This window comes from Ascaphus truei, chromosome 3 (genome assembly GCF_040206685.1).
Source record: "Ascaphus truei isolate aAscTru1 chromosome 3, aAscTru1.hap1, whole genome shotgun sequence".
NCBI lineage: Eukaryota > Metazoa > Chordata > Amphibia > Anura > Ascaphidae > Ascaphus > Ascaphus truei.
Window position 1 is genome coordinate 101200679 of NC_134485.1, and position 72089 is coordinate 101272767.

At 38.7% G+C, this 72089-nt stretch overlaps 2 pseudogenes; both read left to right on the forward strand.

Annotated features, from left to right (window-relative positions):
- The first annotated feature begins 30650 nt into the window (after window positions 1–30650).
- LOC142491712 (5S ribosomal RNA) lies at window positions 30651–30768 on the forward strand (annotated as a pseudogene).
- Window positions 30769–30927: 159 nt separating this feature from the next.
- Window positions 30928–31045, forward strand: LOC142491701 (5S ribosomal RNA; annotated as a pseudogene).
- Window positions 31046–72089: the final 41044 nt, after the last annotated feature.

The window sequence follows — 72089 nt, forward strand, 5'->3', positions numbered from 1 at the left end:
AGATGCACTCGCCCGAATACATTCTTCTGAAGAGAGACCAGAGGAACCTTTGAGGACTATCCTTCCACAAGAGAGGATTCTCGCCACTTCGTCTTTCAAGAATCTTGACAAGATTGTGCACTCCCAGAGATGTATTCCCAAGGACTTGGTCGTTCCCGACAACAAACTCTTCGTACCTTCCAAATTTGTTCCAGAGGTCCTGTCTTGGGGTCACTTCTTTAAATCTGCAGGTCATCCAGGTTTTAAGAAGAATACTGATCTCATTTGTTGGAATTTCTGGTGGCCAAGGATGTCTCAAGATATTCTGGAGTTTACCCGCGCCTGCCCCACGTGCGCTCAAAGCAAGACTCTCCGTCAAAAGCCTCAGGGTTTTCTGTTACCTCTTCCAGTTCCCGACCGCCCCTTGTCCCACATTTCGATGGACTTCATCGTGGAGTTGCCCAGGTCCAGAGGAATGAACACTATCTTGGTGGTCGTGGACAGGTTCTCGAAGATGTCCCATTTTTTTCCACTTAAAGGATTACCCACCTCCCCCGCCCTTGCTGATATCTTTACAGAGCAGATTTTCCGGATTCATGGGATTCCTTTGTCCATTGTTTCTGACAGAGGTTCTCAATTCGTATCCAAATTTTGGAGCACTTTCACTAAGAGATTGGACATCTCTTCTTCTTTTTCTTCCGCCTATCATCCACAGTCCAAAGGACAGAGAGAATCAATCAATCCCTGGAAAAATACCTGAGATGTTTCATATCCGATTCCCAGGATGATTTGGCTCAACTCCTTCCTTGGGCAGAGTACGCTGTCAATTCTGCAAAAAAACGAAGCCACCCGGGAGTCTCCCTTCTTTATAAATTATGGTTTCCACCCTCCCTGTCTACCCATCTCCAACATTCCTTCTGGAGTACCAGCCGTAGATGAACGCATTTCTTCCCTCCAAACCGCATGGTCCAGGATTCAGTCTACCCTTCTCGATTCCTCCCGCAGATTGAAACAACAGGCCGATCGTCGTCATCGTCGTTCGGCGCCCAGTTTCAAGCCAGGGGATTTGGCATGGTCTGCGGGCAGCACCGGCGTAACAGGGACGGATTAAAAACACAATGACTAGCTTCAGAAAATGAATGACTCTGTGGGGGTGTCTGTCGATAAGAGTTTCCAAACCTTTAGCGAGCCTTGTGTGTGTGCGTGGGGGAGGGGGCTGCATGAAGGATTAGCTGTGCAGCAGTTCAAAGAAATGACATAATTTCAAAAGGCAGTTCATCATACTACGTAATAATTTGATCCCTGCACCCCCAAATACAGTACGTAAAAAGCACACAAATCAACCATGTGCAGTCAAGCGCACAGCACAGATTGAATATCGTAATATCAAGATTGTTTTTGCAGGCTTGTGGAGAAAATGACAATTAAAAAATTATAATAACATTTTTTTTTATTTTTTTTTTGGCCACTCACTCAAGCAAGCAGTGGTGGGCGAAGTTACAGGCGCATGCGCAGTAATCACCTGCTGTCAGGCAGGAATGTGATTGAAACCAGACACACGTTCAAAGGAATGGTGTGGGAGAGATGTACTGCATTGTAGAGAAGATAAGAAGTTGAAATACCCTGCAGTGCAGTTAATTATCCTGAGCGAGGGGAGAGCGCTGTATATGCCGAAATGTGACACTGTTACAGTACTGTACACGCCTATGCATTTCAACAATTTTCAAATGAGACATACTGTATAGTACAGCACTGCAAATGCATGTATACTTTAAATATGCAAATTTACAATTACTGCGCGCGCACACACAGACTGTGTACTGACGTAGGTTGAACCGCGAAGGTATTAGACTTCCAAGACAACAGCTCGCAAACGCCCCCCTGAGTTTTTACACGGCATTGCAGTATTGCAGACAGCGAGAATAAAATGCTAATATCACGAGCGCTAAAATAACGCAATTCACTCTGGACAAAAAAAAAACCGCACCTGACCGAGATTATCTGAGAGTCGCGGATCTAGCCGATTTACACTCAGGTCGGCCGCCACTGTTTATATTGGGTGACGGTGGGGTTGCTAGCCCGGTAATAAAGGGGTTGTTCCCCAGCTGGCAACCCCTACAACCGTCCAGGAGGCGAGGGGTTAATGTAATTATGTGTAATAATTTGTATGCATTCCCCTGCTTCAGCACAAAATGTATTCCCCTTTGTATAAGGTCTTACCCTTGGTTTTAATGTGTTCCCGCCTATTCAGTGTTTGCACCAAGCACATACAGTATACGGGGATCAGGTTGGGAGGGCAAGGGTTAACTGTGTTTGAGTGTTTATGGCCCTTTTTTCCCTTTCCTGCCTTGTGGCCACCATTTGCCACGAGTTACAGGCAACCGCCACAGAGCCCATGTATGCCTATGTGAAGTTTAGAGGGCTGCTGCAGTTCCTGTAAAGACCGCTAGGTGGCGTCCTAAGGTACCTCGAGGAATTCGCCATAGGAAACAACTAGGCCATTGGTTAACATAGGATTCCTAGAAATGGCCGCTGGTAACTAGCGAGTCAGGGGAAGCCCTAATGTAGCTGTGTTGGCAGGCGGCCAAAACCACAGCATCCAAGTGACGCTAATGTTTCATAGATGGAGCTTTGATCACTCAATTGCCGTGAGAACTCGGTTCCGGCCAAGTTCAACACCTATTAAAGTTTATAACTTTGGTTCTGGGGCAGCTAGCGATAAAATGCTTTCTGCTCCTAGCTCATGGGGACCCCCTCTCGACACCAATCGGGTCAGATGGGCAATGCCCGCGAGAAAGGGTCGTGCCTGTCACGAGGGTCGCCTCCATTGCGGAAAAAAGATGCTAGGTTTAAAAAATGTTTAAAACCTGATATTCCTTTCTCCGGTTTGGTGATAGCTGGAAGTCTGAAATTTGGCCACCGGGTAGTCATGCCACCGGCATGATTGCATGGCAGTTTCCAGCCCTCTCAGACTAACCGAATGGAGGGTATTTCATATGTATAGTTACGGTCACCGCTATTGGCCGCCATGAGGGAAAATATGTTGCCGGTTTTAAATATTGTATAAAACCTGAAATCATTATCTCCGGTTCGATGAGGGCTAGAGGACTGAGATTTGGCCCCAAGGTAGTCACACCTCCGGCATGGTTGTATGGCCATTCCCAGCTCTCTCAGGCTAACCAAACGGAGTATGGTTAACTGTATAAAGTGTGGTTGCCGCCATTGATTCCAATGGCAGAGAAATGTGGTTTTGGTAACATGAAGTTCTAAAACTCAATATTGCTATCTCCGGTTCGGTGATAGCTGGAAGGCTGAAATTTGGTCACCAGGTAGTCATGCATCCGGCATGAGGGTATGGCAATTTTCAGCCCTCTCGGATTAACCGAGCGGGGTATTTTCATATGTATAATATATGGTGTGATTTCTGTATTTCCCTGCTTACTGTAAAGCCCGCGAAAGTGACTGGCCCGGGAGGTATGTTAATGGCCAGAGGGTGACAGTGTGTCTACAAGGAAACCACTGATCAAAGGCTCCCTCCACCCAGATTGAGTACACAAGGGGAGGAAGAGCAGGACTGTTTACATTAAGTTGCATAATTCACACTGCTAGTCAGAGTTTCCCCGGACCAGAGGCCAGATGGTAGACTTGGAGACGCCAACTTTTTAGAGTGGGGCTAAGGAAATGGGCCTCTGACTAGAAGAATGTGTGCATGTGCCAACCCTCTGTGGACAGGTACTACCTTGCTTCCCACGTGAGCTGGCAAGAGGTAATTGGGGCCAGGTAATTGTTATCCAATGCTTGAGTCCCAATGTTAAGGGATAGAGCCCAAATCCCATATAAGCGATTGCAAGCTCTATGCTCATTGTCTTCATTATTCTACTTGAATTGTTCCTGTTGCCTGATGAACTGCTAGCCTGTGTCCTGGGCTATTTTATCTGTTCCCTTCCCAACTAAGTGTTATATTCTGTTTGTTATATGCTCAATACTGTTTGTCCATCTGAACTGTAAGGAATAAAATCTCATTATTATATCACAGTCTCATTCAATTCAACCCAGATTATAAGGTGTGTATTATAACCCTGAAGCTACAGTGACATAGGGATAAAGGATGGCAGCTATATTTGGACACCCCTGATGAAGCTCTGCGAAACGCTTAAGGTGAGAGACTGCACCATAGAGTTTGAAACCCTAAACCAACAACCAGCAAACAGCAAACTTGTTTAGGCAACACAAGACGAGATTACACCTCACATGACGTGGAAGGACATGGAAGGATGTGTGCAGGATGCCAAGACAGTTGAGCAGAGCAGACCTTTGCTTTTCAACATACTGATTTTGGATTACCCTCAATGCACAATACCTACCTTCAGATTGTGAGTGTAATGTGCATTTTTATGTCTTTTTATCGTATTAAATCAGGTTACATTATGGTTTTGTGTTTGCTATCTTTCCATATTAATCGCACCAGTCTCTGAGACGACATCAGACTGAACGGCTTTAAAGTATACATAACTTGTGATATACCGCTCACCATAATTCAAATATATATATCTTATCTTTTTATACGTAAATATTATTTTCCTGCTGGTGCAAAGAGGATAATGCTAACAGACATAAACATAAATAGGGAGACAAAGAGTCCTCCTAGAAAGATCCTGATTAGCTGCACACAAAGCTAAGAATAAATAGCAAGGTTAGAATACCAGGTGTATGAGTGATTCAGTTAGCTGTAAGGTACAGGTAAGCAATCGCTCCCAGCACTGTGAGAGACAATTGCCACTAAAAGCCACGTGGCAAAAATAATAAATGATTTATTGTTTAATCAAAGTAACACACAACATATAACGCATGCTCTAAACTATCATAAAAACAATTACAATGTGAATGTAACGGGTGACAACCAAACTCGGGAGGATCAGGGATAAATACCAACTTGTCTCCCTATTTATGTTTATGAACGGCATTAAAGCCCAGTGGTGTCGGTGCAGAACATTGTTCTCTCCATAAATCTCTCCACAACATCTAACTGAGTGGACTTAGAGACCAAGAGTATTGATGCCTGACATCTCTTTTCACTTTGCCTGAACAAGAAGATTTCTTGTGAGTGTGGACCATTAGAGTGGGAATTTTAGCTTTCCATTACATATTTCACTATGTTTTTTTACCTGTGCGCTATAGGTTTGTTTTCCTCTGTAGGAACCCGTAAGCTTCTGCACTTACATGGCTATGGATGCTAACTGGATGGGACACTTTTCCTAACTACAAAACAACAAACAGTGACAGGACATTATCACTATACATTAACTATACACAGGAACATATTTACATTACCAACTATGAGGCTCCTCCAACTGTCACTCGCAGGAAAAAGGAAAAGAATTAAGGCGCTAATATATTAACTACAGTGTTTATAGTGAATTTCTTACTGAATTATATTTATTAATACATTTTCATTTTAATGCAGCCTAGGTGAAAAGGGGGAATCTCTGCCCCCTATAAAAGTGCAAGGACAGGGAAAACACCCTGGCGCATAATTTGGGATCTGATTATAACTCAATACCAATGTAAGTATTCATTTAATTGTATTGTTGTTGTTTTTTAAATACATTTTTATGACTGAAACTGCATACATTTCCTTTAGAAATCTCGGTCCTACCAGTATTGCTTCTATTATCTAATCGGATCCCAAATTATGTGCCAGGGTGTTTTCCCTTTCCTGTCACTCCTAGGAACCTAAGTTCTAGAACCTATAGTCTCACAATATATACCCTGATGGTAATATCACTGATCAGCATGCATACAATGGGAGTGGCTACTTTATACATGTGATAGGAGAGGGGAATTACTCTGCGTGAGCCCACGCAGTTAACCTCTTAAGGCCACTAACCCTTTAACTTACATTGTAGTCCCTAGGGGGTGGAGGGGGGATTTGCATCTGTTTTTAAAAAAATACTTGAGTTGACCTTTTTACATTAAATTATATGATACATTGAAATTTCCAATTTAGTAAAGGGGATGATAGGGACAGTATGGAGACAGATCTATTCAATGTTGTCTTGTCCTTACAGTATTTCTGCTGAAATTAAAAAAAATCAAATTTCCTAATAACCTCAGGAATTTCTGAGTGCGACAGGATAGTCATTTTTACCACGCTGTATCTACAGTACAATGATAAAGATTACCTAGAGAAAAGTGATGGCCATCTTCACTATTTTATTTGTTACTTTCTGTCTCAGGAGACAAAAAGACAATTACATTTGTCACTGAAAAGATGCCTGTAAGAGATGTGTGCAGAGGTACATATAATAGAGACCAATTTGGGTAAAATTATATCTTGGCTTTATTGAGCCTGTTCCTTTATCCAGGCAAAAACAAAACAAAAACAACAAAATAACAAACCCCTATTCCTTTGTAAGGGCTAACTTACTTCCCCAGACCCTATCTGCAGGACTGGAGGGATATTCCAATTACCAGCCAACTGTAGTGCCGACGATTATTCTAAAACAAACCTTGGCAATCTCCAAAAAGACCCAGGTACATGCTGGGTACATGCTTGGCATATGCTGGGTACTTGCTGCAACATTTCACACATTTCCTCAGACAGACCAATGGCCCCTGCTGTGTTAATCCGATGGGCCATTAGCCTCGGCAGAAATGTCACTGAAATGTACCCAGCATGTACCCAGCATGTAAACTGGGCTAGTTTAAGGCAAGTTTAAGGCAAGCATTAGAATACTCATTGGCTCGTCTGTATCACCCCAAAGTCTCAGGAAGTACCTTAAGCATATTGCCTTCCATGTCAGTCTCTGGCAGGATCCTGGGTCCTCTGTGTCCAGGAAATATAGTTCTTTAGGTGTCTGGATGTCTTTATCTCAGCACAGCATCTGTGCACAAAGCAATGTCTGTGTGTAGGCTTCTTTGCTCTCCTTCTGTCAGCCCAAATGTAAGCTAAGGAATCTCTCTCCTGTGTCTCAAATGAGGCATTTTACAGAGCTCTCATTAGTCCAGGTGGAGACTAGTTAATTGAGTGGCTGCAATTAACTATCTCTCTGTTAGATTCTCAGAGATCTGAGGCTGCGTTATTAAAACAGGGATAAGTCCCTGTTACATACCTCCCCTGTTTGTGGGAAGTTCGTGCTTGCCACGGCTAAAGCCCATTCTTCCATTCCCACTCGAGATTTCTCTGCAGCTCGAATGAGAATAGATGGAGGAAGAGAACCCTTAGTTCCGTTTTGATTGGAGCCCTTTATCCAGGTGAGTAATGTCTCCTCAAGAAGGTGATTGAGCTCAGCACTCTTCAGTTGCTCGAGGACTTTTCCCAAGCACAGTTTTTCTTCTGACCGCTTGGTCACATATTTTCCCCTGCGTCGGGTGATCCATTCTTCCCTGAGTTTAGGGTGACCAACTGCATCGGGTTCTGTAGCCATATTCATGGGTGGTTCAAGCTGGGCAGAGTTTTTATCCATACTGATTGACTCCTGTACCATCTCAGTTTGGTAGTTGCCTAGTGTTGTACCTGTAGAAGTGTGAACATCAAAACAGTTCTGCCTCAATCTAGCTAAAGACTCTATCTTTTTAGCTGCTATTTTCATTGTGAGGAATATGGCTTGGGCCATGGGCCACAGTAGCATGACTGTATCTATATTATGCTTCTCAGTCGTAATTCAGTTCTTCTTTCCTAATTTGTGTGGAAAGCCGATCGTAGTATTTGGATGGCATTGCGGGTGCGCTTATAGCAATGCACAGCTTGCTTGGTTGTGATGTACAACCTATATCTGGATTGAATCACACCAGCAGCTTCCTTCATTTTTTTTGTAGTATCTTTGCCACAGACACTTCCTAATACAGTATTTGACTGGAGTAAGATTATACACTGCTTCAAATGTTCATAATTCTTTATTTGACGTTGTATTCTCCATATGGATTGGAGAAGGAAGGCTGCTTAATTCTGGCTATTTAGCCGAGGAGTTTTCATTCCTCTGTAGGTAGCCTTTATGGTGAGCGTTGCAGAGCATTAGCGCAGATACATTTCTCTTTCCAACCTTGCTTGGACAAGAGCTTTGTAGTACTTCTGAATTACTCTGCTGCTTTTCTCCCTTTTTAAGAAGTTCAGCTCATCAGCGAGAGAATCCTGTTTCTGGAGCTTGCTCTGAAGGTGCATCAATGCATTCTTCATTATATTTTGGAACTCTGCGGATTTCTTCACTCGGGCTGCAGCTGCTTCCTCAGTTTCTGGACCTTCTTGTGCTCCCTTTTGTACCGAATCACCTGGCCTCTAAGCTTGGCCTCCAGCCATGCTCTGGTGATGCTCAGGGTATTCTTCCAATTCTCATGCTGCTTTGTGGGACACACTGGGTAATCAGACATTCCTGCAGCCCTTGTACTTCTTTAGCAGCCTGCAGATTTTCTTCCTGCAGAGATCGCTGCTTCACTTTGGCAATCTGTAGGTGCGCATGCAGACCTTGCGGTTGGTTCTGCAGTAGCTGCTCTGCTTGTGTGCATTGCTCCAAGTCATCCCCCCAGGCAGTCACCCAACCCACCCAGGCAGTCAGTCTCCCACCCACCCAGGCAATCAGTCTCCCACCCACCCACCCAGGCAGTCAGTCTCCCACCCATCCACCCACCCAGGCAGTCAGTCAAAGGCAGTCAGTCTCCCAGGCAGTCAGTCATTCCCAGGCAGTCAGTCTCCCACCCAGGCAGTCAGTTTCCCACCCATGCAGTCAGGCAGTCACCCACCCACCCACACACCCAGGCAGTCAGTCAACATCCACTCTGTCACCCACCCAGGCAGCCAGTAAAGGGCAGTCAGTCAGCCACCCACCCACCCAGGCAGTGAGTCAGTCACCCAGGCAGTCACCCACCCAGGCAGTCAGTCACCCACCCACCCAGGCAGTTAGTCACCCACCCAGGCAGTCAGTCACCCACTCACCCAGGCAGACAGTCACCAACCCACCCAGGCAGGCAGTCACCCACCCACCCAGGCAGTCAGTCACCCACCCACCCAGGCAGTCAATCACCCTTCCAGGCAGTCACCCACCCAGGCAGTCATCCACCCACCCAGGCAGTCACTCAAGGCAGTCAGTCTGGCAGTCAATCACCCTTCCAATCAGTCAGTCACCCAAGTCTGTCTGTCACTCACCCACCCAGTCAGTCACTCACCCTCCCAGGCAGTCACCTACCAACTCAAGCAGTTAGTCACCCACCCAGTCAGTCAGTCAACCACCCACCCACCCAGTCAGTCACAAACCCAGCCACCCAGTCAGTCACCCACCCAATAAGTCAGTCACCCACCCAATCAGTCACCCAGTCAGTCAGTCAGTCACCCACCCAGGCAGGCACTCACCTGTCTTTTGTTGAAAATATAAAAATAAACCGATTGCATTGTAATGTTTTTTCCATATTACAATAAGAAGAAAACAGTTAAGCAAAAGTTGCGCACTAAAAAATATTTTTTCGTGGTAGGTGCACTATGGGTTTGGGGGTTGGGGTGGGCCTGCTCCTTTCATTTGTCCTGGGCCCAATGATTTCTGTTGGGGGCCCTGCTCACAAGGCTTTTTGCAGAGCTCTCATTAGTACAGGTGGAGACTAGTTAATTGTATGGCTGCAATTAACTATCTCTGCTAGATTCTCAGATCTCTGATGCTGCTTTATTTAAATAGGAATAAGTCCCTGTTACAATGCCACTATTATCAAATGAAATAAACTAATGACAAACTATAATTTCTGCATTGGATCAAACTGACAAATCCACAAACACAATAAATTGTTCATCAAACTCATATTTGTTACACTACAAAAATACATTCACAAAAAGAACATGAAACAATAAGATGACCATTTAATGAAGTGGAGAGATGTAATATGATACTAACTAGATACTGTGAAAGAAACAAAATGCAAAAATGAAATGAATGAACCCTAGAATATGTGCATACAGTTGTAAATAGATAACAATGATTTCCGTTGTTTTACATCCTGCTTTTTTCATATTGTTCATTTTCTTTAGCAAATGTATTTCAAAATACAGTAGCATCACTGCTTTGCTTCAATCCTAAACAACTTGAATACTGTAGGCTCTGATGCCATCTGGATGTGTTGGCAATTCCACAGGCAATCATGTTTTTTGGCTTTGTGTTTGACTATGGCACTCTTGTTTGGCTTAGTATTGTCACCATCATTTCTGAACAACTTGGCCTTAAACCCATATCCTGTATTATACTAAAAACACAACCGGCTACTAGAATATGGTGTTTTGTGTATTATGTACTATAAAGGGCAAAAATTGACCCTTAAGATACTTTGCAACAACTTGGAAATATTAATTTGTTCTCGCTTGTGAGTATTTTGCTTTTAGTTGAACATTCACATATTTCTAATAAAATGTGTAATGGGAATTTTTTTTCCTCCCTGAATAATTCCTGTCACAAGATACTAACAGTAATTAAATAAAACCTAAAGAAACAAATATGAATGAAAATCTATATTATAATAAGACCAAAGTAAATCTTATAAAGAGCAGTATAGTGCAACAAGTAACATCTTTCCCTTTGAAAATCTGGTAAAACAATATATCTTACCTACATTATTATATTACACACCAATCATACTGAAAGTCTGAGGCAATTAGCCATAGGGTGACATGGACCTGTGTTTTGGGAATGGTTTAAGAAATTGTTCTGTGGCTTACCACCTCCTTATGTTTGTGTCTGGTGTAAGTTATTTCAATTAAGCTAAGTTTAGTTTAAAGGGTCATATCGTTCCTATGTAAAATGTACATAGAGCTTTTAAAAGTCTGTTGTTCTGAACCTTTATTCCTAAGACAACTGGAAATGTTTTATGGTGGAGGTTATTTGTTAACAAATACCAAATTAGAAGTCAGCACTACTAGATACAATTTCATTATAAAATACAAAAAGCAAAATATTGATAACTGAAAAAAAGCACAATATTGTAAATGTTGATTTAAGTATTCTCATGTATTATGCAGTAATTCACAACCACAGAAAGTAGCAATGTTTTTGGAAAAATGCACGAAAAACCTGTAATCATTCACAAAGCCATGGTGATCAATCCCCCAAAGCGCCAATTTACAAAAGATTCATACTCAGATTGAATGGTGGTTCTCTTTCAATGTAATCAATTGATAGAGACCTAATATCACCCTGTAGATGTATGAAGAAGTTTATGGCAACTTGGCCCCACGGTGCTGACTGTTCAATCACTTTGAGAAACCCCCCACCCACCAAATACATATGAAAGACCCCCCCCAATACATATATACAAACAAAAACACAGCCTAATACTTTTATCTACCTTGGGGATGGTCAGGCCGTGACCGGTGGCTGTTGTGGGCCCAGCTGGCTGGTACTACAAGTTGGGCCCAACCTCTGGTCGGTCCTCTCACCACAGCTGTGGGCCCCCCTCACTCTGTTCAACGCCAAGCTGCTGGCACACGTCGAACCTCTCTCTCATGCCGGTTCACGCCGGAAGCTGAGCCCAGTTTGCTTCCGGATCGCATCAACGTCAGAGAAGCCCATTGAGATACCAAATTGTGGAAATCCATGATTCTCTAATAACTTTAAATTAATCCTCATCCTATTCCTGCAATCAAGCATGAAGCTTTCACACTTTCCCAACAAATTTGTATTTTTCATTCATAGTCATGCTAGTTATTTGGTATGATGTTCTCTACTATACAGATATATTGAGCTAGATGATGCAATCCAGTCTCATGGACTTAAACTCAGCTGTGCAATTGTTAAAATTGTGCCAAAGTATTTAATTGAATATCATTTGTCAAATGTCTTCCAGTGGATGCAAGAGAATTAGCCAAAGTATTGAACGTGGAACCAATTTTTGATCAGAAGTGGGTGTGACGCAAAAAGTGTATGTTCAACTACGAGGGCAAAGACAGTGTTATCATCAACAATCAAAAACAAAGGTTCAAGGCGAATGTTTAAATACAATTTAAAAAAAAAGGCAATATCCCTCCACTCGCATTTTCAACAAATTTCGACAATACTCAGCATTTTTATTTGCTTAAATTATAAAAATACTCCTTTTTAAATGTTGACTAACATTAAGAATCTTATTAAGTATACCGGTAACAGTTACTGCGTGTGAGTGCAGTTTTAGTAAACTGTAGACATATTTGTGATCATCTATGTCAAATAAACTTTTGAATTCTTTGGCATTATTATTGATTGAAAACGCTACCGCTCAAAAAGTTGACATGTTGGAAAATATAAATGTTTTTGCTGACATTAAAGCCTAATTTTTTTAAAAGTAAGTAATAAACAATCTATCTTTCTGGTATCTGTAATAACATTTTTACAAGCACTTTATTTTTGAATCATCAGTAGTGTTTGCACAAATGTGTTCAAAGATATGATACAAAGATCATTACATTGTTAAAAGATAAGATATAAACATAATGGAAGCATAATAAAAATATTGGATTGCAATATATTGTAAGGAAATAGATGTAATATACACATCTTACTAAACTCAGGGACCAAAAAAGACATGCAATATTATGTGATCTGCAATATAAACCATGCAGTTATATCATTCATGCAACATAAACCACAGATATCATCATATAATTGGGAGCACAAGCCACACACACAGATGTGACACACACACACAAGATGCTGAAATAATGCACATGAAAAATACAAAACAGAGGCACAGGCACACAATACAGATGGAACTTTGGGTTCAGGCCCTCTCTCTTTGCAGGTCCCATATGGCATCCTCACAAGATCCTACCCTGCAATGCGGTCATTCTTCATTTCCCGCAGTTTACCGGTAATTTGAAAGAGGGCAGAAAAGGAATTTTAGCATTGTCTGCAATACTGGCCAGAAACGCAAGTCGACTATCGCGAGTTATTGTGTCTTAAAAATCAAACTGCAATGCCATCCGTCACATATTCCCGTTCATGTGCGCACAATCACACAGATGTACAGATGTATTGTGTATTTAATTTAAATCTAAAGAGTAAAAACGTGAACACATAAAAAAATATTTTTAGAGAATGAAATGTTTTATTTGCACACGCTAATAAAGTGCAAATGTATAATACAAAAATACAAAGTCTCTTCTTCCAAATGTACAATGTTCTTTTATTATTCTTCTTCGAACTGGCTGGCTCTTGGACGTCTTGGCCAGTAAAGAAAGAGACAATATTCAATATTAATAATCGCACCTTCAGTAGTAGTTGGCTGTGCATGCATGTCGCCATGGAACCTGGATGAAACACATATGTGTGTCGTAGCAATTTCTGTGCATGCATGTCCCTATGGAACCTGGTTGAAATTCATATTCGTGTCATAGCATTTCTGCGCATGCGTGTCACTATGGAACTTGGTTGAAATGCATATTCATGTCATAGCATTTCTTTATGGTTTTTTTTTAGGTTGCCCATTTACTGCCAATGTGGTTATCTGTGCCAGTTGGGTTTCTCAAAGAGGAGGTGGGGAGAATTGGCTCTTGTTTGTCTATGCTTCGGCTAGTGAGCAACAGACCAAACATTTTCGCAGAACTGTAAGACGAAAAACAACTTCAGATAAGTTACAATGTTGGAATATTATCACATCTATGTTTAAGTCTTAGTTTTAAAATAAATAAGTATATGAGTGTTAAGAAATGTTTTTGTTAATAGACCTGAAATAAAAATTCTGTTTCACAAACAAAAAATCTTGCACTAATATTTTCAAGCATATACTGTAATTAGACCAAATAAAAACTGTCTTGCGCTTCGGGAAAAAACAAAAATTGTGAGGCGCTACTTATGAAGGTGAATTATATAAATAAATAAAGATAATGTGATAAATTACAAGAGTGCTCAAATATAATAAAAAATGGCAAACTTTGCTGCTCAACCCTCTTGGGAGAAGATCCAGTTTCTCCTATCTTGAAAGGTAAAGAGAACCTTGTGGGGAGCGCAGGTGTCACCATATATATGTAAGGAAAAAGATAATAATATAGTGTGGTATGTCTAAACAAACACAGCAACCTAACCAGGAATCATGAAAGGGGACTCACATTCTCCCAGTTGTAATACAGCATTTGAATAGCAATAGATGCAGTGGGTAGATTCAGCAATGTGCAGGTTGGTCTTGCTTGTAAATGCTCCCTGATGTCAGCAGGACAAACCCTCGGTGGAATGAAAGGAAGACAACTCTAGTGCAACATTGTATGTTCACTAATGATATATTGAAAAAGGCAATTGATATTGCATTTACATGATCAACATGTGCTTAGACACGTAAAAATCGATGCGCAGCCTTAGTGTACTCCATCCACCCCACTCCCGAGGTCGCGTCGCGTCACTTCCGGTCCGGCCCGTCGCGTCACTTCCGGTTTCGTCGGCGATCACAGAATGGATCCACACGGGTTCTAGGGCATGTATGGCACACTTCTGGACTGCTGCAGGTTCACTCAACGCGTTTCGCTGGCGTGGCAGTTTCGTCAGGAGTCCGATCTGTAGCTTAAGCTTCATTGTCCATATATATATACCCCTACTTGGTTCTAATTGGATGGTTGATTCTCCGCTTCCTATTGGCTGGAATGGTGCTTGGTGATTGGCCAATGGGCGGGACTATCCGTGCATACTAATATCAATGTGTAATACATTAAAATAACATCGTTTTATTCAAATATCTTAAAATCTTTATACACAAAATAAATAAATAAATAAATAAATAAAAGAATTATAACTACTACTCTAGTCGTCAATATATCTTTTCCAGAGGACCAGATTTGCACCAAATCCATGGGAGGACCAAATGTGGTCTTATTCCCATATAGTCATAAATAAATTTGCATAACTTGGTGCAAATCTGGTCCCCATCGCAGTACCACAGAGTTGTAGGAAGAATTCCTGATTGAACCAAAAGTAGTTGTTAGTTAATATAAAATGTATTCCTTCTAAAATAAAATTGCTTTGTTCCGCATCCATATTCTCATCCTCGGTTAAAATTCTCTTAATCGCATTTAACCCTTGTACATGGTCTATAGAGGTATATAATGAGGAGACATCACAGGTTACAAGTATAAAATCATCTTCCCATTGGATATCTTCTAAAATGGATAAAACCTGCGCCGTGTCTTTAAGGTGCGATCTGCCGGCAACAACATATTTTTGTAAAAATGTATCTATATACTCCGACAGATTGGCACACATTGATTCGATGCCTGAAATTATTGGCCTTCCAGGTGGATGTTGTATGTCCTTATGAATCTTTGGTAAAAAATAGAATACCGGTACTTTTGGAGAATCTACCCAAAGGTACTTGAACTCCTCCTCTTTGAGTATACCCTTGCTCTTACCTTCTAATAGAAATTTATGCAATTCTCCAAGGAAGGTGGTCGTGGGATCTTTTTTTAGTCTCTTATATGTCTTAGTATCTCCGAGTATTCTATTGGATTCGTTGATATAATACTCTCGGCTCATTACAACCACTCCTCCTCCCTTGTCTGCCTGTTTGATAACCAGTTCTTCATCTTTCATTAGTGTTTTCAGGGCTTCTCTCTCTTTAAAACTTAAATTATTTTATAAGGTTTATCATTCTTGACAATAGTTTCAAACTCTTTATTTAACAATTGATTAAAAACTTCTAAGTGATGACCTTTGATAAAACTTGGATAAAATTTGGACTTAGGTCTTAAATTAGTATGTAAAAATGTATCTTTAACAGGTGGATTAATAATTGTACTGTTTTTTAAAATAGCATTTTCAGAATGTTTGGTTAAGAAGAATTTTTTTACTGTATACTGTAGATACATTTTTACAAAAATATGTTGTTGCCGGCAGATCGCACCTTAAAGACACGGCGCAGGTTTTATCCATTTTAGAAGATATCCAATGGGAAGATGATTTTATACTTGTAACCTGTGATGTCTCCTCATTATATAGTCTATAGACCATGTACAAGGGTTAAATGCGATTAAGAGAATTTTAACCGAGGATGAGAATATGGATGCGGAACAAAGCAATTTTATTTTAGAAGGAATACATTTTATATTAACTAACAACTACTTTTGGTTCAATCAGGAATTCTTCCTACAACTCTGTGGTACTGCGATGGGGACCAGATTTGCACCAAGTTATGCAAATTTATTTATGACTATATGGGAATAAGACCACATTTGGTCCTCCCATGGATTTGGTGCAAATCTGGTCCTCTGGAAAAGATATATTGACGACGTACTTTTTATTTGGAATTGCGACGAAATTTTATTGAAACAATTTTTGGATTATATTAACACCAATAATTTTAATTTAAGATTTGTATCTAATTTTAGTAAAAAAAAAGTGGAATTTTTAGACAATTTATTAATTGCAATTCGGCATTTGTCATTTATTTGCTGGAATGCAGTTGTGGTCTTCAATATGTTGGTCAAACCACTCGTGCCCTGAAGGTGAGAGCACTGGAACATATGGGTAACATAAGACGCATGCTGGACACACATAGTGTTCCAAAACATTTTACCCGTTTTCATGCATTCAACTTAAAAGATTTAACTATTAAAGGAATTGAGCATGTCCCATTAAAATGGAGAGGCGGGGATAGAACTAAAGAATTAATTAAAAGAGAGACATTCTGGATTCACCGGTTAAAAAAGCTGATTCCAGATGAGCTCAACTCAGATATAGAAATTAGTGTTTTTATATAGTTATTTAATTAAAACTATGCGTGTCCACATATACAGGTCCAGTCCTTTGTTGCATTTAATTAACAATTTTTAAAATTAACAAATTTCTAAAATTAATCATTTTTATATTTATTTGTATATTTATTTACATTTGAATATATATATATATTTATATCAAATTTTTGTATAATCTATGCAACCCTGTTATTTATATATATTTATTTATATATTTATATATTTATTAATGTGTTACACTAACTTGTTTTTTCTGCTTTTTTTCTGCTTTTTTTCTGCTCTTCTCTCCCACACCATTTTCCTCTATCTAATGCATAAATCATTGCTGAGTGGTATATAACACACCAGTGCATATACAATTGCCTAATATAAGAGATATATCCATTGATGCAGCAGTTAGCTATTTAACCTTTCTCTGTGAACCAGTTAGTTCTTCTATGTATTAGTTAGTTTGAAGTTAGAGTAGTAGTCATAATTCTTTTATTTATTTATTTATTTTGTGTATAAAGATTTTAAGATGTTTGAATAAAACGATGTTATTTTAATGTATTACACATTGATATTAGTATGCACGGATAGTCCCGCCCATTGGCCAATCACCAAGCACCATTCCTGCCAATAGGAAGCAGAGAATTAATCAACCATCCAATTAGAACCAAGTAGGGGTATATATATATATATATATATATATATATATATATATGGACAATGAAGCTTAAGCTACAGATCGGACTCCTGACAAAACTGCCACGTCAGCGAAACGCGTTGAGTGAACCTGCAGCAGTCCAGAAGTGTGCCATACGAGGATGAGAATATGGATGCGGAACAAAGCAATTTTATTTTAGAAGGAATACATTTTATATTAACTAACAACTACTTTTGGTTCAATCAGGAATTCTTCCTACAACTCTGTGGTACTGCGATGGGGACCAGATTTGCACCAAGTTATGCAAATTTATTTATGACTATATTGGAATTAGACCACATTTGGTCCTCCCATGAATTTGGTGCAAATCTGGTCCTCTGGAAAAGATATATTGACGACGTACTTTTTATTTGGAATTGCGACGAAATTTTATTGAAACAATTTTTGGATTATATTAACACCAATAATTTTAATTTAAGATTTGTATCTAATTTTAGTAAAACAAAAGTGGAATTTTTAGACCTGGAAATTTATATTGAAAACAATGCTATTTTAACCAAAACATTTTTCAAATTGGTGGATGGCAACAATTATATATTAAGAAACAGTTGCCATCACCCTAGGTGGATTTCTAATGTTCCTCAAGGCCAATTCATGCGGATAAAGAGGAATTGCAGTAAGACAGAGATCTATGTGGAACAATCACTTGTACTAACAAACAAGTTCCTTGAGAAGAAATATAGCCCTACACAAATTAAAGAAGCAAAATCTAAAGTCGACTTGCTAGATAGGAAACTTTTAATTAATCCAAATGTAAATAAAACAAACAAAACAGAGCTAGATTTTACCACCCACTAGTTTTATGACTCAATATAACAGGGATGCAAGTAAAATCAAAAATGCTCTAAAAAAACATTGGCACATTTTACAAAACGATCCCGTTTTGGGCAGTGTACTACCAGCAATGCCAAATGTTATATTCCCTAAAGCAAGTAATTTAAAGCAGAAACTAGCACCAAGTGTCCTGAAGAACAAAAAGGAACACACAAAAAATAACAATTGGTTAAAACTCCCAAAAGGTTTTTATACATGCGGTAACTGTAAGATATGTGATTTTTGCTGTAAGGAGGCTAAAGATATTTTTAAATCAAACACCACCAATGAGGTTTTTAATATAAAACAATTTATTAATTGCAATTCGGCATTTGTCATTTATTTGCTGGAATGCAGTTGTGGTCTTCAATATGTTGGTCAAACCACTCGTGCCCTGAAGGTGAGAGCACTGGAACATACAGTATGGGTAACATAAGACGCATGCTGGACACACACAGTGTTCAAAAACATTTTACCCGTTTTCATGCATCCAACCTAAAAGATTTAACTATTAAAGGAATTGAGCATGTCCCATTAAATTGGAGAGGCGGGGATAGAACTAAAGAATTAATTAAAAGAGAGACATTCTGGATTCACCGGTTAAAAAAGCTGATTCCAGATGAGCTCAACTCAGATATAGAAATTAGTGTTTTTATATAGTTATTTAATTAAAACTATGCGTGTCCACATATACAGGTCCAGTCCTTTGTTGCATTTAATTAACAATTTTTAAAATTAACAAATTTCTAAAATTAATCATTTTTATATTTATTTGTATATTTATTTACATTTGAATATATATATATTTATATCAAATTTTTGTATAATCTATGCAACCCTGTTATTTATATATATTTATTTATATATTTATATATTTATTAATGTGTTACACTAACTTGTTTTTTCTGCTTTTTTTCTGCTTTTTTTCTGCTCTTCTCTCCCACACCATTTTCCTCTATCTAATGCATAAATCATTGCTGAGTGGTATATAACACACTAGTGCATATACAATTGCCTAATATAAGAGATATATCCATTGATGCAGCAGTTAGCTATTTAACCTTTCTCTGTGAACCAGTTAGTTCTTCTATGTATTAGTTAGTTTGAAGTTAGAGTAGTAGTCATAATTCTTTTATTTATTTATTTATTTTGTGTATAAAGATTTTAAGATGTTTGAATAAAACGATGTTATTTTAATGTATTACACATTGATATTAGTATGCACGGATAGTCCCGCCCATTGGCCAATCACCAAGCACCATTCCAGCTAATAGGAAGCAGAGAATTAATCAACCATCCAATTAGAACCAAGTAGGGGTATATATATATGGACAATGAAGCTTAAGCTACAGATCGGACCCCTGACGAAACTGCCACGCCAGCGAAACGCGTTGAGTGAACCTGCAGCTGTCCAGAAGTGTGCCATACATGCCCTAGAACCCGTATGGATCCATTCTGTGATCGCCGACGAAACCGGAAGTGACGCGACGGGCCGGACCGGAAGTGACGCGACGCGACCTCGGGAGTGGGGTGGATGGAGTACACTAAGGCTGCGCATCGATTTTTATGTGTCTAAGCACATGTTGATCATGTAAGTGCAATATCAATTGCCTTTTTCAATATATCATTAGTGAACATACAATGTTGCACTAGAGTTGTCTTTCTTTCATTCCACCGAGGGTTTGTCCTGCTGACATCAGGGAGCGTTTACAAGCAAGACCCCCTGGCACATTGCTGAATCTACCCACTGCATCTATTGCTATTCAAATGCTGTATTACAACTGGGAGAATGTGAGTCCCCATTCATGATTCCTGGTTAGGTTGCTGTGTTTGTTTAGACATACCACACTATTTTATTATCTTTTTCCTTACATACATATGGTGACACCTGCGCTCCCCACAAGCTTCTCTTTGCGCTTCGGTAGTCAGTAGGTGCACCAAAGTGTCAGCATCATCATGCAGGGATATGAAATGAGGGTGCAATCTGTGGCCACTAATTTGACAGGAGTAGGAGGGAAATTAACAAATTAAGCCCTTACTTAAGATTTTACTGGTGATTGAGGCGCTAAATGATTCATCTGCCTGGGGTGAAATAAAGTTTTGGTCCGGTCCTTGGGTTGTGTATCATCCAACACAATCATTAAAAATCAATGATGATGCAGCCCAACAGAATCCCAAACTTTACAAAAGGCAAACATGCAAGCAGTAACAGCAAAGACGAGGTCAAGTAGTGACAGTAAGAATAAGTAGACCTGAAAATTTCTTTTTTTTTCATTCTAAATTGGGACTGAGCCTATTGCATGAGGGAGAGGATGAAGGATCTCAATTGCCATGTACTTGAGGAGGTACAACTTCACGGATAGGAACATTGCCTTGCATGGAGGCTGACAAACACTATTCAAAAAAGATTAATTAGTTGGGTAGGTCATCCTCATATGGTCACTGATGGTCCATGTCAGCATCTAAATAAGTGTGTTACCACTACTTACGATGTGGCCACAGTACAAATATTCGACTCTCACATACAGTAATACCATGTAAAGGGATACAATGGGTGATCCGTAGCACCGGAGCTTGTCCCACTTTGACGCCTACTTTGTCTCTGTCTCTTCCTGGCTCCATTGTGTCGGTGGTGGTGGATGAGGGGAGAAGGAGGAGGTTCTACAAGTGGGGAGATTTGTGAAGAAGCAACAGTGTCACTTTTCATAGCTCATGTTGATCATGTATCCTACCTGGACCTGGTGTGCTATGGTGGAAGAGAAGAAGTGGTAGACCGGTGCCTTCTTCGATGGGGAGTGGTGGTGATGGTTATCCCAGGATGACCAGAGTCAGATCATCATGTCTAGAGACAGCTGACGTGTAGTTTGGCTGATGCAGCCTCTCCCAAACGTCACATGCTTGTTCTATAAATGTTGCAGAACACTTGTCCCCAGGCGTGCTCCACTCTTGCCCCTGCAAACCGACAAAGCTGGATGTATGCTCACACCATGATTGTGGCTCCTCTGGGAAGAACTAAATATACTGTAGTGGTCCTTGAAAATAAGCTGGGGATCAAAAGGATGTATCAAGGCAGAGATAAAGGAGGAAAGAAGAGGGAATGATATTTGATCAATTTTTCTTATGTCCTTATTTCTTGGTATATTTATTGACTTTCATGTTCTAAAGGGGTGTACCCTTACAAAGTGCCCATAAACCACATGTAGTTTACAAGAGCTAGTTAAAAAAATAAGGATGATGCCTACCTGGCTCTTTCAATATAATAATGTATAGCAGACAGGAATGTAAATGGTGTTCAAGGTTTCCTCTAGAACTCTGATGGTTCAAAAAAACTAAGCCCAATATGATGAGTCAAACACTCAAAAAGAGACTCACGTCTCATTTTAGTGAATGTGTATAAATCTTCAGTCACTTGTAGGGTCCATTCGGCGTGCAGATCCGCAAAAAGACTTGAAATATATCCAATCCTGGTGTGAGCTTTGTACCTTTGTTTTTCATGGAATAAATTGGATATTTTTCATGTAAGTCACACTCTCTCCTCTCATTGTGCTGGTGGTGTTTTGCAGCATTTCTTTGCTCTTTTCCTCCTCTGGGAAGACCACTGTGCCCCTGGGATGCTTGTGAGCTAGGGGAGGAGTCTGGAATGTCAGGAGGGCATGCTTGAGGACTCACGCTGTGATGTCGAAGAGAGGCACATTTGCCTCACCTCATCCAGGACATTCCTCACTAAACTCATTGAAAAGCCACCATGACCACCACCAAAGTCAACCACAGCTTCTCCAAGTTCCACTGTGGTGCTGCCTGAACCAGACGGGCTTATAGCAGTCGCAACCTTATTGAAGGGCTCCCTGCTACCGTAACCACTCCTTCTGTCTGCGGTTCCAACTTCTGAACCCCATGTCCCCACATGATGAAGCATCCAGTACCCAAGAAAGAGCAGCAGAAGCAGCTCTGGTGGTGCTGAAAATTGCCAACTCAGGTAGTGCAGCTGAAACAAGATGCAGGGACACAGATTCAAAGCCTGTCATGGGCATGGTGGTGATTCACAACAGGCTACAACTTGTCCCTGATTTGGCAACCACGACATCAGTCTGGCCGGCCTGCATACGTAACACATGCCATGGTATCTGCTCCCCGCACATCTGATCAAGCAACCGGTGGCCCTGTGCACTGGAAGCCTTAACAGTCTCTGTCAGATACAGAGAGAATAGGTGAGATCAATAACAAAAGGAAATAGCTTCTGACAAAGGTGACACTGATGATTAGTGAGCATCAAAGTCAAAAGACCCAAAATCGATGTTACTACCTGATTCCTCTTAAACAGGGTTACTTTCTACAACAACCTGTTCCACTTACATAGGCTGGACATCCGCGGGAGCAGCCGATTCCTGAGGAATGCTCACAACTGGAGTTTTAACAGCCAAAGTACTATGCCTACTCCAGCGGCTGGTACCAGCAGGAAAAATTCAATGGTACATCAATCATTGCTGAGGATCTTCGACACCACTGCCATCTGAGCCTGACAAAGTTGACCTCCTAAGTCTGACAGGAGGGTCATGGGCAGAGCTAGTACTCTAAATAATGTTTATTTTTTTGTAAATATGTAACAAATTAAAACAATTAAGAGAAAATAATATTTTTAACAAAACAGAAAACAAAACAAAAAAATTCAACCATTTACTGTGTGTGCATCTGTGTGCGTGTGTCCCTATGTTTCTCCTTCTCCCTGCTTTCCCTTACCAAAATTGGTGGGAGTGGCATTTATACCTACTCTTCAGATTTTGGACGGCAGATTAATCCATATGCGTTTTAAAAAAAAAGTATTACGGATGATTAATACACTATACTTTTTTCTTACAATCCGACGTCGGATTAAAAATAAACACAGTTTGTGGATTGGATTTACGTTGAAGCCGATGTTGGATTATTTAACATACGAGAAACCGAGCTTCGTAGATGGGTTTTAAAAGATCTGCACAGATTCAAATTGGCGCAATCCGTAGTCAGATTTTAGCACACCGATCAGATTACGGATGGAAAGCCCGGGACCCACCCTTCTCCCAAGTCCAGTTCACCCATACCTACTTATAGTTACGGTAAATCATTTATGATTGAAGATACACGTTAAGGCATAATGTGACGTTAGCATGGGTTATCATCCCATTCATTTACTTACCAGAGCTCTGTGAATCTGGCCCTTAGAGGATTACATATGTAAGCAATTTCAGTATATTAAAGGTGCAAGTACAGTGTAGTACATTACTGTATGTAAGAAATTAGAGATCCTTAATATAGTTTAAAAAAATATACAGTAGTGAGAATATATTAAGCAAAATTTTTAGTTTAAAAGATTTGTATTTTTACCTGTAACCACCAATTACTAAAAAGCATATCATGACCATCAGTTACTGAAAATAATTTCATATGAATTAGTTCTCATGGCACAGCTGAAACTGTATTGTGAGACTCAAATGGTCCTTGGTTCCAATCCTGTGTCTGCCTATAAAAATCTTCAGCTAATGCAGTAAAGTATTCAGAATCATGAAGTGTTGTGATAGTGGTGGCAGAAGGGGAATATGGGATTTAGTAAAACAGTTCACCACTGAAAATTCCTCTGAAGCGTTACAAAACCAAGCTGACGGTTAGTTATTCAATTTTTATAATGCAAATGGAAAGAAAAGGAAAAATCATATACTGTAAGTGAAATACAAAAATATGGAAAATATTCTTATTTTAAAATGTGGACAGATACTGTATAAAAATGGCCACAACTATAGTATCCAATTTTTAACATTCATTGTTATCAAAGTTCTCTTATTATTATTATTATTATTATTATTATTATTATTTACAACTGAAATAAATAAATGCATCATGGTGGTTGTACCGATATTTGTAATAAGACTTTTCTGAAAAATATGTTACATATTGATCAAGATTCCTGATACAACTATATAAGTATCAGCTTATCATGAGCATAATGAAATATTAAGTACATGTAAATATAATATGTGTACTTACATTGTAAGTTGTATTGATATCACAGTATTACAGATATTATAGTTACATTGTTAATAAAGAAACAATGTAAAGCATTTCCAGTTTTTCTAAAAAGAAAACATGTAATACTGAACACACTAACGAAATAGAAACTAAATTTTTTAAATAAATAAAATATGTCAGTAGTTAGCACACAGAGCTTTGTTAAATTGTTCTGATAATGTGAGTTACAGATGCAGCGGCCATTATCTGAACATTTCTCAAAATGGATTTCGAGATTTGCCTGAGATTCTTTCAAAATTTGGCGTGGAAAACTAATGGCCAATCGGATTAAGACAGCAGGGGACCCTGCTGTGTTAATCCTACCGGGGTCTGCCTGTCTGTAAGAGACGCACAGTAAGAGATAGGTTGAATCAGTCACTCTAATTACGGGCCTCTCGTAGGCGATCGTGGTGTTTTAATTTAATTTTAAACATTACAGTAATGTAGCAGGGGGTCTCTGGAGCTGAATCACATTGATTACAGATCCGGGGACCCCTTGCTTCCCGAGATAAAGGCCCCATCATGGGGTGCCGGTATCCCCATGTTAAAATCCTGTGCGTCACGTGGCCGTGGGATCTAAACAGAGCAGAGGGATACCGGCACTCCATAACAGGGCCTATATGTGGTTCCGGTATCTCCGCCATGTTAAAATCCATGTGGGATCTAATCAAAGCAGAGGGATACTGGCACCCCATACTGGGGCCTGTATCTCGGGAAGTAGCGGTCCCCAAGGCTGAAATCAACTTTGTTCAGCTCAGGACACCCCCTGCTCACGCACACTATAAATGAAAATAAAATGTAAGCAGCTTAATTACCTTAGTGGCTAACCGCTAAGGCAATGAAGGGGTTAAAGCAGACTACCAGGTTTATTGGGGGCAGAGGGTGTGAGTGAAGGGGGTAATAGCCCCTGGATGGTTGGTTAAGCCTCTCGGGTGGGCATTGGGAGGGGTTAATACCTTTATTACGGTAGCGGTACTAACTGCTATGGTAATGAAAGGGTTAACCCCTCCCACTACACACTGAGGCCTGACCACCCACCCTGTGGCAACTATCTCCTTCACTCGATCCCTCTACCAACAATAAATATTAAAATACCTACTGTCTACTGTACCAATACACAACCCACCCACTGCACCTCAAACAACCCTCCTAACACATACAGTACAGTAATGGGCAAAATTCAAAACAAGCCACTAATAAAACACACATTCAATTTTAATCTTAAAAATGCCACCAAAAAAATTGGCTGGCATGTTGGCACTCAGCTGCCACTATGCCAGGCAACATGCATCCTGCCAATCGTCAAAACAAGACACTAATAAAACACACATTCGATTTTAATCTTAAAAATGCCACCAGAAATATTGGCTGGCATGGTGGCACTCCCATGCCCAGTGGGTATGAGCTTACACTATGCCAGGCAACATACATCCTGCCAATCTTCAAATCAAGCCACTAATAAAGCACACATTAAATCCTAATCTTAAAATTACATTTGAGCCCCTGAGATAAGGGGACTGTGCATGAAAATGGTTGCAATTCCTAAACGTTGCATACAATATTTTTGTTCAACCCCTTGAATTAAAGCTGAAAGTCTGCACTTCTATTGCATCTCGGTTGTTTAATTTCAAATCCATTGTGGTGGCGTACAGAGCCAAAATTATGAAAATTGTGTCAGTGTCCAATTATTTCCAGACCTAACTGTATATTATATATATATTCCTCCGCAATATAACTAAGATACACCCTTTCCTCTGTTGCTCGACTGCTAAAACTCTGACTCAGGCCCTCATTCTCCCCCGTCTTGATTACTGTAACCTCCTGCTGTCCGGCCTTCCTGCCTCTCATCTGCCTCCCCTACAATCTATCCTAAACGCTGCTGCCAGAATCACTCTACTCTTTCCTAGATCTGTCTCAGCAGCTCCCCTCATGAAATCCCTCTCCTGGCTTCCGATCAAATCCCGCATCTCCCACTCCATTCTTCTCCTCACTTTTAAAGCTTTACACTCTTCTGCCCCTCCTTACATCTCAGCCCTAATTTCTCATTATGCACCATCCAGACTCTTGCGTTCTTCTCAAAGATGTCTTCTTTCTACCCCCTTTGTATCTAAAGCCCTCACCCGCCTTAAACCTTTTTCACTGACTGCCCCACACCTCTGGAATGCCCTTCCCCTCAATACCCGACTAGCACCCTCTCTATCCACCTTTAAGACCCAACTTAAGAAACACTTGCTTAAAGAAGCATATGAATAGCACTGTGGATATTCTGAACACATGATACATAAAGCTTGGCCCCCTACAGACGCACTTACCACAACTCCCTCCTACTGTCTCTGTACGTTCTCCATACCTACCAATTAGACTGTAAGCTTCTCGGGGCAGGGACTCCTCTTCCTTAATGTTACTTTTATGTCTAAAGCACTTATTCCCTTGATCTGTTATTTATATTATCTGTTATTTATTTGATTACCAAGTGTATTACTTCTGTGAAGCGCTATGTACATTAATGGCGCTATATAAATAAAAACATACAATATATATATATATATATAAATAAAACAAATTGGAGTAGCGCCTTAGGAAGCTTGATAAGGATAAATTAGCTGTGTAAATCAGATAGAGTTAACAAGGCTATTGACCAAAGAATCCCCAAAAGGGCGAATTTGTGAAAAACAACTGAAATCTATATCAAAAATAAAAAATATGAAACATAAAAAATATAATAAAAATCAGATGTCAGTTGAAATTCCAAAAAATGTACTTAGTCCACTGGAGTTTTGCTGTCCGTATATAAGGATCACCAAATCCCAAGGATATCTGCAGAAAACAAGAAGAATAAACAGGCGCACAACTAGTGTGATAAAGTATAAAACAGTATTTATAGGATTGTAAAATATAAAAAGCGCACTCACAAACAGAGTAAAAATAATAGAACTTATGAGATATACTCAATCGCCTTGAAGCTGTGAAGGGAATGTATCAGCCTGTCCCGTTGGTGCCACCTCTGGTGTATCCGTTGGTTCAGCAAGGTGCACTGGAGCCACCACAGCCAGATGATGTAATAATCAGCAACACGGTCAGAGACTCCCTCCAGATACACCTCCCACAGCTCTCACTGCTCACCAGCAGGCAACTGCAAAACCGGAAGCGACAGCAGTCCCAAGCAAAATAGCAACAGCTCCAAGGTACTCTCTCCGTTCGTGCAGTAATGTCAGCCACAAACTCACCTTTTTGGGAAATGCCCTATGCGTTTTGTCACTAAGTACTTCGTCAGGGGGTGAATTCAATGGTCAAAAGGGGTATCCTTTATTTCACCTTTACTGTTGTGATTTGCCAGTACGGATGGTGGGCGGGTACTTTCAATTTCACAAATTTAACCCTGTTTCATTGCTGGACAACATTATACATGACAATCATAAAGCACTAGAGCCTATTTGTAAGCAGTTTAAACATATTCCTACTAACAATTGAAAATGAATAGCTAGATGAATGAACAACATACCCCAAACATGGAGGTCCTCCCACAACCCCATGAAGAGGTTGGCAAAACTGGGAGCAAACTTGGTACCCATGGCCGTTCCACACACCTGTAGATAAAATGTGTTGTCAAAAAGAAAATATTTGTGACATAAAATGAATCTAATGTAGGATAGAATAAACTCACGTTGTGCCGGGTGTAGTGATATGTCTTTAGTAAGAAAGTGTTCAATTGCCTTAACCCCCTTATCGTGATCTATAGAAGTATATAGTGAACTCACATTACACATGGCTAACAAAATGTGTCCTTCCAGGCAATGGAAGAAGAGAGAAGTATTCCAACTGATATATTTTAACTGGATCATCAGCCAGGACTTGATACGATGAATTCTCTCTTCTTCAGAAAGCACAGGGTGAGGGTATTATTACTAAGGCAGAACAGAATTTTCTATTTATTAAACACCCTAGAACACCAATTTTCTATCACCTACCAAAATTGCACAAGGATATCGTCAATCCTCCAGGTAGGCCTATAATATCGGGGTGGGTTCAATGACTTCGAGTGTGTCTCAGTATGTGGATTATTATTTACAACCATATGTACAACAACTGAGATCATACATTAGGGACACCTTGCATGTCATTGATTGCACCTCCAGCATTGCCTGGAAGGACACAATTTGTTGTGCCACGTGTGATGTGAGTTCACTATATACTTCTATAGATCACAAAATGGGGGTTAAGGCTATTGAACACTTTCTTATCAAAGACATATCACTACACCCGGCACAACGTGAGTTTATTCTATCCTGCATTAGATTTATTTTATGTCACAATTATTTTCTTTTTGACAACACATTTTATCTACAGCTGTGTGGAACGGCCATGGGTACCAAGTTTGCTCCCAGTTTTGCCAACCTCTTCATGGGGTTGTGGGAGGACCTCCATGTTTGGGGGAACGCGCGGCTGGGGGCGGGCATGGTTTTCTATGGTCGCTTCATTGATGATATCCTTATTATTTGGGATGGGGAGAGTCACGTATTAGATCACATACTTACTTCTTTCACTGATAATTTGATGGGACTTAAATTTACACACATCATCAGCCAGGATGCGATTACATTCCTAGATCTTGATTTGTTTATTGATATGAGTGATATGACAATTGAAAGCAAAACTCACTTTAAACCAGTGTCAGCAAACAGCTTTCTCCAATATAGTAGTAATCACTACAAAAAATGGCCCGATAATGTGCCTAAGAGCCAGTTCTACAGAGTACGACGCAATTGCTCGAGGGACCTGGACTTTAAACATCAAGGTCATTTCTTGATGGATAAATTCCAGGAGAAAGGCTATAATATGCAAATAGTTGAACAAGCATTTAAGGATGCTGAAACATCAGATCGGGTTGACCTACTGATGAATTCCGAGAAAAAATGAGAAAACAAGTTATCAGTCCACTCCCACATTTATTACTCAGTACAATCATTCAGCTTACAGTATTAAAAATGTATTTAAGAAACATTGGGGAATTATTCGAAGTGATCCGATTATTGGGCCTCTGATGCCTGTTCATGTACCCATAATTTAAAAAAAAGCAACATCTCTAAAGACCATGATTGCCCCCAGTACGCTGAAGGATTCTACTACCAACTTTTGTAATGAAAAAAGAAATAAAAATACCAAAATGAGAGATAAGGGCAATTTTTCATGTGATAGGAATCGTTGCATTACCTGTAGATACATAAATAAAAAAGATGCATTTACATCATTTTCAAATGGTATAACTTATAAGGTTAATGATTACATCGATTGCCTAAGTACATTTGTGATATATCTTATATCATGCGAATGTGGTCTCCAATATATTGGTAGAACATCAAGAACTTTAGGCACATGGTTCCTAGAACATACACTGGCGACACACTTTATTCGAGCTCGGCTAGTCCCACGAATTCGGGTATACCCGGGTGTATTGAGGTTTGTGACTGTTTTCTGCCCGAGTGCATTGAGTTATTTTCCAGGCAGGGATTGAAGCATTTTATTCCCGCTGGCTGCAATACTGCACAGTATATATATATATACTGCATTACAATTCATGAATTTATGCCATCTGGTAGACACGCGAAGCATTGCAGCCTATTAAATCCTAATCATTATCATTTAACAGATCAGCCGCCCATCAGCCAGGCATGAACCCAGGCTGGGAAGGCAAATGCAACGGGGCTTGTCAGAGGTGAGGAGCGGCGCATTCCAGGTATCTGCCAGGTACATACTGGGTATTTGCTCGAATAAAGTGTGTCGGTGCAGTAGGAGAAATGTCATACGTGGGTTTTACCATGCACAGTTTATCACGACACTACATTAGTAAACATAATAAAAATCCATGTAGTTTGTCAGTTATGGGTATTGAATCCATTCCTTCTACTATATTGGAGGTGATAGATTTTAGAAATTATGTACGCGTGAGACATATTGGATGTATGTACTAGGTACATTACATCCGTGTGGATTGAATGATCATATTGATGTTAGCACTGTTGTTTAGTGTTATGGTACCAACATGTTTTGAGGTACGTCTCTGAGGTCTGGTTTGGATGGGTTTTCCTGTCCCCTCATTGATAGTTGTCTCATCTCAGTTTAGTTGGTTTTACTATAGGTGCTCCTTTGGCCCATATAGACATAACAGGTGGAAAGTGCATATATTATTAATATCATTATTATTAATTAATAGTATAGACACATTAGGTCTATGCCTATGATTACACATACTTTGACACAAAGGTTTTTTGTACGTTTTTGGGGAGTTGCAGCCCCCATCGGTCCTGAGGTTTTTTCTGTCTCTGATTCTGCTTTCTCCAGTCTATGATTATTCTAATGGTTATTAATGATATATTATTTGGTATATTATTTGATATATTATTTGGTATATTATTTGGTATATTATTTGGTATATAATTTGCCTATGGCCGCACTACCCTGAATGTGCCCGATCTTGTCTGATCTCAGAAGCTAAGCAGGGTTGGGCCTGGTTAGTATTCGGCGGGAAACCGCCTGGGAATACCAGGTGCTGTAGGCTAAAAATGTTATTTTATCCCCTATATTATGTATTTTATTGTTATTCCTTCCTCTCCATATTTCTCTTTCCCCTCCCCTTTTCCTGCACCCCCTTCCCCTTTTTCCATTCCCTGTTCCATTTCTAATGGTTATTAATGATATATTATTTGGTATATAGTTTGCCTACGGCCACACCACCCTGAATGTGCCCGATCTTGTCTGATCTCAGAAGCTAAGCAGGGTCGGGCCTGGTTAGTATTTGGCGGGAGACTGCCTGGGAATACCAGGTGCTGTAGGCTAAAAATGTTATTTTATCCCCTATATTATGTATTTTATTGTTATTCCTTCCTCTCCATATTTCTCTTTCCCCTCCCATTTTTCCTTCACCCCCTTCCCCTTTTTCCATTCCCTGTTCCATTTCCCACCTCCCTTCCCCCTTCTTTTACCCCCGTTTTTTCATTTTACTTTCCCCTTCCTCCCCCCCCCCTTTTTTTTTTTTATTCACAGGTCATGCATTTCTCTTATGATTTTTATTATGCTTGTGTGTTGCTCCAATGAGATTTTTCTGTGCTTATTTAATAAGTTATTCTTTTACTTCTATATATAGTTTATTTTTGGATGTATCCAATATTTCATCTCTGTCCTTTTAAGATTTATTATTTGTATGTTGTTCATTCATCTACTGTAGCTATTCGTTTTCAATTGTTAGTAGGAATATGTTTAAACTGCTTACAAATAGGCTCTAGTGCTTTATGATTGTCATGTATAATGTTGTCCAGCAATGAAACAGGGTTACATTTGTGAAATTGAAAGTATCCGCCCACCATCCATACTGGCCAATCACAACAGTAAAGGTGATATAAAGGACACCACTTTTGACCATTGAATTCACCCCTGACGAAGTCCTTAGTGACGAAATGCGTAGGACGTTTCCCAAAGAGGCGAGTTTGTTGCTGACATTACTGCACGAACGGAGAGAGTACCTTGGAGCTGTTGCTATTTTGCTTGGGACTGCTGTCGCTTCCGGTTTTGCAGTTGCCTGCTGGTGAGCAGTGAGAGCTGTGGGAGGTGTATCTGGAGGGAGTCTCTGACCGTGTTGCTGATAATTACATCATCTGGCTGCGGGGCCCAAGTGCACCTTGCTGAACCAACGGATACACCAGAGGTGGCACCAACGGGACAGGCTGATACATTCCCTTCACAGCTTCAAGGCGATTGAGTATATCTCAAAAATGCTATTATTTTTACTTTGTTTGTGAGTGCGCTTTTTATATTTTACAATCCTATAAATACTGTTTTATACTTTATCACACTAGGAGTGCGCCTGTTTTTTCTTCTTTTTTTCTGATATATATATATATATATATATATATATATATATATAGATATATATATATAGATATATATATATATAGATATATATAGATATATATATATATATATATAGAGAGAGAGAGAGAGAGAGAGAGAGAGAGAGACAGTAGAGGAACCCCTGCTACAACCTAAGTGAAATGGTATTATGAACGGTGCTTTGGGTATAAGATGCTATTCACAGTGCTAATTCAGGTGTATGGTCTGAGGAAAGGATGTACACTGAAACGTCATGCTATGATTGCACCTGCTCAGCAAATAGATTTAACAGAGTAAGCTTTTAACCGTTTTGATTCCTGTGTGCTTCCTTCACAACTGCTATAATTTGATATTGTAAACTACCTAATACAGAGTAGAACTAGTGTCTGAAACCCCTATGTACAAAACTGTGTACGCTAAAATAAAAATATATTAAGAAGATTGTATTACGCACAGTTTTTTAGTAGTGCTACTAATAGTCTCTTTTTACAATATTCAGTAACTGATTAGCAGAAAATGCAAAGCAAGAGTCACCAATAAAGTTTAACAAATACTGATCAATCGCTGTTCAAATAATTGATAGAGGAAGCTCTTAACTCTATAACCAACAGAAGTCACATCAAAGATAGTATTAAACTTTGTCAGAATTATTCTTCAGCACACATACTGAATACAGCCGTTTTCTTTACGATATTGCATTTGTTCTCTGGAGAAGAAAGAGATATGTTGTTTATGAAAACCACCAGAGTTAAATTCAATTATTTTAACACAAACTTTAAAAACATGGATTGTACAAGGCACTAGTAGATTATAGAGTGCCAGACGAGTTTCTCTGCTCTTTCCTCAATATTTTAATTTTCTCTCTTGCAGTTTCCTTATTTATATAATCAGATGGCATCAAAAGCACATGGAAAAAAGATGAAATCAAGGTAATACAAAGCAAAACCTTGTATGACTCATGCTGTCATCAATTTACATGCAATTTCTTGCAGATAGCCATTCAGTAGATGTATTTATTTTTTCCGTGTGAATTATATTGACATTTTATAAGTAGAAATAAATAACAGGATTTTTTAAACAAGCATAAAATATAAATATTACACTTCAAATAAAAATGTAGACACATATAAACATATATTGTGAATCCAGTGCTGGATGAAAGGCTTCCTAATGAAATTCCAGGTAGTGCTTTTGCAGGCCTTTCTTCTCTATGCTGTTCCAACAAATGTAGTAATTTCCTAATTGCATACTCACATCTTACTTTTGGTAGTTGTCTAGGTTTTTTGATCTCGCTTGGAAACCCGGTGAGTATCATCTTCATCCAATGATAATAAATTCTTCTTGCGATATGACCAGACCACTGCCATTTTAATTCTTCACTCATGATGATGTCATAAACTTTTATTTGCTTCCAAAGAAATTAATTTTTTCCTGTCTGTTTGGGCAGCGCACATCTCTCCATACTTGCTTTGAGTGGTCTGAAGCTTTTGAATTATCTTTGCATTTAGGGTTCAAGTTTCACATCCATATTCCATTTATTTAGATCATTGCAGAATTGAAACAATTACTGAACACCATTTAAGCCTTGCTGAGATTCATATGGAGGCCTGTGTTCTTACTTACTTCGACAAGTTTTCTAATTTGTTGATGGAGGACTCCTGGATTTTTGTCAAAAATAACAAAGTTGTCTGCAAATCGTAGGTAACTATTTACTCTTCTTCTTCTTCTTCTTCTTCTTCTTCTTCTTCTTCTTCTTCTTCTTCTTCTTCTTCTTCTTCTTCTTCTTCTTCTTCTTCTTCTTCTTCTTCTTCTTCTTCTTCTTCTTCTTCTTCTTCTTCTTCTTCTTCTTCTTCTTCTTCTTCTTCTTCTTCTTCTTCTTCTTCTTCTTCTTCTTCTTCTTCTTCTTCTTCTTCTTCTTCTTCCATTAAAGTGAGCCTTAGATAGGGATACTGCCCTTTTAAGGAGGGAAGCATATTGGATATTTCATTTACGAACAAGTATTGGAGGTGGTCTCAACGAGCAATTGAACCTTAAATGTTTCCTTGACAGGCGTTGATCATGTTACAGCAAGTGATGGACATGCGCCTCTTTACCTCCTTCAGCTCCTGTTCATATTATTGATATGCATGCTGGAATATTTATTATTGAAGATGGTTTATTATACTGCTGCGGCCAAGTTTATTCGAGCATTTGCCCGTTCTTGGCCGCAGCAGTAGCCTGGCGCGCGCCCGAGGGTGACGGGCGCGCGCCGAAGCAGCGGAAGAGCGCCCTCCGATCGGGGTGCTCTCCCTACCGCTGCCGGGTCCGCCGGGTCCCCCGGAACCCCCTGCCGCCGTCCCGCGATCGCGGGACACCAGGGCTCCCTCAGGGAGCCCTGGACGCGCGTGCAGGGGGCGCAGGCTCCCGAAGACGCGTGACCGTGCGTCTATGACGCGCGGCACGCCGAGGGGCGGCCACTAGCAAGCCGGGAAATCTCCCGGCTTGCGGTACCGGCCACACTTTAATAAAGTGTGTCGGTAGTGTAAACTTAATCTCTGTGACACTTCTGTCTGTGTGTGTTTTATGTTTGTTAGTCATTGTTGTACGTTTTGACCTATGGATTCCATTTATTTTATCATGTCCATTTAATTTTCACTGTTTCCCATTTTTTATACACTGTTCAGTTGCACATGTTTGAGTAATTTATGCTCTTATAGGTATTTTAACCCTTCATTTATGGGAATATTATGTGGTAATGATGTGCTGGGATTAGCTTATTTTATCTGTCTCTCATCACTTAGGGACTCAGCCATGATTGAGTCACTGGCACCCGGTTGCTGGAGCTATCCCCGTTCACAATGTCTTGTTGTTATTACTAGTGCTGTGTTCAGCGTCTGATTGCTATGCCAACAAGGGGAAACAGTTTCGGATCTACAGTGATGCGCGGCCGTAATGACAGTGTGCTGCACGCTGGCGCCGGGCTCACATTGATGTGAGTAATGTGGTGCGCATGCGTGGACCCCTGTCGCGGTCGTGACGACACGGGAGGATCTGTTTTCTTGCCGATGGACAGCTGAAGTGACTCAAGGTGGGTGAGCATGGGGGTATATATTTGTGTGTTTTTGAGATGTGTGTCAGCCCTCACCTTGACAAAGACTGCATGGCAGTCGAAGCGTTGGTTGTTTCATGGCTGAATACATTTCTGAAAGACCGTGTGCCTGGAGTACTCCTCTCTTTTTATTTTAATAACACAGTATTGACGCAGGGGTCTCCAGAGCTGAACAGCATTAATTTCAGCCCCAGGCACCCCTACTTCCCGAGTTACAGTACTTGGTATGTGGTGCCGGTATCTGATCTCTCTCTCCACGTGTGCACACACTCAACCCCTGAAGAAGCCGCTTAGGAGAAATGCCTAGGGTGTATGCGTGTACGCGTGGAGTGAGGCATCAGCTGCTGTCCTGTGAGAGCTCCAGGAGCACAATTGAGTGTAGCCGGCGATTCTCCACCAACACTGGCATTCAAAAGAAGTTGAATGCAGTGTGTGATTCAACTTCTTGACAGCAGTGGCACCATGCACATTTCTCTATCCATAGACTTGAGAATAATGTGGCCTCCTTCTGTGTTACAGTACAGTAGCTGTGCCTTTACCTTCTCTGAAGCATCCCACGCCTTCAGTGGATTGGGTAATACACCCAAAAATAGACGCCTGATGGCTGATTGCAGCCTCAGTCCAGTCCCCACATTGTTATTAATACCTATTTTGCACCGAAGGTTGCACTTGGCAAACAGCACATAACGTGTTTTATATGCAACGCATGGTATTTTATATGTACTCCTATATAAAATGCACACTCACAAATGTAGAAGTTTAAAACGCAGTTTGTGTAACCTGATACAGGTGGAGATCAGCACGCTGGTAGCAGTCTTGTATGTAGCTTGAGCAGAGATTGAAATGGATCAGTAGCAAACACACCACAGGCGTACAGCTGAAATTTGCAGATTGGTCCACCTCCACAGCACTTCCTGGTACAGGATCTCCTACAGCGCTGAGCTCCGTATTCGCGTGTGTTGGGGGTTGGAGCTAGTCACAGCGTGATGCCGTGACGTAGCTGCAGGACAAAGTCCAGAATAAAACAACCCTACATGTTTTGTCACGCTGTCTGCGACTTCCTTAGCGGTTAACCCCTTAATTACCATAGTGGTTAATAACCGCTTAGGTGAATGAGGGGTTGCAGGTCAGTAGTCAGTTTTTTATTTTACTGTCGGTGCCTACTGAAGAAGAGGAGGACGCAGAGGAAGACGAGGAAGATGACCTTCATCCTAGCAGGGTTAAGTACATTTTAAATTTACTATATGCTGACAGGTTAATGTTTTGGTTATGTTTAATTTTTTAATGGGCAAATGTGCTATTATCCAGATCTGGATAATAGGGATTTTGCCTATATCTGTACTGTATGTGTTGGGGGGAGGGGGGTGTTTAATGTATTGTATTGGTGTTTGTATTCTAATGTTTATTGGGGTAGAGAGGGTTGGTGAAGGGGGTAGTTGCCCCGGAATGGGGGGGTTAGGCCTCTCGGTGTGGGTAGTGGGAGGGGTAAACCCTTTCATTACCATAGCGGTTACTACTGTTAAGGTAAATAAGGGGTTAACCCCTCCCGCAACCTTCCCGGTAGGCCTAGCCCCCCACCCTGGGGCAACTACCCCGTTCACTCACACCACTTTACCCCCAATAAACCAGGTAGTCTGGCTTTTAGAAACTGCTTTTATTTTATTTTATTTTGATTGGTAACAGCATTAATTTCAGCCATGGGGACCACCTGATTCCAGAGTTACAGGCCCTGTTGTGGGGTACCGGTACCCACTGCTTTGTTTAAATGTCCCGGTCAAGAGGGCCGTGACGCTGGAGAATTTAAACATGGTGGGGATATTGGCATCCCATAACGGGTCTGTAACTTGGGAAGCAGAGGGTCCCAGACCTGAAATTAATGTGATTCAGCTCCAGAGACCTCCTGCTTCAATATTGTGTTATTAAAATAAAATAAAAGCTGTGCAATCACCTATTAGAGGCATGCAGGTAGAGTGACTGATTCAGTCTCACTCTTAGTGCGCGTCTCTTACAGACAAATGCAGCCCGGTAGGATTCACACAGCGCGAGTCCCATTCAGAAACAGGGCCCACGGCTGTGTTAATCCTGATGGACCATTAAGTCTCCTTACATAGAGCACACGCGAGCACAGATAGAAAAAGTACAGTGCCGCAGCTGATTTAGGGGTGGCAGCGCAACCGACCATAGTGCTGCATCTGAACATTACTATCCATGAGTATTTGTATGTGTACATGGGCTGTTTGTGATGTACAGTACTGTATAACATGATTTGGTTTTCAGTTGGTAAACAGTAAAAGGGATATTGATCTCTCTTTCCATCATCACATTTGTCAGGCTGTACGCTTGAGTGTTTTCTATCTAAACTGAAGTAGTGAAAGTATACAATTGGGATACCATCAATTATGAGCAATACTGCTGAGGTGAGAGAGAGAAATCAATATATATTTCCTTTTTTAGCATATCAATATTCTGTTCTCATTACTTTGAAAGTATGAGGGAACCATGTCCAATTGTCTGTTTTCCTATAAAAAAATTTTTTTTAAAAAAGCTTGTTGACATACTGATACTGAGAAACATAAACCAAAATCAACAACATTTAAGGTCAAGTTCAGATATAGGCACCTTATTCCACGTTTGTTCCTAACTAACTAGGATTTAAAATAGATACAAATACTGTATTTGCTAAGCAAATAACCGGAAAGGTTTTTGACTTATAAAATGCAAATGCAGTCAGGTGCAGAAAGGTCATCTCAGCTAGTTCAAATAGAACATTCCTTTGCTACTGTAGGTATAATAATATCAATAAATAATCTTGCTTGCATGCTGTACCCAGTGCAAATCTCATCAATACAAAATATCAGAAAACATTAGACATCATGTAAAGAGGCATTTGGCAAGGAAAACATCTACACGTTTCAAAGAAAATAATACATCTGAGCAGGATGGCAGGACTCTTCTAGTAGCTTGGAACTTGTTTTGCCAAATTGAACGTGTTTGCATGTTCAGAAGTCGCGGTATGAAATGTGGGGAGGAAAAATGGTATTCTCTATAGCAAATCAATGTTTCTATATTGCATCTGGAAAAAAAGCATCATCGTAACGTTTAAAACCCAATACGTGCTGCTTGTTTTTTTGATTAGGTAGCGTACGGGAATGCTCTCGAGAGACTGCGCATTATACTAAATATATTAAGCAGCCATTTGCAACTGTGTTGGTGCTGGGTGTCAGGGAGAAACAGACTGGGCTACGTGTTTGGAGGTTGCTGAGAGTAGCGTGCATTAGTATCGCTTTCTGAGTGAGTTGTCTTTGGTTATTATTTTTCATTTAATTTTTGCTTGTCCTGTCAGTTGGAATGTTTTTTTGTAAGTGTGTTATTTTTTTCAATCTCTGTTTTGTGTTTGTTTGAGGATTGGGAGTGGATGTGGCAGAAGACGTGGGAGTGGATGTGGCAGAGGACGTGGGAGTGGATGTGGAAGAGGACGTTTGGAGTAGATGTGGCAGATGATGTGGGAGTGGTAGCCAGAGGAGTGGGAGTGAGGGGAGTGGATGTGGGAGTGAGAGGAGTGGACATGAGAGGAGTTTACATGCAATTTGGACATGCGATAACGGCTTACAGAATAGCAAAGTTTACCAATATTCTAGTAACGTGCACCTTAGACACGTTAAGTCACATTTCTATGCTACTTGAATAGGACCTTTAGGCCGAGTCCATAGAAGGACAGGCCACGCTGAGCCGTGCGGATGCTCTGCGCTGAGCCCCTGCATCCTCAATGAGGATGCCTTGAGAGGGTTCTCACGCGAGCGTCCGCAGGCGTGCTGAGGCGCTGGATTTTTCAGCCGACAGCCAAGCTGTTTTTCAGAGCACTGTCGGCTGAAAACATCCAATCAGCGCGGAGCAGCGTCAACGTCACGGCGCCGTGACGTCGGCGCCGTGACATTGACATCAGTGCGGCGTGGGCGCTTGGCCCAGTGATTTCACTGCCCCGCTTCCATCAGTCTCCCCCCGCCTCCGATCGCGCCCGCTGGCTCGCCTGCATGGGCATGAAATCGCGCGGATTTCAGCAGGCGAGCCTCAGCGTCAGCGCGGTCCAGCACTGACAACCCCTTTATGGCCCCAACTGAAGTCTTCCTTGACAAATAATGCTAAGTCAAATTCTATATACTGTATAGTCGGTTGGGGGCCAGCTTTTTAAATTTGTATATCCAATACAATTCTCTTCTAGAAATTTTATTAATTCTGTTCCACCCCTCCAATGGGGTACCGGGGATTCTATTGCATTACAAATAAATCATTTGGGTTTTTGATCATGTTTGCATAAAAAAGGATTGGACACACTGTGTGTGGCTAGGCCTCTCTATATTTTATATGTATGTTCTTCTAATCTTTGTTGGAGAGGTCTGCCTATTCTGCTCACATATTGCAGCCTGCATGGGCATTCAAGTAGATATATTATAAATGAGCTTTTACACTTAATTAAACATTATTTCGGATTCGTTTTGTGTCAAATCCGATCTAAACGCCTCCCACTGTGTCTATACTTGCATGAGATACATCTAGGGCATTTATGATATCCTTTAATGAAATTGAGTCTATAGGTACCTTTTAGTTTATGATTTATTGTGCAGCTTGGTGCCAATTTTGATTTAAGTTTAGCCGCTCTTTAAATTTTTTTATCTGAGGTTGGTAAGGGAGGACCTCATTTCAAATATCATCCAGGACTAGAGTTACCACTGCCCTTCCCTCCCCCACTGCCCTTCTCTCCCTCCTAGTGCCGGCAGCCTTGCATGACCTCCCTCTATCTCTTACACACCCACATCTACCTCTTCTCCTTACTGTACATCCCCACCTCTCTCTCCCCTTACAACCCCACATCTCTCTCCCCTTAAACCCCCACCTCTCTCTCTCCTTAGACCCTCACCCCTCTCTCTCTTCCTTTACAACCCCACCTCTCTCTCTCCCTTTACAACCCCACCTCTCTCTCCCATTACACCCCTCCTCTCTAATTTTCCTTAAACCCCCACCACACTCATTCCCCTTACACTGCCACCTGACTCATTCCAATTACACCCCACCACTCATTCCCACACTCAATAACCCCCCAAATACACACAATAAACGCCCCTCCCCAATAAACAAAATTCTCACCTCCCCAATACACACAATAACCCCCTCCCCAATAACCCACTTTATACACATAATATCCCCCCCAATACACACCATAGCACACCCAATAACCCTGCTACCTTGGGAGGAAGCCTCTGGGGCAACGCAATTTGCATGGGCGGATGCGGAATTTGAGCTCAATGTCTGACGCAAGTGCTGGAATGCGGCTTCAGTGAAGGCCAATTGGGAGGGAGGCCCGCTACAGCTGGGGCCTGGCAGCCAACAATTGCCCAAAAGCTAGATGTGGATGTTGGGCCTGACCTCTAACCAGCCCAACTTCCAACATCGTCCTGGCCCCCTGCAGCCGCCGGGCCCTGGACAGCTGTTCAGCCTCTCCTACCCTGCCGTCGGCCCTGTATGTATGTATGGTGTACCCAGGGTAAGTGAAAAGAAGCACAGTAAAGTTACTGTGGGAGTGCGAGTAGAGCTCATTAGCATTAATATGGCATAATCTGTCTAGACGATCATTTACTATAGTGGTCTGGGAGGTGAAGAGCAGAGTCTCCATGATGGGACTTCAAACAGGGAAACAATTAATGAAACACAGCTCTTCAGAAATCAATCAATATTGCACATATAGTTCTGTATATCAAGATGCATTATTTTGAAGAAATAAAATCGGTATTAGGGCCCAAAAATATGTGTTATTTTTATACTGCAATACATCAATTTTGCTCTGCTAAAAAAAGCTCATTTTTATTGCATCTGTTAAAAAATTGACGTATTACCATACCGTATTTTTTGTTCTTATCATGCAATACATCCCATTCCGATATTTATCGGAACGTGATTAATGGAAGAAATATTGCAGCTTTTTATCACCTACTCCAGGCTACGTATACAAGATAAGCTACTGTAAACCAGGCAGAAAAAAATAAATTTGTAGGTGCTCCATAACCCCTGAAACAATATTCATCCATATAACTTTCAAAGCTCCAAACATTGTACTCACGTATTTCAGAAGCTCTGCTTCTGTAAGCCTCCTTGCATGGCTCATGGTTCAGGTGCTGGCATCTGGTGTGGGATATGAAATAACTTATTTCTCTTTTAGAGAAGTTAGTGCAATTAGGGTTTTGGAAAATCCTTTTTGTATTGGCTGCATAGATCCAGAAAAGAAAACAGATTTGGGAATAAAACATTCAAGACTTAAAAGTAAATATTCACATGTGAGAGGTCCATAGTTTGGTTTATTCCAGAAAATAATAGATACTTACATGATCAAACGTTCATCAGAGAAACAAAATGGTCACCCCCTTTGTGTAGGGAACATTTCGATATTGGATAGAAAAGATTTATGTGAGCTAAAAAAAAAAAAAAAAAAAATGATAATATAGTTATATTATATATATTATAGTAAAGAATTGTGATAAGGGAGGGAGTATAGTTGTCATGGATACAGTTTACTACAATAAGTACGTTTTGCTTCAGTTAAAAGATACCAATTCTTATGAAGTTGTGGAGAGAGAGAGAGACCCAGGCTGTGTTCAAAGCTGTGAAATGCAGCAAGCTTATAGGGGACCATGTTGAATGATTTTGAAGCAAAAGTTGGCACTGTGTGTTCATTTGCATGGCATTTCCCAGAATCCCTTGCTTCAGTGGAAGCGCTGTGTGCTGGGTGATAATGGTGAAGGCGGGGTTGCATACCTGTCTAAGACATGCAAATGAGCATACAGTAATATTTCCATTTGCTATATATATATATAAAATCAAAAACAAATACACAATACCGTTCTGTACAGAACGTCTATTCGTTTTTTATTATTAAGCTCGGATTCTAGATTGTTTCCACACCACTTCTCAGCAGCATGTCACCCTGCGAGTTTATTCAGACAAACTGATCTCCCCCTTTTCCTTTCCACATCCCCTCCCCACACTTTTCCCTTGCCCCCTGTCCCCCTGCCCTCCCTATTTCTCCCTTTAACCTATCCGTTTTCTCCTTTCCCTTTTCCTCTTTTCCCCTTTTCTTTTCTCTATTCTACCCCTCCCCCTTTCTTCACTCTTTTCCCCTCTCTCCTTCCTTTTTCTCTCCTTTCCTTCCCCTCTTCCATTTTCCCTCCCCTCTCCTTCCCTTCCCTCCTTCATTCCATTCCTTCCCCCCTTTTCCCCTATTTATCCCTTCCTTCAACTTTGTCCACCCCTTTCCTATCCATTTCTGCTGATTTCATATTATCATTCATCATACACATCCTATCTGTTTAAATCTCTCTCATTGTTAAATTCACCATTTACCACTTTTAAACTTTTAAAAATACTTTTAGTGCCTTGTCATTTTAATATATTATATTTGTATATGTGCATTGGTTTATGTGTTAATATCAGTAGCCGTACTGTAAGTGTTTATATTCTGATTTTTATTGGCAAATCAAGGTAGAAATGAAAAAAATGGGATAATTTATCCCAGCTGGGATGAAGGTAGTCCTCATCTTCATAGTTGAAGCTACCCAGGAATAAATCCAATAAAGGGCCGAAGCCCAACAATTAATAAAAAAAAAACCTTCCCTAAAATATCCAAGCCCTTAGGCAACAAAAAAATAAGTTTTTCAATATTTATAATGTGCTCTCCAATCCTTGTTTCTAATGTTCTTGTAATGCATCCCACATATTGCTTGACACAGGGGCACTCTAGCAAGTCTACCACAAAAATATGATGACATTTTTTGTATCAAGTACCTCACTAGATGCATTTGATTTAATTATTTTTTTTGTCAATTTGTCACACAGCAATAGGCTACACAATGTTGACATATCAAAAAGTCTATTGGCTTATTTTCTAACGAACTGATGATTGTTTTTTCTCCTTCACTTAAGAAACTTGTTACAAGTTTTTTTTTAAGATTGGGGGCTCTAGTAAAAATTATTTTTGGTTTGGCTATTATTTGGCAAGGTAGCATTGGCATCTTAAGAGTGATGCATTTAAAGTGATCATTTTAAGTGATAAATATAGTTAGACTATAGTTAATTACTTACTTTCTTCATGCAAGACCAATAACCTCAGCTGATATGACATGGATCTAATTGCATTCTTTTCACAGGTATGTCCCTTGATGTGCAAGTCCTATTTAAAAGATTTACTCAGTGGCCTTAAGCAGTGAATATTTTGGTATGTCCCTTGATGTGCAAGTCCTGTTTAAAAGATTTACTCAGTGGCCTTAAGCAGTGAATATTGTGGTATGTTTGAATATCAAAAGGTTTTTTTTTTTTTTTCTCTCTCTTAACTCTGTGCTGTTAATTGACCAACTGGAACAAGCTGATTTATTGGGGCGGGGGGAGGGTCATGTGACTGCTTTAGATGTATAAAACACAGATTCCTCTTGCATTGGCAAGGTAGCATTGGCATCTTAAGAGTGATGCATTTAAAGTGATCATTTTAAGTGATAAATATAGTTAGACTATAGTTAATTACTTAATTACTTACTTTCTTCATGCAAGACCAATAACCTCAGCTGATATGACATGGATCTAATTGCATTCTCTTCACAGGTATGTCCCTTGATGTGCAAGTCCTATTTAAAAGATTTACTCAGTGGCCTTAAGCAGTGAATATTTTGGTATGTCCCTTGATGTGCAAGTCCTGTTTAAAAGATTTACTCAGTGGCCTTAAGCAGTGAATATTGTGGTATGTTTGAATATCAAAAGGTTTTTTTTTTTTTTTTCTCTCTCTTAACTCTGTGCTGTTAATTGACCAACTGGAACAAGCTGATTTATTGGGGCGGGGGGAGGGTCATGTGACTGCTTTAGATGTATAAAACACAGATTCCCCTTGCATTGGCAAGGTAGCATTGGCATCTTAAGAGTGATGCATTTAAAGTGATCATTTTAAGTGATAAATATAGTTAGACTATAGTTAATTACTTACTTTCTTCATGCAAGACCAATAAAGTCAGCTGATATGACATGGATCTAATTGCATTCTCTTCACAGGTATGTCCCTTGATGTGCAAGTCCTATTTAAAAGATTTACTCAGTGGCCTTAAGCAGTGAATATTGTGGTATGTTTGAATATCAAAAGGTTTTTTTTTTTTTTTTTTCTCTCTCAACTCTGTGCTGTTAATTGACCAACTGGAACAAGCTGATTTATTGGGGCGGGGGGAGGGTCATGTGACTGCTTTAGATGTATAAAACACAGATTCCCCTTGCATTGGCAAGGTAGCATTGGCATCTTAAGAGTGATGCATTTAAAGTGATCATTTTAAGTGATAAATATAGTTAGACTATAGTTAATTACTTACTTTCTTCATGCAAGACCAATAAAGTCAACTGATATGACATGGATCTAATTGCATTCTCTTCACAGGTATGTCCCTTGATGTGCAAGTCCTGTTTAAAAGATTTACTCAGTGGCCTTAAGCAGTGAATATTGTGGTATGTTTGAATATCAAAAGGTTTTTTTTTTTTTTCTCTCTCTCTTAACTCTGTGCTGTTAATTGACCAACTGGAACAAGCTGATTTATTGGGGCGGGGGGAGGGTCATGTGACTGCTTTAGATGTATAAAACACAGATTCCCCTTGCATTGGCAAGGTAGCATTGGCATCTTAAGAGTGATGCATTTAAAGTGATCATTTTAAGTGATAAATATAGTTAGACTATAGTTAATTACTTAATTACTTACTTTCTTCATGCAAGACCAATAACCTCAGCTGATATGACATGGATCTAATTGCATTCTCTTCACAGGTATGTCCCTTGATGTGCAAGTCCTATTTAAAAGATTTACTCAGTGGCCTTAAGCAGTGAATATTTTGGTATGTCCCTTGATGTGCAAGTCCTGTTTAAAAGATTTACTCAGTGGCCTTAAGCAGTGAATATTGTGGTATGTTTGAATATCAAAAGGTTTTTTTTTTTTTTTTTCTCTCTCTTAACTCTGTGCTGTTAATTGACCAACTGGAACAAGCTGATTTATTGGGGCGGGGGGAGGGTCATGTGACTGCTTTAGATGTATAAAACACAGATTCCCCTTGCATTGGCAAGGTAGCATTGGCATCTTAAGAGTGATGCATTTAAAGTGATCATTTTAAGTGATAAATATAGTTAGACTATAGTTAATTACTTACTTTCTTCATGCAAGACCAATAACCTCAGCTGATATGACATGGATCTAATTGCATTCTCTTCACAGGTATGTCCCTTGATGTGCAAGTCCTATTTAAAAGATTTACTCAGTGGCCTTAAGCAGTGAATATTTTGGTATGTCCCTTGATGTGCAAGTCCTGTTTAAAAGATTTACTCAGTGGCCTTAAGCAGTGAATATTGTGGTATGTTTGAATATCAAAAGGTTTTTTTTTTTTTTTTTTTCTCTTAACTCTGTGCTGTTAATTGAACAACTGGAACGAGCTGATTTATTGGGGCGGGGGGAGGGTCATGTGACTGCTTTAGATGTATAAAACACAGATTCCCCTTGCATTGGCAAGGTAGCATTGGCATCTTAAGAGTGATGCATTTAAAGTGATCATTTTAAGTGATAAATATAGTTAGACTATAGTTAATTACTTACTTTCTTCATGCAAGACCAATAACCTCAGCTGATATGACATGGATCTAATTGCATTCTCTTCACAGGTATGTCCCTTGATGTGCAAGTCCTATTTAAAAGATTTACTCAGTGGCCTTAAGCAGTGAATATTTTGGTATGTCCCTTGATGTGCAAGTCCTGTTTAAAAGATTTACTCAGTGGCCTTAAGCAGTGAATATTGTGGTATGTTTGAATATCAAAAGGTTTTTTTTTTTTTTTTTTCTCTCTCTTAACTCTGTGCTGTTAATTGACCAACTGGAACAAGCTGATTTATTGGGGCGGGGGGAGGGTCATGTGACTGCTTTAGATGTATAAAACACAGATTCCCCTTGCATTGGCAAGGTAGCATTGGCATCTTAAGAGTGATGCATTTAAAGTGATCATTTTAAGTGATAAATATAGTTAGACTATAGTTAATTACTTACTTTCTTCATGCAAGACCAATAACCTCAGCTGATATGACATGGATCTAATTGCATTCTCTTCACAGGTATGTCCCTTGATGTGCAAGTCCTATTTAAAAGATTTACTCAGTGGCCTTAAGCAGTGAATATTTTGGTATGTCCCTTGATGTGCAAGTCCTGTTTAAAAGATTTACTCAGTGGCCTTAAGCAGTGAATATTGTGGTATGTTTGAATATCAAAAGGTTTTTTTTTTTTTTTCTCTCTCTTAACTCTGTGCTGTTAATTGACCAACTGGAACAAGCTGATTTATTGGGGCGGGGGGAGGGTCATGTGACTGCTTTAGATGTATAAAACACAGATTCCCCTTGCATTGGCAAGGTAGCATTGGCATCTTAAGAGTGATGCATTTAAAGTGATCATTTTAAGTGATAAATATAGTTAGACTATAGTTAATTACTTACTTTCTTCATGCAAGACCAATAACCTCAGCTGATATGACATGGATCTAATTGCATTCTCTTCACAGGTATGTCCCTTGATGTGCAAGTCCTATTTAAAAGATTTACTCAGTGGCCTTAAGCAGTGAATATTTTGGTATGTCCCTTGATGTGCAAGTCCTGTTTAAAAGATTTACTCAGTGGCCTTAAGCAGTGAATATTGTGGTATGTTTGAATATCAAAAGGTTTTTTTTTTTTTTCTCTCTCTCTCTTAACTCTGTGCTGTTAATTGACCAACTGGAACAAGCTGATTTATTGGGGCGGGGGGAGGGTCATGTGACTGCTTTAGATGTATAAAACACAGATTCCCCTTGCATTGGCAAGGTAGCATTGGCATCTTAAGAGTGATGCATTTAAAGTGATCATTTTAAGTGATAAATATAGTTAGATATAGTTAATTACTTACTTTCTTAATGCAAGACCAATAAAGTCAGCTGATATGACATGGATCTAATTGCATTCTCTTCACAGGTATGTCCCTTGATGTGCAAGTCCTATTTAAAAGATTTACTCAGTGGCCTTAAGCAGTGAATATTGTGGTATGTTTGAATATCAAAAGGTTTTTTTTTTTTTTTTTTTCTCTCTCTTAACTCTGTGCTGTTAATTGACCAACTGGAACAAGCTGATTTATTGGGGCGGGGGGAGGGTCATGTGACTGCTTTAGATGTATAAAACACAGATTCCCCTTGCATTGGCAAGGTAGCATTGGCATCTTAAGAGTGATGCATTTAAAGTGATCATTTTAAGTGATAAATATAGTTAGACTATAGTTAATTACTTAATTACTTACTTTCTTCATGCAAGACCAATAACCTCAGCTGATATGACATGGATCTAATTGCATTCTCTTCACAGGTATGTCCCTTGATGTGCAAGTCCTATTTAAAAGATTTACTCAGTGGCCTTAAGCAGTGAATATTTTGGTATGTCCCTTGATGTGCAAGTCCTGTTTAAAAGATTTACTCAGTGGCCTTAAGCAGTGAATATTGTATTATGTTTGAATATCAAAAGGTTTTTTTTTCTTTTTTTCTCTCTCTTAACTCTGTGCTGTTAATTGACCAACTGGAACAAGCTGATTTATTGGGGCGGGGGGAGGGTCATGTGACTGCTTTAGATGTATAAAACACAGATTCCCCTTGCATTGGCAAGGTAGCATTGGCATCTTAAGAGTGATGCATTTTAAGTGATCATTTTAAGTGATCATTTTAAGTGATCATTTTAAGTGATCATTTTAAGTGATCATTTTAAGTGATCATTTTAAGTGATCATTTTAAGTGATCATTTTAAGTGATCATTTTAAGTGATCATTTTAAGTGATCATTTTAAGTGATCAATATAGTTAGACTATAGTTAATTACTTACTTTCTTCATGCAAGACCAATAACCTCAGCTGATATGACATGGATCTAATTGCATTCTCTTCACAGGTATGTCCCTTGATGTGCAAGTCCTATTTAAAAGATTTACTCAGTGGCCTTAAGCAGTGAATATTTTGGTATGTCCCTTGATGTGCAAGTCCTGTTTAAAAGATTTACTCAGTGGCCTTAAGCAGTGAATATTGTGGTATGTTTGAATATCAAAAGGTTTTTTTTTTTTTTTCTCTCTCTTAACTCTGTGCTGTTAATTGACCAACTGGAACAAGCTGATTTATTGGGGCGGGGGGAGGGTCATGTGACTGCTTTAGATGTATAAAACACAGATTCCCCTTGCATTGGCAAGGTAGCATTGGCATCTTAAGAGTGATGCATTTAAAGTGATCATTTTAAGTGATAAATATAGTTAGACTATAGTTAATTACTTAATTACTTACTTTCTTCATGCAAGACCAATAACCTCAGCTGATATGACATGGATCTAATTGCATTCTCTTCACAGGTATGTCCCTTGATGTGCAAGTCCTATTTAAAAGATTTACTCAGTGGCCTTAAGCAGTGAATATTTTGGTATGTCCCTTGATGTGCAAGTCCTGTTTAAAAGATTTACTCAGTGGCCTTAAGCAGTGAATATTGTGGTATGTTTGAATATCAAAAGGTTTTTTTTTTTTTTTTTCTCTCTCTTAACTCTGTGCTGTTAATTGACCAACTGGAACAAGCTGATTTATTGGGGCGGGGGGAGGGTCATGTGACTGCTTTAGATGTATAAAACACAGATTCCCCTTGCATTGGCAAGGTAGCATTGGCATCTTAAGAGTGATGCATTTAAAGTGATCATTTTAAGTGATAAATATAGTTAGACTATAGTTAATTACTTACTTTCTTCATGCAAGACCAATAACCTCAGCTGATATGACATGGATCTAATTGCATTCTCTTCACAGGTATGTCCCTTGATGTGCAAGTCCTATTTAAAAGATTTACTCAGTGGCCTTAAGCAGTGAATATTTTGGTATGTCCCTTGATGTGCAAGTCCTGTTTAAAAGATTTACTCAGTGGCCTTAAGCAGTGAATATTGTGGTATGTTTGAATATCAAAAGGTTTTTTTTTTTTTCTCTCTCTCTCTTAACTCTGTGCTGTTAATTGACCAACTGGAACAAGCTGATTTATTGGGGCGGGGGGAGGGTCATGTGACTGCTTTAGATGTATAAAACACAGATTCCCCTTGCATTGGCAAGGTAGCATTGGCATCTTAAGAGTGATGCATTTAAAGTGATCATTTTAAGTGATAAATATAGTTAGATATAGTTAATTACTTACTTTCTTAATGCAAGACCAATAAAGTCAGCTGATATGACATGGATCTAATTGCATTCTCTTCACAGGTATGTCCCTTGATGTGCAAGTCCTATTTAAAAGATTTACTCAGTGGCCTTAAGCAGTGAATATTGTGGTATGTTTGAATATCAAAAGGTTTTTTTTTTTTTTTTTTCTCTCTCTTAACTCTGTGCTGTTAATTGACCAACTGGAACAAGCTGATTTATTGGGGCGGGGGGAGGGTCATGTGACTGCTTTAGATGTATAAAACACAGATTCCCCTTGCATTGGCAAGGTAGCATTGGCATCTTAAGAGTGATGCATTTAAAGTGATCATTTTAAGTGATAAATATAGTTAGACTATAGTTAATTACTTAATTACTTACTTTCTTCATGCAAGACCAATAACCTCAGCTGATATGACATGGATCTAATTGCATTCTCTTCACAGGTATGTCCCTTGATGTGCAAGTCCTATTTAAAAGATTTACTCAGTGGCCTTAAGCAGTGAATATTTTGGTATGTCCCTTGATGTGCAAGTCCTGTTTAAAAGATTTACTCAGTGGCCTTAAGCAGTGAATATTGTGGTATGTTTGAATATCAAAAGGTTTTTTTTTCTTTTTTTCTCTCTCTTAACTCTGTGCTGTTAATTGACCAACTGGAACAAGCTGATTTATTGGGGCGGGGGGAGGGTCATGTGACTGCTTTAGATGTATAAAACACAGATTCCCCTTGCATTGGCAAGGTAGCATTGGCATCTTAAGAGTGATGCATTTTAAGTGATCATTTTAAGTGATCATTTTAAGTGATCATTTTAAGTGATCATTTTAAGTGATCATTTTAAGTGATCATTTTAAGTGATCATTTTAAGTGATCATTTTAAGTGATCATTTTAAGTGATCATTTTAAGTGATCATTTTAAGTGATCATTTTAAGTGATCATTTTAAGTGATCAATATAGTTAGACTATAGTTAATTACTTACTTTCTTCATGCAAGACCAATAACCTCAGCTGATATGACATGGATCTAATTGCATTCTCTTCACAGGTATGTCCCTTGATGTGCAAGTCCTATTTAAAAGATTTACTCAGTGGCCTTAAGCAGTGAATATTTTGGTATGTCCCTTGATGTGCAAGTCCTGTTTAAAAGATTTACTCAGTGGCCTTAAGCAGTGAATATTGTGGTATGTTTGAATATCAAAAGGTTTTTTTTTTTTTTTCTCTCTCTTAACTCTGTGCTGTTAATTGACCAACTGGAACAAGCTGATTTATTGGGGCGGGGGGAGGGTCATGTGACTGCTTTAGATGTATAAAACACAGATTCCCCTTGCATTGGCAAGGTAGCATTGGCATCTTAAGAGTGATGCATTTAAAGTGATCATTTTAAGTGATAAATATAGTTAGACTATAGTTAATTACTTACTTTCTTAATGCAAGACCAATAACCTCAGCTGATATGACATGGATCTAATTGCATTCTCTTCACAGGTATGTCCCTTGATGTGCAAGTCCTATTTAAAAGATTTACTCAGTGGCCTTAAGCAGTGAATATTTTGGTATGTCCCTTGATGTGCAAGTCCTGTTTAAAAGATTTACTCAGTGGCCTTAAGCAGTGAATATTGTGGTATGTTTGAATATCAAAAGGTTTTTTTTTTTTTTTTTTCTCTCTCTTAACTCTGTGCTGTTAATTGACCAACTGGAACAAGCTGATTTATTGGGGCGGGGGGAGGGTCATGTGACTGCTTTAGATGTATAAAACACAGATTCCCCTTGCATTGGCAAGGTAGCATTGGCATCTTAAGAGTGATGCATTTAAAGTGATCATTTTAAGTGATAAATATAGTTAGACTATAGTTAATTACTTACTTTCTTCATGCAAGACCAATAACCTCAGCTGATATGACATGGATCTAATTGCATTCTCTTCACAGGTATGTCCCTTGATGTGCAAGTCCTATTTAAAAGATTTACTCAGTGGCCTTAAGCAGTGAATATTTTGGTATGTCCCTTGATGTGCAAGTCCTGTTTAAAAGATTTACTCAGTGGCCTTAAGCAGTGAATATTGTGGTATGTTTGAATATCAAAAGGTTTTTTTTTTTTTTTTTTCTCTCTCTTAACTCTGTGCTGTTAATTGACCAACTGGAACAAGCTGATTTATTGGGGCGGGGGGAGGGTCATGTGACTGCTTTAGATGTATAAAACACAGATTCCCCTTGCATTGGCAAGGTAGCATTGGCATCTTAAGAGTGATGCATTTAAAGTGATCATTTTAAGTGATAAATATAGTTAGACTATAGTTAATTACTTACTTTCTTCATGCAAGACCAATAACCTCAGCTGATATGACATGGATCTAATTGCATTCTCTTCACAGGTATGTCCCTTGATGTGCAAGTCCTATTTAAAAGATTTACTCAGTGGCCTTAAGCAGTGAATATTTTGGTATGTCCCTTGATGTGCAAGTCCTGTTTAAAAGATTTACTCAGTGGCCTTAAGCAGTGAATATTGTGGTATGTTTGAATATCAAAAGGTTTTTTTTTTTTTTTTTCTCTCTCTTAACTCTGTGCTGTTAATTGACCAACTGGAACAAGCTGATTTATTGGGGCGGGGGGAGGGTCATGTGACTGCTTTAGATGTATAAAACACAGATTCCCCTTGCATTGGCAAGGTAGCATTGGCATCTTAAGAGTGATGCATTTAAAGTGATCATTTTAAGTGATAAATATAGTTAGACTATAGTTAATTACTTACTTTCTTCATGCAAGACCAATAACCTCAGCTGATATGACATGGATCTAATTGCATTCTCTTCACAGGTATGTCCCTTGATGTGCAAGTCCTATTTAAAAGATTTACTCAGTGGCCTTAAGCAGTGAATATTTTGGTATGTCCCTTGATGTGCAAGTCCTGTTTAAAAGATTTACTCAGTGGCCTTAAGCAGTGAATATTGTGGTATGTTTGAATATCAAAAGGTTTTTTTTTTTTTTCTCTCTCTCTCTTAACTCTGTGCTGTTAATTGACCAACTGGAACAAGCTGATTTATTGGGGCGGGGGGAGGGTCATGTGACTGCTTTAGATGTATAAAACACAGATTCCCCTTGCATTGGCAAGGTAGCATTGGCATCTTAAGAGTGATGCATTTAAAGTGATCATTTTAAGTGATAAATATAGTTAGATATAGTTAATTACTTACTTTCTTAATGCAAGACCAATAAAGTCAGCTGATATGACATGGATCTAATTGCATTCTCTTCACAGGTATGTCCCTTGATGTGCAAGTCCTATTTAAAAGATTTACTCAGTGGCCTTAAGCAGTGAATATTGTGGTATGTTTGAATATCAAAAGGTTTTTTTTTTTTTTTTTTCTCTCTCTTAACTCTGTGCTGTTAATTGACCAACTGGAACAAGCTGATTTATTGGGGCGGGGGGAGGGTCATGTGACTGCTTTAGATGTATAAAACACAGATTCCCCTTGCATTGGCAAGGTAGCATTGGCATCTTAAGAGTGATGCATTTAAAGTGATCATTTTAAGTGATAAATATAGTTAGACTATAGTTAATTACTTAATTACTTACTTTCTTCATGCAAGACCAATAACCTCAGCTGATATGACATGGATCTAATTGCATTCTCTTCACAGGTATGTCCCTTGATGTGCAAGTCCTATTTAAAAGATTTACTCAGTGGCCTTAAGCAGTGAATATTTTGGTATGTCCCTTGATGTGCAAGTCCTGTTTAAAAGATTTACTCAGTGGCCTTAAGCAGTGAATATTGTGGTATGTTTGAATATCAAAAGGTTTTTTTTTCTTTTTTTCTCTCTCTTAACTCTGTGCTGTTAATTGACCAACTGGAACAAGCTGATTTATTGGGGCGGGGGGAGGGTCATGTGACTGCTTTAGATGTATAAAACACAGATTCCCCTTGCATTGGCAAGGTAGCATTGGCATCTTAAGAGTGATGCATTTTAAGTGATCATTTTAAGTGATCATTTTAAGTGATCATTTTAAGTGATCATTTTAAGTGATCATTTTAAGTGATCATTTTAAGTGATCATTTTAAGTGATCATTTTAAATGATCAATATAGTTAGACTATAGTTAATTACTTACTTTCTTCATGCAAGACCAATAACCTCAGCTGATATGACATGGATCTAATTGCATTCTCTTCACAGGTATGTCCCTTGATGTGCAAGTCCTATTTAAAAGATTTACTCAGTGGCCTTAAGCAGTGAATATTTTGGTATGTCCCTTGATGTGCAAGTCCTGTTTAAAAGATTTACTCAGTGGCCTTAAGCAGTGAATATTGTGGTATGTTTGAATATCAAAAGGTTTTTTTTTTTTTTTCTCTCTCTTAACTCTGTGCTGTTAATTGACCAACTGGAACAAGCTGATTTATTGGGGCGGGGGGAGGGTCATGTGACTGCTTTAGATGTATAAAACACAGATTCCCCTTGCATTGGCAAGGTAGCATTGGCATCTTAAGAGTGATGCATTTAAAGTGATCATTTTAAGTGATAAATATAGTTAGACTATAGTTAATTACTTAATTACTTACTTTCTTCATGCAAGACCAATAACCTCAGCTGATATGACATGGATCTAATTGCATTCTCTTCACAGGTATGTCCCTTGATGTGCAAGTCCTATTTAAAAGATTTACTCAGTGGCCTTAAGCAGTGAATATTTTGGTATGTCCCTTGATGTGCAAGTCCTGTTTAAAAGATGTACTCAGTGGCCTTAAGCAGTGAATATTGTGGTATGTTTGAATATCAAAAGGTTTTTTTTTTTTTTTTCTCTCTCTCTTAACTCTGTGCTGTTAATTGACCAACTGGAACAAGCTGATTTATTGGGGCGGGGGGAGGGTCATGTGACTGCTTTAGATGTATAAAACACAGATTCCCCTTGCATTGGCAAGGTAGCATTGGCATCTTAAGAGTGATGCATTTAAAGTGATCATTTTAAGTGATAAATAAAGTTAGACTATAGTTAATTACTTACTTTCTTCATGCAAGACCAATAACCTCAGCTGATATGACATGGATCTAATTGCATTCTCTTCACAGGTATGTCCCTTGATGTGCAAGTCCTATTTAAAAGATTTACTCAGTGGCCTTAAGCAGTGAATATTTTGGTATGTCCCTTGATGTGCAAGTCCTGTTTAAAAGATTTACTCAGTGGCCTTAAGCAGTGAATATTGTGGTATGTTTGAATATCAAAAGGTTTTTTTTTTTTTTTTTCTCTTAACTCTGTGCTGTTAATTGACCAACTGGAACAAGCTGATTTATTGGGGCGGGGGAGGGTCATGTGACTGCTTTAGATGTATAAAACACAGATTCCCCTTGCATTGGCAAGGTAGCATTGGCATCTTAAGAGTGATGCATTTAAAGTGATCATTTTAAGTGATAAATATAGTTAGACTATAGTTAATTACTTACTTTCTTCATGCAAGACCAATAACCTCAGCTGATATGACATGGATCTAATTGCATTCTCTTCACAGGTATGTCCCTTGATGTGCAAGTCCTATTTAAAAGATTTACTCAGTGGCCTTAAGCAGTGAATATTTTGGTATGTCCCTTGATGTGCAAGTCCTGTTTAAAAGATTTACTCAGTGGCCTTAAGCAGTGAATATTGTGGTATGTTTGAATATCAAAAGGTTTTTTTTTTTTTTTTCCTCTCTCTTAACTCTGTGCTGTTAATTGACCAACTGGAACAAGCTGATTTATTGGGGCGGGGGGAGGGTCATGTGACTGCTTTAGATGTATAAAACACAGATTCCCCTTGCATTGGCAAGGTAGCATTGGCATCTTAAGAGTGATGCATTTAAAGTGATCATTTTAAGTGATAAATATAGTTAGACTATAGTTAATTACTTACTTTCTTCATGCAAGACCAATAACCTCAGCTGATATGACATGGATCTAATTGCATTCTCTTCACAGGTATGTCCCTTGATGTGCAAGTCCTATTTAAAAGATTTACTCAGTGGCCTTAAGCAGTGAATATTTTGGTATGTCCCTTGATGTGCAAGTCCTGTTTAAAAGATTTACTCAGTGGCCTTAAGCAGTGAATATTGTGGTATGTTTGAATATCAAAAGGTTTTTTTTTTTTTTTTCTCTCTCTTAACTCTGTGCTGTTAATTGACCAACTGGAACAAGCTGATTTATTGGGGCGGGGGGAGGGTCATGTGACTGCTTTAGATGTATAAAACACAGATTCCCCTTGCATTGGCAAGGTAGCATTGGCATCTTAAGAGTGATGCATTTAAAGTGATCATTTTAAGTGATAAATATAGTTAGACTATAGTTAATTACTTACTTTCTTCATGCAAGACCAATAACCTCAGCTGATATGACATGGATCTAATTGCATTCTCTTCACAGGTATGTCCCTTGATGTGCAAGTCCTATTTAAAAGATTTACTCAGTGACCTTAAGCAGTGAATATTGTGGTATGTTTGAATATCAAAAGGTTTTTTTTTTTTTTTTTCTCTTAACTCTGTGCTGTTAATTGACCAACTGGAACAAGCTGATTTATTGGGGCGGGGGGAGGGTCATGTGACTGCTTTAGATGTATAAAACACAGATTCCCCTTGCATTGGCAAGGTAGCATTGGCATCTTAAGAGTGATGCATTTAAAGTGATCATTTTAAGTGATAAATATAGTTAGACTATAGTTAATTACTTACTTTCTTCATGCAAGACCAATAACCTCAGCTGATATGACATGGATCTAATTGCATTCTCTTCACAGGTATGTCCCTTGATGTGCAAGTCCTATTTAAAAGATTTACTCAGTGGCCTTAAGCAGTGAATATTTTGGTATGTCCCTTGATGTGCAAGTCCTGTTTAAAAGATTTACTCAGTGGCCTTAAGCAGTGAATATTGTGGTATGTTTGAATATCAAAAGGTTTTTTTTTTTTTTTTCCTCTCTCTTAACTCTGTGCTGTTAATTGACCAACTGGAACAAGCTGATTTATTGGGGCGGGGGGAGGGTCATGTGACTGCTTTAGATGTATAAAACACAGATTCCCCTTGCATTGGCAAGGTAGCATTGGCATCTTAAGAGTGATGCATTTAAAGTGATCATTTTAAGTGATAAATATAGTTAGACTATAGTTAATTACTTACTTTCTTCATGCAAGACCAATAACCTCAGCTGATATGACATGGATCTAATTGCATTCTCTTCACAGGTATGTCCCTTGATGTGCAAGTCCTATTTAAAAGATTTACTCAGTGGCCTTAAGCAGTGAATATTTTGGTATGTCCCTTGATGTGCAAGTCCTGTTTAAAAGATTTACTCAGTGGCCTTAAGCAGTGAATATTGTGGTATGTTTGAATATCAAAAGGTTTTTTTTTTTTTTTTTTCTCTCTCTTAACTCTGTGCTGTTAATTGACCAACTGGAACAAGCTGATTTATTGGGGCGGGGGGAGGGTCATGTGACTGCTTTAGATGTATAAAACACAGATTCCCCTTGCATTGGCAAGGTAGCATTGGCATCTTAAGAGTGATGCATTTAAAGTGATCATTTTAAGTGATAAATATAGTTAGACTATAGTTAATTACTTACTTTCTTCATGCAAGACCAATAACCTCAGCTGATATGACATGGATCTAATTGCATTCTCTTCACAGGTATGTCCCTTGATGTGCAAGTCCTATTTAAAAGATTTACTCAGTGGCCTTAAGCAGTGAATATTTTGGTATGTCCCTTGATGTGCAAGTCCTGTTTAAAAGATTTACTCAGTGGCCTTAAGCAGTGAATATTGTGGTATGTTTGAATATCAAAAGGTTTTTTTTTTTTTTTTCTCTCTCTTAACTCTGTGCTGTTAATTGACCAACTGGAACAAGCTGATTTATTGGGGCGGGGGGAGGGTCATGTGACTGCTTTAGATGTATAAAACACAGATTCCCCTTGCATTGGCAAGGTAGCATTGGCATCTTAAGAGTGATGCATTTAAAGTGATCATTTTAAGTGATAAATATAGTTAGACTATAGTTAATTACTTACTTTCTTCATGCAAGACCAATAACCTCAGCTGATATGACATGGATCTAATTGCATTCTCTTCACAGGTATGTCCCTTGATGTGCAAGTCCTATTTAAAAGATTTACTCAGTGGCCTTAAGCAGTGAATATTTTGGTATGTCCCTTGATGTGCAAGTCCTGTTTAAAAGATTTACTCAGTGGCCTTAAGCAGTGAATATTGTGGTATGTTTGAATATCAAAAGGTTTTTTTTTTTTTTTTCTCTCTCTTAACTCTGTGCTGTTAATTGACCAACTGGAACAAGCTGATTTATTGGGGCGGGGGGAGGGTCATGTGACTGCTTTAGATGTATAAAACACAGATTCCCCTTGCATTGGCAAGGTAGCATTGGCATCTTAAGAGTGATGCATTTAAAGTGATCATTTTAAGTGATAAATATAGTTAGACTATAGTTAATTACTTACTTTCTTCATGCAAGACCAATAACCTCAGCTGATATGACATGGATCTAATTGCATTCTCTTCACAGGTATGTCCCTTGATGTGCAAGTCCTATTTAAAAGATTTACTCAGTGGCCTTAAGCAGTGAATATTTTGGTATGTCCCTTGATGTGCAAGTCCTGTTTAAAAGATTTACTCAGTGGCCTTAAGCAGTGAATATTGTGGTATGTTTGAATATCAAAAGGTTTTTTTTTTTTTTTTTCTCTCTCTTAACTCTGTGCTGTTAATTGACCAACTGGAACAAGCTGATTTATTGGGGCGGGGGGAGGGTCATGTGACTGCTTTAGATGTATAAAACACAGATTCCCCTTGCATTGGCAAGGTAGCATTGGCATCTTAAGAGTGATGCATTTAAAGTGATCATTTTAAGTGATAAATATAGTTAGACTATAGTTAATTACTTACTTTCTTCATGCAAGACCAATAACCTCAGCTGATATGACATGGATCTAATTGCATTCTCTTCACAGGTATGTCCCTTGATGTGCAAGTCCTATTTAAAAGATTTACTCAGTGGCCTTAAGCAGTGAATATTTTGGTATGTCCCTTGATGTGCAAGTCCTGTTTAAAAGATTTACTCAGTGGCCTTAAGCAGTGAATAATGTGGTATGTTTGAATATCAAAAGGTTTTTTTTTTTTTTTTCTCTCTCTTAACTCTGTGCTGTTAATTGACCAACTGGAACAAGCTGATTTATTGGGGCGGGGGGAGGGTCATGTGACTGCTTTAGATGTATAAAACACAGATTCCCCTTGCATTGGCAAGGTAGCATTGGCATCTTAAGAGTGATGCATTTAAAGTGATCATTTTAAGTGATAAATATAGTTAGACTATAGTTAATTACTTACTTTCTTCATGCAAGACCAATAACCTCAGCTGATATGACATGGATCTAATTGCATTCTCTTCACAGGTATGTCCCTTGATGTGCAAGTCCTATTTAAAAGATTTACTCAGTGGCCTTAAGCAGTGAATATTTTGGTATGTCCCTTGATGTGCAAGTCCTGTTTAAAAGATTTACTCAGTGGCCTTAAGCAGTGAATATTGTGGTATGTTTGAATATCAAAAGGTTTTTTTTTTTTTTTTCCTCTCTCTTAACTCTGTGCTGTTAATTGACCAACTGGAACAAGCTGATTTATTGGGGCGGGGGGAGGGTCATGTGACTGCTTTAGATGTATAAAACACAGATTCCCCTTGCATTGGCAAGGTAGCATTGGCATCTTAAGAGTGATGCATTTAAAGTGATCATTTTAAGTGATAAATATAGTTAGACTATAGTTAATTACTTACTTTCTTCATGCAAGACCAATAACCTCAGCTGATATGACATGGATCTAATTGCATTCTCTTCACAGGTATGTCCCTTGATGTGCAAGTCCTATTTAAAAGATTTACTCAGTGGCCTTAAGCAGTGAATATTTTGGTATGTCCCTTGATGTGCAAGTCCTGTTTAAAAGATTTACTCAGTGGCCTTAAGCAGTGAATATTGTGGTATGTTTTAATATCAAAAGGTTTTTTTTTTTTTTTTCTCTCTCTTAACTCTGTGCTGTTAATTGACCAACTGGAACAAGCTGATTTATTGGGGCGGGGGGAGGGTCATGTGACTGCTTTAGATGTATAAAACACAGATTCCCCTTGCATTGGCAAGGTAGCATTGGCATCTTAAGAGTGATGCATTTAAAGTGATCATTTTAAGTGATAAATATAGTTAGACTATAGTTAATTACTTACTTTCTTCATGCAAGACCAATAACCTCAGCTGATATGACATGGATCTAATTGCATTCTCTTCACAGGTATGTCCCTTGATGTGCAAGTCCTATTTAAAAGATTTACTCAGTGGCCTTAAGCAGTGAATATTTTGGTATGTCCCTTGATGTGCAAGTCCTGTTTAAAAGATTTACTCAGTGGCCTTAAGCAGTGAATATTGTGGTATGTTTGAATATCAAAAGGTTTTTTTTTTTTTTTTCTCTCTCTTAACTCTGTGCTGTTAATTGACCAACTGGAACAAGCTGATTTATTGGGGCGGGGGGAGGGTCATGTGACTGCTTTAGATGTATAAAACACAGATTCCCCTTGCATTGGCAAGGTAGCATTGGCATCTTAAGAGTGATGCATTTAAAGTGATCATTTTAAGTGATAAATATAGTTAGACTATAGTTAATTACTTACTTTCTTCATGCAAGACTAATAACCTCAGCTGATATGACATGGATCTAATTGCATTCTCTTCACAGGTATGTCCCTTGATGTGCAAGTCCTATTTAAAAGATTTACTCAGTGGCCTTAAGCAGTGAATATTTTGGTATGTCCCTTGATGTGCAAGTCCTGTTTAAAAGATTTACTCAGTGGCCTTAAGCAGTGAATATTGTGGTATGTTTGAATATCAAAAGTTTTTTTTTTTTTTTTTTTCTCTCTCAACTCTGTGCTGTTAATTGACCAACTGGAACAAGCTGATTTATTGGGGCGGGGGGAGGGTCATGTGACTGCTTTAGATGTATAAAACACAGATTCCCCTTGCATTGGCAAGGTAGCATTGGCATCTTAAGAGTGATGCATTTAAAGTGATCATTTTAAGTGATAAATATAGTTAGACTATAGTTAATTACTTACTTTCTTCATGCAAGACCAATAACCTCAGCTGATATGACATGGATCTAATTGCATTCTCTTCACAGGTATGTCCCTTGATGTGCAAGTCCTATTTAAAAGATTTACTCAGTGGCCTTAAGCAGTGAATATTTTGGTATGTCCCTTGATGTGCAAGTCCTGTTTAAAAGATTTACTCAGTGGCCTTAAGCAGTGAATATTGTGGTATGTTTGAATATCAAAAGGTTTTTTTTTTTTTTTTCTCTCTCTTAACTCTGTGCTGTTAATTGACCAACTGGAACAAGCTGATTTATTGGGGCGGGGGGAGGGTCATGTGACTGCTTTAGATGTATAAAACACAGATTCCCCTTGCATTGGCAAGGTAGCATTGGCATCTTAAGAGTGATGCATTTAAAGTGATCATTTTAAGTGATAAATATAGTTAGACTATAGTTAATTACTTACTTTCTTCATGCAAGACCAATAACCTCAGCTGATATGACATGGATCTAATTGCATTCTCTTCACAGGTATGTCCCTTGATGTGCAAGTCCTATTTAAAAGATTTACTCAGTGGCCTTAAGCAGTGAATATTTTGGTATGTCCCTTGATGTGCAAGTCCTGTTTAAAAGATTTACTCAGTGGCCTTAAGCAGTGAATATTGTGGTATGTTTGAATATCAAAAGGTTTTTTTTTTTTTTTTCTCTCTCTTAACTCTGTGCTGTTAATTGACCAACTGGAACAAGCTGATTTATTGGGGCGGGGGGAGGGTCATGTGACTGCTTTAGATGTATAAAACACAGATTCCCCTTGCATTGGCAAGGTAGCATTGGCATCTTAAGAGTGATGCATTTAAAGTGATCATTTTAAGTGATAAATATAGTTAGACTATAGTTAATTACTTACTTTCTTCATGCAAGACCAATAACCTCAGCTGATATGACATGGATCTAATTGCATTCTCTTCACAGGTATGTCCCTTGATGTGCAAGTCCTATTTAAAAGATTTACTCAGTGACCTTAAGCAGTGAATATTGTGGTATGTTTGAATATCAAAAGGTTTTTTTTTTTTTTTTTCTCTTAACTCTGTGCTGTTAATTGACCAACTGGAACAAGCTGATTTATTGGGGCGGGGGGAGGGTCATGTGACTGCTTTAGATGTATAAAACACAGATTCCCCTTGCATTGGCAAGGTAGCATTGGCATCTTAAGAGTGATGCATTTAAAGTGATCATTTTAAGTGATAAATAAAGTTAGACTATAGTTAATTACTTACTTTCTTCATGCAAGACCAATAACCTCAGCTGATATGACATGGATCTAATTGCATTCTCTTCACAGGTATGTCCCTTGATGTGCAAGTCCTATTTAAAAGATTTACTCAGTGGCCTTAAGCAGTGAATATTTTGGTATGTCCCTTGATGTGCAAGTCCTGTTTAAAAGATTTACTCAGTGGCCTTAAGCAGTGAATATTGTGGTATGTTTGAATATCAAAAGGTTTTTTTGTTTTTTTTTTCTCTCTCTCTTAACTCTGTGCTGTTAATTGACCAACTGGAACAAGCTGATTTATTGGGGCGGGGGGAGGGTCATGTGACTGCTTTAGATGTATAAAACACAGATTCCCCTTGCATTGGCAAGGTAGCATTGGCATCTTAAGAGTGATGCATTTAAAGTGATCATTTTAAGTGATAAATATAGTTAGACTATAGTTAATTACTTACTTTCTTCATGCAAGACCAATAACCTCAGCTGATATGACATGGATCTAATTGCATTCTCTTCACAGGTATGTCCCTTGATGTGCAAGTCCTATTTAAAAGATTTACTCAGTGGCCTTAAGCAGTGAATATTTTGGTATGTCCCTTGATGTGCAAGTCCTGTTTAAAAGATTTACTCAGTGGCCTTAAGCAGTGAATATTGTGGTATGTTTGAATATCAAAAGGTTTTTTTTTTTTTTTTCCTCTCTCTTAACTCTGTGCTGTTAATTGACCAACTGGAACAAGCTGATTTATTGGGGCGGGGGGAGGGTCATGTGACTGCTTTAGATGTATAAAACACAGATTCCCCTTGCATTGGCAAGGTAGCATTGGCATCTTAAGAGTGATGCATTTAAAGTGATCATTTTAAGTGATAAATATAGTTAGACTATAGTTAATTACTTACTTTCTTCATGCAAGACCAATAACCTCAGCTGATATGACATGGATCTAATTGCATTCTCTTCACAGGTATGTCCCTTGATGTGCAAGTCCTATTTAAAAGATTTACTCAGTGGCCTTAAGCAGTGAATATTTTGGTATGTCCCTTGATGTGCAAGTCCTGTTTAAAAGATTTACTCAGTGGCCTTAAGCAGTGAATATTGTGGTATGTTTGAATATCAAAAGGTTTTTTTTTTTTTTTTTCTCTCTCTTAACTCTGTGCTGTTAATTGACCAACTGGAACAAGCTGATTTATTGGGGCGGGGGGAGGGTCATGTGACTGCTTTAGATGTATAAAACACAGATTCCCCTTGCATTGGCAAGGTAGCATTGGCATCTTAAGAGTGATGCATTTAAAGTGATCATTTTAAGTGATAAATATAGTTAGACTATAGTTAATTACTTACTTTCTTCATGCAAGACCAATAACCTCAGCTGATATGACATGGATCTAATTGCATTCTCTTCACAGGTATGTCCCTTGATGTGCAAGTCCTATTTAAAAGATTTACTCAGTGGCCTTAAGCAGTGAATATTTTGGTATGTCCCTTGATGTGCAAGTCCTGTTTAAAAGATTTACTCAGTGGCCTTAAGCAGTGAATATTGTGGTATGTTTGAATATCAAAAGGTTTTTTTTTTTTTTTTCTCTCTCTTAACTCTGTGCTGTTAATTGACCAACTGGAACAAGCTGATTTATTGGGGCGGGGGGAGGGTCATGTGACTGCTTTAGATGTATAAAACACAGATTCCCCTTGCATTGGCAAGGTAGCATTGGCATCTTAAGAGTGATGCATTTAAAGTGATCATTTTAAGTGATAAATATAGTTAGACTATAGTTAATTACTTACTTTCTTCATGCAAGACCAATAACCTCAGCTGATATGACATGGATCTAATTGCATTCTCTTCACAGGTATGTCCCTTGATGTGCAAGTCCTATTTAAAAGATTTACTCAGTGGCCTTAAGCAGTGAATATTTTGGTATGTCCCTTGATGTGCAAGTCCTGTTTAAAAGATTTACTCAGTGGCCTTAAGCAGTGAATATTGTGGTATGTTTGAATATCAAAAGGTTTTTTTTTTTTTTTCTCTCTCTTAACTCTGTGCTGTTAATTGACCAACTGGAACAAGCTGATTTATTGGGGCGGGGGGAGGGTCATGTGACTGCTTTAGATGTATAAAACACAGATTCCCCTTGCATTGGCAAGGTAGCATTGGCATCTTAAGAGTGATGCATTTAAAGTGATCATTTTAAGTGATAAATATAGTTAGACTATAGTTAATTACTTACTTTCTTCATGCAAGACCAATAACCTCAGCTGATATGACATGGATCTAATTGCATTCTCTTCACAGGTATGTCCCTTGATGTGCAAGTCCTATTTAAAAGATTTACTCAGTGGCCTTAAGCAGTGAATATTTTGGTATGTCCCTTGATGTGCAAGTCCTGTTTAAAAGATTTACTCAGTGGCCTTAAGCAGTGAATATTGTGGTATGTTTGAATATCAAAAGTTTTTTTTTTTTTTTTTCTCTCTCTTAACTCTGTGCTGTTAATTGACCAACTGGAACAAGCTGATTTATTGGGGCGGGGGGAGGGTCATGTGACTGCTTTAGATGTATAAAACACAGATTCCCCTTGCATTGGCAAGGTAGCATTGGCATCTTAAGAGTGATGCATTTAAAGTGATCATTTTAAGTGATAAATATAGTTAGACTATAGTTAATTACTTACTTTCTTCATGCAAGACCAATAACCTCAGCTGATATGACATGGATCTAATTGCATTCTCTTCACAGGTATGTCCCTTGATGTGCAAGTCCTATTTAAAAGATTTACTCAGTGGCCTTAAGCAGTGAATATTTTGGTATGTCCCTTGATGTGCAAGTCCTGTTTAAAAGATTTACTCAGTGGCCTTAAGCAGTGAATATTGTGGTATGTTTGAATATCAAAAGTTTTTTTTTTTTTTTTTCCTCTCTCTTAACTCTGTGCTGTTAATTGACCAACTGGAACAAGCTGATTTATTGGGGCGGGGGGAGGGTCATGTGACTGCTTTAGATGTATAAAACACAGATTCCCCTTGCATTGGCAAGGTAGCATTGGCATCTTAAGAGTGATGCATTTAAAGTGATCATTTTAAGTGATAAATATAGTTAGACTATAGTTAATTACTTACTTTCTTCATGCAAGACCAATAACCTCAGCTGATATGACATGGATCTAATTGCATTCTCTTCACAGGTATGTCCCTTGATGTGCAAGTCCTATTTAAAAGATTTACTCAGTGGCCTTAAGCAGTGAATATTTTGGTATGTCCCTTGATGTGCAAGTCCTGTTTAAAAGATTTACTCAGTGGCCTTAAGCAGTGAATATTGTGGTATGTTTGAATATCAAAAGGTTTTTTTTTTTTTTTTCCTCTCTCTTAACTCTGTGCTGTTAATTGACCAACTGGAACAAGCTGATTTATTGGGGCGGGGGGAGGGTCATGTGACTGCTTTAGATGTATAAAACACAGATTCCCCTTGCATTGGCAAGGTAGCATTGGCATCTTAAGAGTGATGCATTTAAAGTGATCATTTTAAGTGATAAATATAGTTAGACTATAGTTAATTACTTACTTTCTTCATGCAAGACCAATAACCTCAGCTGATATGACATGGATCTAATTGCATTCTCTTCACAGGTATGTCCCTTGATGTGCAAGTCCTATTTAAAAGATTTACTCAGTGGCCTTAAGCAGTGAATATTTTGGTATGTCCCTTGATGTGCAAGTCCTGTTTAAAAGATTTACTCAGTGGCCTTAAGCAGTGAATATTGTGGTATGTTTGAATATCAAAAGGTTTTTTTTTTTTTTTTCTCTCTCTTAACTCTGTGCTGTTAATTGACCAACTGGAACAAGCTGATTTATTGGGGCGGGGGGAGGGTCATGTGACTGCTTTAGATGTATAAAACACAGATTCCCCTTGCATTGGCAAGGTAGCATTGGCATCTTAAGAGTGATGCATTTAAAGTGATCATTTTAAGTGATAAATATAGTTAGACTATAGTTAATTACTTACTTTCTTCATGCAAGACCAATAACCTCAGCTGATATGACATGGATCTAATTGCATTCTCTTCACAGGTATGTCCCTTGATGTGCAAGTCCTATTTAAAAGATTTACTCAGTGGCCTTAAGCAGTGAATATTTTGGTATGTCCCTTGATGTGCAAGTCCTGTTTAAAAGATTTACTCAGTGGCCTTAAGCAGTGAATATTGTGGTATGTTTGAATATCAAAAGGTTTTTTTTTTTTTTTTCTCTCTCTTAACTCTGTGCTGTTAATTGACCAACTGGAACAAGCTGATTTATTGGGGCGGGGGGAGGGTCATGTGACTGCTTTAGATGTATAAAACACAGATTCCCCTTGCATTGGCAAGGTAGCATTGGCATCTTGAGAGTGATGCATTTAAAGTGATCATTTTAAGTGATAAATATAGTTAGACTATAGTTAATTACTTACTTTCTTCATGCAAGACTAATAACCTCAGCTGATATGACATGGATCTAATTGCATTCTCTTCACAGGTATGTCCCTTGATGTGCAAGTCCTATTTAAAAGATTTACTCAGTGGCCTTAAGCAGTGAATATTTTGGTATGTCCCTTGATGTGCAAGTCCTGTTTAAAAGATTTACTCAGTGGCCTTAAGCAGTGAATATTGTGGTATGTTTGAATATCAAAAGTTTTTTTTTTTTTTTTTTCTCTCTCTTAACTCTGTGCTGTTAATTGACCAACTGGAACAAGCTGATTTATTGGGGCGGGGGGAGGGTCATGTGACTGCTTTAGATGTATAAAACACAGATTCCCCTTGCATTGGCAAGGTAGCATTGGCATCTTAAGAGTGATGCATTTAAAGTGATCATTTTAAGTGATAAATATAGTTAGACTATAGTTAATTACTTACTTTCTTCATGCAAGACCAATAACCTCAGCTGATATGACATGGATCTAATTGCATTCTCTTCACAGGTATGTCCCTTGATGTGCAAGTCCTATTTAAAAGATTTACTCAGTGGCCTTAAGCAGTGAATATTTTGGTATGTCCCTTGATGTGCAAGTCCTGTTTAAAAGATTTACTCAGTGGCCTTAAGCAGTGAATATTGTGGTATGTTTGAATATCAAAAGGTTTTTTTTTTTTTTTTTCTCTCTCTTAACTCTGTGCTGTTAATTGACCAACTGGAACAAGCTGATTTATTGGGGCGGGGGGAGGGTCATGTGACTGCTTTAGATGTATAAAACACAGATTCCCCTTGCATTGGCAAGGTAGCATTGGCATCTTAAGAGTGATGCATTTAAAGTGATCATTTTAAGTGATAAATATAGTTAGACTATAGTTAATTACTTACTTTCTTCATGCAAGACCAATAACCTCAGCTGATATGACATGGATCTAATTGCATTCTCTTCACAGGTATGTCCCTTGATGTGCAAGTCCTATTTAAAAGATTTACTCAGTGGCCTTAAGCAGTGAATATTTTGGTATGTCCCTTGATGTGCAAGTCCTGTTTAAAAGATTTACTCAGTGGCCTTAAGCAGTGAATATTGTGGTATGTTTGAATATCAAAAGGTTTTTTTTTTTTTTTTCTCTCTCTTAACTCTGTGCTGTTAATTGACCAACTGGAACAAGCTGATTTATTGGGGCGGGGGGAGGGTCATGTGACTGCTTTAGATGTATAAAACACAGATTCCCCTTGCATTGGCAAGGTAGCATTGGCATCTTAAGAGTGATGCATTTAAAGTGATCATTTTAAGTGATAAATATAGTTAGACTATAGTTAATTACTTACTTTCTTCATGCAAGACCAATAACCTCAGCTGATATGACATGGATCTAATTGCATTCTCTTCACAGGTATGTCCCTTGATGTGCAAGTCCTATTTAAAAGATTTACTCAGTGACCTTAAGCAGTGAATATTGTGGTATGTTTGAATATCAAAAGGTTTTTTTTTTTTTTTTTCTCTTAACTCTGTGCTGTTAATTGACCAACTGGAACAAGCTGATTTATTGGGGCGGGGGGAGGGTCATGTGACTGCTTTAGATGTATAAAACACAGATTCCCCTTGCATTGGCAAGGTAGCATTGGCATCTTAAGAGTGATGCATTTAAAGTGATCATTTTAAGTGATAAATAAAGTTAGACTATAGTTAATTACTTACTTTCTTCATGCAAGACCAATAACCTCAGCTGATATGACATGGATCTAATTGCATTCTCTTCACAGGTATGTCCCTTGATGTGCAAGTCCTATTTAAAAGATTTACTCAGTGGCCTTAAGCAGTGAATATTTTGGTATGTCCCTTGATGTGCAAGTCCTGTTTAAAAGATTTACTCAGTGGCCTTAAGCAGTGAATATTGTGGTATGTTTGAATATCAAAAGGTTTTTTTGTTTTTTTTTTTCTCTCTCTCTTAACTCTGTGCTGTTAATTGACCAACTGGAACAAGCTGATTTATTGGGGCGGGGGGAGGGTCATGTGACTGCTTTAGATGTATAAAACACAGATTCCCCTTGCATTGGCAAGGTAGCATTGGCATCTTAAGAGTGATGCATTTAAAGTGATCATTTTAAGTGATAAATATAGTTAGACTATAGTTAATTACTTACTTTCTTCATGCAAGACCAATAACCTCAGCTGATATGACATGGATCTAATTGCATTCTCTTCACAGGTATGTCCCTTGATGTGCAAGTCCTATTTAAAAGATTTACTCAGTGGCCTTAAGCAGTGAATATTTTGGTATGTCCCTTGATGTGCAAGTCCTGTTTAAAAGATTTACTCAGTGGCCTTAAGCAGTGAATATTGTGGTATGTTTGAATATCAAAAGGTTTTTTTTTTTTTTTTCCTCTCTCTTAACTCTGTGCTGTTAATTGACCAACTGGAACAAGCTGATTTATTGGGGCGGGGGGAGGGTCATGTGACTGCTTTAGATGTATAAAACACAGATTCCCCTTGCATTGGCAAGGTAGCATTGGCATCTTAAGAGTGATGCATTTAAAGTGATCATTTTAAGTGATAAATATAGTTAGACTATAGTTAATTACTTACTTTCTTCATGCAAGACCAATAACCTCAGCTGATATGACATGGATCTAATTGCATTCTCTTCACAGGTATGTCCCTTGATGTGCAAGTCCTATTTAAAAGATTTACTCAGTGGCCTTAAGCAGTGAATATTTTGGTATGTCCCTTGATGTGCAAGTCCTGTTTAAAAGATTTACTCAGTGGCCTTAAGCAGTGAATATTGTGGTATGTTTGAATATCAAAAGGTTTTTTTTTTTTTTTTTCTCTCTCTTAACTCTGTGCTGTTAATTGACCAACTGGAACAAGCTGATTTATTGGGGCGGGGGGAGGGTCATGTGACTGCTTTAGATGTATAAAACACAGATTCCCCTTGCATTGGCAAGGTAGCATTGGCATCTTAAGAGTGATGCATTTAAAGTGATCATTTTAAGTGATAAATATAGTTAGACTATAGTTAATTACTTACTTTCTTCATGCAAGACCAATAACCTCAGCTGATATGACATGGATCTAATTGCATTCTCTTCACAGGTATGTCCCTTGATGTGCAAGTCCTATTTAAAAGATTTACTCAGTGGCCTTAAGCAGTGAATATTTTGGTATGTCCCTTGATGTGCAAGTCCTGTTTAAAAGATTTACTCAGTGGCCTTAAGCAGTGAATATTGTGGTATGTTTGAATATCAAAAGGTTTTTTTTTTTTTTTTCTCTCTCTTAACTCTGTGCTGTTAATTGACCAACTGGAACAAGCTGATTTATTGGGGCGGGGGGAGGGTCATGTGACTGCTTTAGATGTATAAAACACAGATTCCCCTTGCATTGGCAAGGTAGCATTGGCATCTTAAGAGTGATGCATTTAAAGTGATCATTTTAAGTGATAAATATAGTTAGACTATAGTTAATTACTTACTTTCTTCATGCAAGACCAATAACCTCAGCTGATATGACATGGATCTAATTGCATTCTCTTCACAGGTATGTCCCTTGATGTGCAAGTCCTATTTAAAAGATTTACTCAGTGGCCTTAAGCAGTGAATATTTTGGTATGTCCCTTGATGTGCAAGTCCTGTTTAAAAGATTTACTCAGTGGCCTTAAGCAGTGAATATTGTGGTATGTTTGAATATCAAAAGGTTTTTTTTTTTTTTTCTCTCTCTTAACTCTGTGCTGTTAATTGACCAACTGGAACAAGCTGATTTATTGGGGCGGGGGGAGGGTCATGTGACTGCTTTAGATGTATAAAACACAGATTCCCCTTGCATTGGCAAGGTAGCATTGGCATCTTAAGAGTGATGCATTTAAAGTGATCATTTTAAGTGATAAATATAGTTAGACTATAGTTAATTACTTACTTTCTTCATGCAAGACCAATAACCTCAGCTGATATGACATGGATCTAATTGCATTCTCTTCACAGGTATGTCCCTTGATGTGCAAGTCCTATTTAAAAGATTTACTCAGTGGCCTTAAGCAGTGAATATTTTGGTATGTCCCTTGATGTGCAAGTCCTGTTTAAAAGATTTACTCAGTGGCCTTAAGCAGTGAATATTGTGGTATGTTTGAATATCAAAAGTTTTTTTTTTTTTTTTTTCTCTCTCTTAACTCTGTGCTGTTAATTGACCAACTGGAACAAGCTGATTTATTGGGGCGGGGGGAGGGTCATGTGACTGCTTTAGATGTATAAAACACAGATTCCCCTTGCATTGGCAAGGTAGCATTGGCATCTTAAGAGTGATGCATTTAAAGTGATCATTTTAAGTGATAAATATAGTTAGACTATAGTTAATTACTTACTTTCTTCATGCAAGACCAATAACCTCAGCTGATATGACATGGATCTAATTGCATTCTCTTCACAGGTATGTCCCTTGATGTGCAAGTCCTATTTAAAAGATTTACTCAGTGGCCTTAAGCAGTGAATATTTTGGTATGTCCCTTGATGTGCAAGTCCTGTTTAAAAGATTTACTCAGTGGCCTTAAGCAGTGAATATTGTGGTATGTTTGAATATCAAAAGTTTTTTTTTTTTTTTTTCCTCTCTCTTAACTCTGTGCTGTTAATTGACCAACTGGAACAAGCTGATTTATTGGGGCGGGGGGAGGGTCATGTGACTGCTTTAGATGTATAAAACACAGATTCCCCTTGCATTGGCAAGGTAGCATTGGCATCTTAAGAGTGATGCATTTAAAGTGATCATTTTAAGTGATAAATATAGTTAGACTATAGTTAATTACTTACTTTCTTCATGCAAGACCAATAACCTCAGCTGATATGACATGGATCTAATTGCATTCTCTTCACAGGTATGTCCCTTGATGTGCAAGTCCTATTTAAAAGATTTACTCAGTGGCCTTAAGCAGTGAATATTTTGGTATGTCCCTTGATGTGCAAGTCCTGTTTAAAAGATTTACTCAGTGGCCTTAAGCAGTGAATATTGTGGTATGTTTGAATATCAAAAGGTTTTTTTTTTTTTTTTCCTCTCTCTTAACTCTGTGCTGTTAATTGACCAACTGGAACAAGCTGATTTATTGGGGCGGGGGGAGGGTCATGTGACTGCTTTAGATGTATAAAACACAGATTCCCCTTGCATTGGCAAGGTAGCATTGGCATCTTAAGAGTGATGCATTTAAAGTGATCATTTTAAGTGATAAATATAGTTAGACTATAGTTAATTACTTACTTTCTTCATGCAAGACCAATAACCTCAGCTGATATGACATGGATCTAATTGCATTCTCTTCACAGGTATGTCCCTTGATGTGCAAGTCCTATTTAAAAGATTTACTCAGTGGCCTTAAGCAGTGAATATTTTGGTATGTCCCTTGATGTGCAAGTCCTGTTTAAAAGATTTACTCAGTGGCCTTAAGCAGTGAATATTGTGGTATGTTTGAATATCAAAAGGTTTTTTTTTTTTTTTTCTCTCTCTTAACTCTGTGCTGTTAATTGACCAACTGGAACAAGCTGATTTATTGGGGCGGGGGGAGGGTCATGTGACTGCTTTAGATGTATAAAACACAGATTCCCCTTGCATTGGCAAGGTAGCATTGGCATCTTAAGAGTGATGCATTTAAAGTGATCATTTTAAGTGATAAATATAGTTAGACTATAGTTAATTACTTACTTTCTTCATGCAAGACCAATAACCTCAGCTGATATGACATGGATCTAATTGCATTCTCTTCACAGGTATGTCCCTTGATGTGCAAGTCCTATTTAAAAGATTTACTCAGTGGCCTTAAGCAGTGAATATTTTGGTATGTCCCTTGATGTGCAAGTCCTGTTTAAAAGATTTACTCAGTGGCCTTAAGCAGTGAATA